We start from the raw sequence: 72,089 nt of genomic DNA on the forward strand, positions 1-72,089 counted from the left end.
TGTGCCGTGGAAAATGACCTGATCCGTCTTTCGAATGGATTGGGACTTGTGGTTACCCAGAAACCCATAAAACGCATTCTCCCTCTTGCATCTGGGAAGAATCTAGCCAGTTAAAAATTCAAATGCAATTCTTCGGTGCATAAATCAATCGATATTACCTAATGGCGGGAAACCCTTAAGTACACTTTCACTAGATCAAGCAAGAAATTGTCCCAACAAGGGTACATCGATCAACAACGGTCGCACGGATGACGAAGACGACGAAGGGAAATTAGCCATCAAGCAGCAATCGACGAATACCTACTCTCAATCACAAACAAAAGAATACCATTCCTGCCCCAGGTCCGTTGATTGATTGGTTCGACTCACGGTTCAACGTCATCGTCGTCGTCTTCGTATGATCCCCATCAGCATCCTTTCTCTGGTGGAGAAACTCCGAAAGAGGAAAATCGCTTTTTAGCATAGTTTTCCGCACTGTGGCCGGTCCACCGTTGGGGTACAATGTATAATCGACTTTCGATTCAGCTGGACGCGGGGGTCAATCGTGCCCGCCCCACACCCGCTGCGGAGCTTATGACTGTGCGCATGGTCAATGCCAGCTATGTTCACAACAACAAACCTAATAACAATATCCGTAATGGATCAAAATGAGAAACGGTGGCAGAGCACAGGCGGAAAATGAAAATGAAATTTAACATGAATTTTTAATCGTGTTATATTGTTCGAGTCAGTGGAATCACGGTGACTACTCTCTTTCGCTCTCGAGCGTGTTACGTAGGCAATTTTTTAGTTTTTGATATGCTTGCAAGCATATCAAAACCAAAAGTTCGCCTCATGAGTTAATGGTATGATTCAAAATTGGTGGTGGTAGCTTGGTTAGTGAATGATAAACAAAGCAAAACAAAAAGAAAAGTGACTAGGCCAACAGATCAAGAAGCGGTTGTTCAAACATGGATGTTTGGAAGCGAGTTGCAGTCTGGGTCTTTTTAGACCCTAATGCACAATGTGTCACTTTCTTTGTAGCGCCACTCCTAGAGGTCGCTGAAAGCTTTTTGGACAGCAAAATGTTTGTTTCCAAATGTTAGAAAAAGTGAGGAGATTTCAGGTCTCTATCATAGTTTGCTACAGCTTTTTTTTAACAAGGAAGGTTTACCCTTTGTCTATACCTTGGGGCCAATTTGACCCCAGGTCTTTTTGAAAAGCTGTAAATTCTTTATTTTTAACTGATTTTACTAATTCTTTCGTGACTAGGTGCTTCCACCGGAGCTCTGTACTACTAGATGGAATCTGATCAAAAAATCTATAAAAATATTTATTGGTTTATTTTTATTTAAATACTTATGTTGTCTTTACCCTGGGGTCAATTTGACTCCAAATTCAACGCAATTTCAATAGATTTCTGAAATTTCAAATGTCATGCAAAGTAAATGAAATCGACTTCTAGTTAAAACTATCAAACTTGTTTTGGAGAAGCAGGGGGGGGGGGGGAGGTGGGGTTTTTATGTTAAAAAAGAGGGAAGGGGTCATTGTAAAAATATACTCATAAAGTGGCATATGTTGATGCCATATCATATCACAAGCTCCTAACCATATAGGATGTTGCTTTCTTCTGCAAAGATGTTTAGGAATACAAGATTTTCAAACCTTTGGAAAGTTTATGACATAATATACTCTCTCGATAGCGCTAAGACGAAAATGATAAAGTTGCGCCTTCTTAAAATACACATTATATAACGCTTTCTGAAGATCCTTCTACCGTCTTCAACAAACTTGTTCAGATGGACAAGACTTATTAAAGAGTTTAGTTCATAATTCCCTCGCCAGGTGGCGCTAGTGTGACATTCATTTTTCACCTAACTTAACATATGGATTAGATAGAAGGTTCCTAGATGAGACCTATCCTAAGCTAAATAGTTCAGTTCAGAATTCACTCACCAGGTGTGTGATATTCGTTTTGAATTGTTTGCCCTAACTTAACATGCGGACAAGATAGAACGTTCCCGTTTTTGGCAAAGTCTTTCAGATATTCAAGACTTATCCTAAGCTAAATAGTTTAGCTCAGGATTTATTCACAAAGTGACGCAAGTGTGATATTCATTTTTAATTGTTTACCCGAACTGCATACATGGACTAGATAGAAGGCTTCCGTCTTTGGTAAAGTTGTTCAGATAGACTAGATCTATTCGATGGTAAACAGTTTAGTCTACCATACGTCTCCATTGATACAAAGCTAACATAGTCATATAATTAGTATTAGTATGTAAGGTAGCCACCATCCCTTCAAAGATCTTGTCCTGTATGCAGCTCAACTAAATAGCAAGATCAATTTAAGCTACCGATATGAATTCACAATATCACTGTTTGAAGGGCCAAAAACGGAGGTGCGGACCCGTAAGCAGAGAAACTCACACGAAATCCACGGGAATTTAAGAATCTCTTTCCAACGATACGATCCAACAAATTGAATAACACAATTCGAAATACTTATTAAGCTTCCTACAGGACGGTTTGTTAAGAAGGGCTCCTCAACCTCACTGAAACTGTTGAAGTAGAATTCACACCACCACAGTGAGGATTGCAAACGAGCATTTCGACGAGCAGGAACATCCGAGACAGATGTTTAATCTCCTTCAAGAATGATTCCGATTGTACTTTGATAGTCCATTCGGCTTGGCTAAGATCCCAAGCCATAAGAAAACCCTTCCATCCTTGGTCTCCTGGACACCGTAAGTTGTCGAGAAGCGTAGCAGTAAATAGTCAATTGAATTAGCCTAGTAAGCGAAGTTCGCTAAGTAATCTGAATTGTACCCAGATGCTTCCGACGAAGCGCAAACCCCCACATTGTGTCGTCTCTCCTATTCCTCTTTTGGTGGATTTCCAACACCTTTCGACCAATTTTCGGGAGGATCCTCCAACTAGGTAGGCCAATGGGCGTTCTCTACAATATCTTGGATCAGCAGGATTGGTGCTTCCCGAAACATTATCCATTCTTTTCCCTCTGTCAGCGCCCCGACGATTGCTTTTGTTGGACTTATTTCTAATTCTACAACCTACAATGTTAACAATATTCTATTTCCCACACTCTTTGACGAGAAACTCTCTCTTTCCTGTAGTTCGAATGTAGTAGTGAGTGACAGCGGCGAATCAGTTCACTACCATGAGTCACCACAATCAACCGATTGGTACACAGAAACAAAATCCATTGGGAAAAATACTATATTGATGGTTTAAATTAAATACTCCCACCAATAGATTTGTGCAGAAACGAAATTCATTTAATTTTACTATTTTTTCTATCAAAACTACTATGCCGTTTGAGTAAGCATAGTAGTTTTGACAGAATGGTAGTAAATTTGATTATATTTTTAGTCAACTATACTGAAATCATGGTAGATTTAACGGCATTAAGCGTAGTTATACTGAAAATAAGTGTTTTCTGCAAAATAGTATTCCTAACTATGGTCTTTGTTTCAGTGTAGCACCGTGAAGTACCTAAACTCAGTCAGTCCGGCTGGCTGCATCCGTTATGTTTCGTTTTGCTCGCGAACAACACCCTCTGTTTACAAACCATGGAAACCATAAAGAAACCTACACGCTTATTCTGGTCAACTCAAAATTGAGTCGAATGTATTCATCTCAGCGGCAAGTATGGCTACTCAAAATTGAGTAGCCTTATGTTGACTCACTTTTGAGTAAACTACGTTCTCACGTAGACTGAGTCAAATCCACTCGCCGGTATTTTCAGTTGCGGGAGGGTTTTTGTTTTGAGTTTTATTCAAGGAAATGGGAATTGCCTGCTCCGGATTCATTCTACCGGAGCAAAAAACGGTTCAACACCGTTTCCCTAAGCAATTCGTACTTACCTGAAGGCATTTCAGCCGCTTTCGAAAAACATTTTCTATGAAGTTTCCTCCGACATGACTGGCATTTTTTCCAAGTCCAGGATTTTGCTGACTGAGTGGCTTTTACTCAGTTTGACATTTCTCGTTTACTCAATTTTTGACAACTCGATACATCGGACGAAAGTGAGTACAATCGACTCACCTGGTGAGTAAGCAGAAGTTAGCGTGTATACAATTAATCATGTTTTGTTGTTTTTGACATCATCCACATCCAGAGGGCCAGTCACTTCGAATGTATGGGAATGGTAGGAAACCATTTGGAAATGCATGAAAATTTTCAGTTTTTATTCATGATCGTCTTTATGGGCAGCTTAAGGTGCACAAAAATTGCAGGAGTACATTACTATGGTGATAAGGTAAACACTCGTTTATTTGTTTCCTTCTGTGAAAGCATGTTCAGTCACAAATCGTGGATTTTCTGATATTCTCCATACTGCAAAAATGATTTTCCTGCCACTGAAGGGGCGACATCTCTCGGATCTTCAGTATAGCTACTGCTCAAATCATATAAATAATTAGTGTTTTTCGATACGAATTCCTAATTTTGTAATATCATTTTATTTTTTCGAAAAAGTATTTTTAATGATCCTTCATTTACTTTAGCTATTTTGTTTGTATTTCTTCTGCGTGAAGTCAACGATTTTACATAGATGAAGAGTCTATGTTTCAAATAACAGACTTAAAGTGGATATATATATGATAGATGAGGAGATGAATTACCTCTACCACTGTATGTACTCTCTATATACAATTTTCTCACTGCCGTACTCTAATGGAACTATCAACTGTAAACTTTCATCTCTTCATCTATCGTATAAAATGACAACTTTAAGTCTTTTATTTGAAACTTAGCATCTTTAACTATGTATCTATCATTTGATTTTTTGCTATTTGAAATCTACCCAGAACCAGTGGTTCAAATGTTATGAATTTAAAACAGTCATTTTTGACAAAAAAAAAAATCGATTTTTTGGACCACCCTAACATGGAAATGGTCACTAGACTGATGAAAAATTTGAAATTTTCGCTCCACAGTGCTCAAACGGTTTCAAATCAGGTCCTGATTAGCCTCCCAAAAATTAAACTCATTTGGTAAGAAACTGACTTGGCACAAACTATTCGAAGTTTATATGGAAATTACTATCGGAAAACCAAACTTTTTGTTCATTGTCTACTACCCATTTTCCATATTACTTTTTCGAAAAGTTCTATAACTATTCTTATGGGAATTTTTAAGCTACAACTTTGCGGAATATCGTTTTTCAGCCAAATGTCAAATTAAATAGTTATTAATTGTTTAAGAGATTGATAATCTTATGGCATGATCAAGCAGCTGTTCTGTTAGCAACACTGTATTCTGCAGTGTGACATCCTAGTAGCCATGATATTTGTGCTCTATTTTTCTCACCAGAAACACCAATGTTGCCTGCTGAACAGGTGAATGAGCATAATCATAAGACATCAGTGACTTGAATCATCAATAACTTTTGTTCCTGACATTTGATTGAAAAGTAGGTTTCAACAAAGTTGTAGCTGGGAAAATTTTCTACAATCACTGCTATCATTTCAAAAAGCATAGTGATGTGGTAAATTATTAGATACATATGAACAAAAACATAAGTTTTCCCATAGTAATTCCCATATAAACTTGAAATGATTCAGTTTCTTACTAAAGTAGTTCAAATTTTGGGAGGCTAAGCAGGACCCAATTTGGAACCGTTTAAGCACTGTTTAGCGAAAATTTCAAATTTTGCATCAGTCTCATGGTCACCCAAATGACAAAAAAAAAATTAAAAAATACGTGTCTAATATTTTTCGATAAGGAACAAAACTACCATTTTTTTACGAAATTCTGAGAACCACTATATCGTTTTGCTATTTATATATTTTTCAAAGCGGTAAACTTGGAAGATCGATTGAATTAAAGCTTATGAAACATTAGGAGGCTGGCTAATTACAGATCATTCGAATGACATCCTTTCCAGTTAAGGGTGCCACTTTTGCTTACTGAATAGAATATCGTCTGTTTAAGATGTGTTGATCGGGTATCGATATCAAATCCTTCTCAAGAGCAGTTGTAGTCGTCGTCTGTGAGGTCACCGTTGGGACCGAAATCTAGTTGGAGTAGAAGGTTGGTAGGAGTAAAGACGTTTCGATCAGAAATCTATACCGTAGTAGGCCTTGTGGAGACCGATTTTACTTACTGAGCAGAAAAGAATGGGTACTTCAAGCTCTTTCACATTATACAGTTATACTTCATTTGGCTGTCTTTCATAAAATGATATAAAGCGTAATGGAAATTTAAAGAAAAAAAAAATAAAAAAAAATAATAGAGCGTAATGAAATTCGGTCACACGTAAAAGAAGTAATACTTGAATTTGAGAAAACAACATGTTGATAGGACATTCAAATCTAATATTTCTCAAGAGAAGTTGTGTTCGTCGTCGGTGAGGTAGTAACAACAAGTTGAAGGCAATCTTGTTCGTAATTGTTTTGTGATATAAGGCGCTCGGTGGCCCAGTGGCAACCGATTTTGCTTACTGAGCAGAAGACCGTGGGTTCAAACCTAAGCTCATTCGCGCTATTGAACCGATTGGATATCAATTCAGCAAATCATGTACCCGAAAAAAAATCCTGCTTTATTCCCAACCCTTTTATCCAACATCCCAGTGCTTTCTCGTTGAAGTGCAGAGGTGTTCCCAGCTTTCATTAAAGCGAGTAATATGTCAACATATTCCTACCCATTCATTTTTTGACCACCATTCGGACGTGGCCGGTGCTGGTATTGTCTAGTTTTAGATCACCAGTTTTTTTTTGACGTAGACTACGTCTTACGGGAAGGTACTGGTGGTAAATCAAAAATCTAAAATAGCGACCGTTACGAAAAGGTGTAAGGTTTTGAACGCTTACAACTTTGTCATTTATAGATGAAATTAAAATCCAACTACACCAATCGATAGGAAATGACTCTCACAATCTGCTACAATAAATGCTTTTCCAATGTTCTCAAAAAATTCTTGAAAAATAAACTAAAACAAAGCTATAATTGTATCAATGTTTCAAAGAAATAAACGCTCTCCCCAAACCAAGTCGTCATAATCGAGTACCATTTGGTTGCGCATCGTTTTGCTTGAACCTGTAAAACTACATTAGAGCTCTGCTGTCGTTTCTCCCCTCATTAAAGCTTCAGACGGCGTGGCTAGCAGAAGTAGGAGCAAATCAGGAAAATGTGGAATTTTCCCTCTGTCTCTGCTGAACATTACCGCAGTCAGGCTAGAGCGCTGCTGTTGTGAATCCGCTTTAAACATTGTTAACAACTGATAACTAAAACTTCACTTTTACAAAAAAAAAAGAAATCACGCATATATAACTGAAAGAGTTATTGAGAATGTTTTCGGTCCCGTTCAAATAATATGAAACGCGACAATTTTTTTATATAACAAACATCCCCTTCCATCCTCATACAACGACAACCTAAAAAGAATTGACGATAATTTTTTCACCCGCCAAAAAACCAAAAGTTCAAGTTGAGAGAAAATTTGCATGTCATGTATGCTGTACCCCTCACAGCTACAAAATAGTGTAACACATGTCTGGTACCTCTCTATATGCAATTAGATTAACATCTGAAGTCCACTGCACACGCCCCATTCATAAAAAACGGCGGGAAATCCTGTCAGGGGCGGGGCTTATATAGTAGTTTTTGTGCAGAATATGTAAAAATTGAGCGTCTTTGGATGTTGTATACAAATTACAGATGCATTACTGTATGAACTGTCCAAATGCTAGTGTTCGTAAGATTCTGCTTGGAGAACTGAATTTTGATGATTTTGAAGCGTCCCTGTGTTGAAGTGGGAGTCCGAGGGACGGTAAAAATTAATTCACAGCAGTAGAGATGTACACTGTTGTTTGTTACAGAATTCATGCGCCAAGTGGATTAGCGCGTTTCTGGGTGGTGCTGTGTTTAGGTTGGTCCAACAAAAATTAAACCTCTGATATATTTCTGAATACTTGTAGTGCTAGTTCCTCATTATGTGCTTAAGAGGCGGATAAATCCCTACGTTGAGCTATTTAATGAACATTTCTTATCAATCCTGCTTGGATGGACGAATTTTTGATTGCTTGAAGTAGCAAATTAAATATTGAACAAGGACCAAACTTTCTAATTTTGTGAAAGCACAACTCTGAATATCAAATTTTCGATTATGCTGATGGAAAGAAAGTGAGGTGAAAAACCCAAGTATCCAACAAGCCTGCTTAGTAGTAATCCGAGTAATAATGCACCAAAGCCCTGTGTCAATCGTATGTTAGCTTTATATAACAAATTCAATCCAAATTAGCGGGCTTATTGGTTACCTTCCAGGTAACAATTTGTGTTTTATGAGGGTACTGTAGACCATGATTTAGACTCATGGAGTGCTTTAAAACCTCAATAAAACTTACAATGTTACTTGGGCTGGGATACATGCTTGTGAACGATTTCGCACCGGAGGAATCCCACTGCGATCAAGCGTTTGGTTAAACGTGTTATCCATAACAAATGTTCAACGTAAATGGGATGGGCATTGAAGTGTGCACGAGGAATATTTTATAACGTAGGATTAAAGACAAGTGTTGCGACCGCAGCCGCAATGAACCACCATCGGAAAAGTTTCAGTGTAGTAAGCTACGCCGCACCCCTTAAATAGCAACAGACCTTGCACTACAACTAACACTACTAAACTAATTAAAGTTACCTACCTTAAAATTAATATCTATTGTTACTAAATGTCATGCAGTATAACTTGGCAAAATTGAACGTAGAAGTGGAGTGGTAAGACTTACGATCATTAACAATAGTAAAAAATAATAATTATGTCTACTTAGATCTACAGAGAAAGCTAAATTACATCTAAAACTTATTGCTACTTAAATCTACAGTGAACTATTCCTAAAGTTAATTCTATTCGATACGCTACGACAGGTAAAACTGATACACATTGTGAAATTGTGAAACATAAAACACAACAATGATTAACTATTGCAGCATATATTGCGGTACCCTACGCGCTAAACCAGCACTAACTAATTACATGCAAGAGAAACACCAAATGTAAGTACTAGAACACTAAGAAAATTATAACTCAAACTATTGCTAAATATTGGTAAATTATGTTAATACCCTAGGAAATTTCTAACCCTACAACACCAAATCAAGTGAGGTTAAAAAGTCGGAAATTGTTTCGTTGTCATTGCAATAATGTTTCATATGCAGAAATACCCCTAATGGTAAGTCTTGAAACAGTCAGAAAAATAACAAATAAGGGTGAGGAAATTGACATGTCAAGGAGAGGAAATGGAGTAAATTAACGAAATGAGTTACTTCGACTGTATTTTAAATCAATATCAAGGAAAATGTACGAGAAGTTCACTAAACATCTCAACGTAGTCTACGTCAATCGTGTGTGTACGTGTCTTGTACGCAACCCCACCAATTTTTTTTTTCATATTGGGGAAGATTGCTACTCCCAAGCAACGTCTATTGGTTCTTTATGTAATTACAGCTGATCTGGCAATAACGAAGTTGCATCCTCGGGCGCTCAACCATGCTCATGTTTATGCTCTCAATTTGTATCCATGATGTAAATAAGGTTTAAAGCTATGGATTTGATTTAAAATCATTTGAATTTTCCACTGAATTTGGTATCATTAATGCCAAACTGCCCCACTTCCTCCTTTATGAACGCAAACAAATTAAAAAAAATCGGGTTAGTAAATTTTCCTGGAAAAATTTAGTTGAAGTTTTTGAATTTTCTAGGACATCAAGTACTTTGATAATTTATAGCTCATGAACCAAGACATCGAAGAAAGAATGTTGTGTAATGAAATGATATGGAAATTATCTAGGCAATCAAAAAAAATTATTTGGAAAATGATTTCCTCAAAATCTACCCAGTGAAAAATCCGGATACACCTCTGACCATAGATTGCATGGATTTCTGCGAATTATATTAAGGATTTTGTTCATGCTTAACAATGTTGTATCATTCACTGGTAAAAACTTTAGAATGATGTCTTGCCACGGATTTGAAAATGAGTTCATCGTTTTAAAAGTACGATCATATTTTTACTCTTTTCAATCAATGGCTGTGTATTTGACCGCCAATCATATTTAACGTTACATCAATACAATAATTGCAAACATCCGTAATACTCAAAGAAAATTGGGCTGAGGTTGTAACATTGATCAAGAGAAGTGCAGTGAAATTTCGCAGTGTAGAAATTAAATTTTCAATTTAAAATCATCAACCACTTTATCGCCATCGACCCATCTTTCAATGGCAATCATTTTTCTGCATCCACTTCCAATCGAGAGTGAAAACAAATGGTAAGCTTTTCTTCTCACTCACGCGGTAACATCACAGCTTCCAGCCCACACGCAACCATGGCTCTGATTGGTGGTGATGCATTGACGCTTCTGCATCATCTCGGCTCAGTCTATGCCATATGGAGTTGCATCGTTTTACTTTTCCCATCGTTTGCAAGTTTTTATGATGAAAACCTTTGGTGCCGGTTGATGGTGCTGGTGATGATGATGATGATGATGAACCACAGACCGCACCGGAAAGGGTCAACAACGTGCGAAGGTGAACGAGGGTTTTAGCAGCATTTGTTTTTCACCGCACGGATGATGGATGCCTTCGGCAATAAAGATGTTGTTGTTGCCGTTGCTTTGGGGAGTTTTCCGAATCGAAGGATTTGTAAGTGCGTGTGGAAGTGAGAGTGAAAATATGCAAGAGTTTGACCTACGGGATGCTGGGGTAAAATATAGGTGAAAGTTCACCAGGTTCGATGCGATAAATCAGACAGGATGCGTGTACGCCACTTGGGATGAGGGGCAATGGACTATGCATAGGTAGGAAAGTGTTTCCTTCGTGGCGGTTCCCATATGTCTCTGACAAAATTTCAGCATGATTAAAAGTATAGTTTTTGCACGGCGCCATAAAACAAAGCGTTTTACGGCTCGGATGGAGCGGATTTCTAATTTTATCACACGCTTCTTCCCTGTGATTTTTTTTGTTTTGTACAAAAGATCATCAAACGTCGAGTACCTACATACATACGTTCACTCGCTCTCGCGCATATCTAATCTCGGGTGTAGAGAAAAGTTAACCTTAAAAACGGCCGACTGCAGTAATAAAGGTAAATAAAATTTATTATACAACTCTCTCTCTCTATATATCTCCTCTCATCCAGCGAGGACGGAACTGAACTGAACCGTGGGTTTGATGTTGATGGGCACCTCTCCTTCTAGAAGATGGAAATGGCAAGCGCGTAGCGGTGAATAACGATCGCTTCCAAGTTTCCGCAGAGTGGAGGCAAATTCTTGCGAACGATTGAATGACGGCGGGGGGAGGGGGTGGTACAGGAAGTCTCTGAGCTAATATCAATGCACAAGACTTTGTGACTTCTTCGTAAAAGCATGCCGGTGACGACGACGACGACGATGCGAGGAAAAAGTCTATCTTCCATAATCCGAAGGGGAACTCGTTGTCGCTGTGCGGGATTGTGCAAAGTGCGCACCCGGGCCCAACTGAAGGGGCTCAAGCGAGAGAGAAAGTAAATCTAATAAAAATGTAATTGTAATTTCAAATGAGGTGAGGTGCTGCCTGGCCTCGGGGTTGTTTGCAGTCGCGGTTTATGGTACTTGAACGTGAATCACCATAGTTTTTTTCTTGCGGTTACTCTCCTCCGTGCCTGGCATGGTTGTTTTTTTTTTCTCGTCAAACGGGATACCAGAAGGGATGATACCCGTCGTCCAAACTTGTCTTCGAGGAAAAGGTTCGTTACATAAGCCGCCGCGTTGTTACGAAATCGTGAAGATCCGTTTCTGTACCAACTAGCAAGTCAGGTTCGTCGCTTACCGATGCATTGAAGTTTCCTACGGTAAAACTGTCGAATTTTCACCGCGGCGTCAAAGATGTGCTCGACCTACTGCACACCCAGTGGAAATCAATCAGCGATGGTAAATTAATGATAGCCCGAAATCAGATTTCTCCTTCGAGCTACTAACCTATGCAATTGCCCAATTCAGGAAAGTTTTCCTCCGGTGCTTTTGCTTTTAGTCGGTATCGTTGGGCGATCGTTTTTGGCGAATTTTCCCCTCAACTGAACGAACGACCATCAACAGCAGCTCCGAAAGCGTTATTATTTTTTGTGTTGTTGTTAAAATTCGTGTTGCGTAAGTGTGGTCACTTTTTGGTGAAAATTTCACCTTAATAGGCCTTTTCTCTTGAATGATGCTCATTCGCGCGAGCGAGTGCACACTCGTTGGGCTTGGGGCGCGCTTCGCAGCGGCGTTTTTCCTCGGACGAGCGCCATTTCCTACGACGGGTTAATGATTAATCCCATAAATCACACAGAGCAAGAAATGCCTGTACCAGAAATAAGTGAGTTTGATGATGTAAACGTCGAAATTTTCGGCGGTCAGATCGTTCAATTGGAACTGGGGAGTGGACGGTGGGCGGTGGTGGATGGAAAATGTAATTAGACAATGATGAATGGGAAGTGGGCTGCAGACGAGTTAGCAGCTTGTGCCGAGAGTGGTTTGATTTGCTAAGCTAATAAAATATCCGTGTTGGTTTTTAAAGCGACAGAGATCGAAAATGATCGAGGTGGGTTTAACATTGTTGGTCAGATTGAAATCTGTAGAAAAATTAACTGAAAACTTTCATGCGTACATTGGATCATAAGATTATGATAGGTTTAATTATTGATTGCGTTTGTTTACAGACGTTCCCTAATCATTTTTGCTTTTGGTGAGAGTGCCTCAATTATGCTGATGTTGGTTTTCGTGATCGAACTGGACGTTGAAGGGATCGTTCTTAATACATTAGGATTCCAAAGTATACGACCACAATTAGTAGGCAGGGAAGGGTTCAGTAAAAAATACATTTTCAGTCTCTTGAAAATCAAGAAAGCTCAAAGATCGCTAAAAATTATCCTAAACTAATGAAAGAATTATGATTTTTTTTTTTAATTCTGGGATTAAGGAAGATATCTTTGGCCTCAGAATTTCAAAATCAAATCCTTATTGATGGAGCTCTGAAAATTTTACGAACGATTTTCAAAAGGTTGATTTATTTAGTTGTTTTCAATCATGTTTTTAGACCGTAATGGGATTTTTTTAATTAATGGTTCTCATAGCAATCATTACGCGCAGAAATAATTTGGTTTGGTGGATTGTAAAGTCAAAACAGTACATTCCCAATTTTGTCAGCCTTATCTGAAATTTTAGGCAGACAAAAAACGGGAAGCTGACAAGAATTTTTTTTCACGTTTTTTAACCTTCAAAATGATTTCAAATCCAATATTAACCATTGTTGATCCACTGTTAATGGACTTACTGATAAATGTTTACAAAATATGGTCTAGAAAAGGCAAAACTGTTTGCGCACGGTTTGTTGGACCAAGGATTGATTCTTTTGGAACTCTTACCGTGATCCTAATCGATATCTGTCCCATGTCTGTCTCGTAGTCCAGAACCCGGTTCTGGAAGTAACTCCTTAGATTTCTGCACAGGTAGTCAGGCACCCTCGTTCTATGCGCCGGGTAAAGCAGGTGCATAAGAACGCTCGTCAACGGTTGTCGGGCTCTGCCAGACGATCGGCGACTTGCGATATCTGTGCATCTGAACTCCGATTCTTACCTCCACGCGGTGCTCGGTGGTGTTGCTGGCTATGAAGCGTTGTAGCCAGAAACGCGAACAAGAACGGGGGAGTCCGAAGGTTTTGAGTGTGTGCAGGATGGGACCTAGTCATTTCTTAGGCCCATCCGATTACCGTGCTCAGACTTTCTGGCGGCAGTCAGTTGTCTACCGGACTTTAAAAAATTGTAGATAGTGGATAAAGTTTGTTCAAGATGATTGCATTCTGTAGGTAGAGTGTATGAACCTACTTCCAGCATCCACGTTTGAAGCAACGGAGCGATTCGGGCTGGCAGATGGAACCTCCCGTCTTAAGTGTTTCCGTTCAGTGTGACAGGGGTGAGGCACTGTCCTATATTTTTTCCCCAAGGGTTTGCATTGGGAACAGACTCCTGCGGCTTATGCCCGAGTGGGTCTCTCCCGTACGAAATAGTTGATTTATGCAAAACAAAATCAGCTTTTGTGAGGGTCGACGGACCCTAGCGAAAAATATCGCAGCGGGACGATTGTCCTCCTCATGGAGGCAATCGGTGGAGGGAAGGATGTGGTGTGGAACATCTCGATGTGGCTTCAGCGGTTCAGCGTTCTGCTGGGCATACCGTTGAGGCCCATACAGATCGGGGTGGTTTGCGCTACGTTTTAGAGGCCAGTGATCCTGCTGATGCTGAAAAGCTGAAGCAGATCACTGAACTAAGTGGAGGATTCAAGGTTCGGGTGGGTGCACACCCAACTTTGAATAAAGTTCGTTGCATGGTGTCGGGGCCAACTAGGCCCTTTATGAAAGAGTAGTGATAAGTAGGTAGAACTGGGAACACTCCACAACGAGAGAGGGCAGTTGAGAACGAGAGTCGACAGTGACGACATCGTGTACGTATGTACGGAAAATAAAGTGCTTTTTTATACATCAATTTCATGTATTATAATTCCGTTGATCCGACATAGTTGGCGACGACGGATTAAAGAAACGCAACTGAAAGTGATTGTTAATCTTTGTTGTTTGAAAAATAGATATATTTCAGGTGATTTCGTCGAACCGTGCAAGTGCGTATTTAGCGATAGCGTTTAGCATTGGTTGAAAAAAGTGGACGCCATTTTGAATTGGTGGGGAAGAATCTTCCGCACAGCGACTGGCTGAGCTGGAGGGTCAAGCGGCGAGCGTAAGTGGAAAAAAAAAAGAGAATAATTTGATATTCGCTGACCTCAGTGATTTGGAAATTGATGTGCATTCCCAGTGCAATAGTCATTAAAATAATTAAATAGAAAACATGAATCACCTCAAAGAAGTTAAAATAAAAGGTAATGCACATCAAAGCCTTTTGAGGGTGATCAAGCATTTGAGGTTAGTGTTTAGGTTAAAATTCAATAATTTTACAGGATGGCTTTGCCAAGCAGAATCAAACCATTTGATGTTACCATCGAAACCAGCCGTTTGCCAACCGAGTGGGAAACCTGGAAACTAGACTTGGAGTCATTCTTCTTAGCACAAGGCGTAGAAAAGCAATCTGAAAAACGAGCGCAGTTGGCTTACCTTGGAGGACCAGGTCTACAAGGGTTGCTCCGTCATCTTCCTGGAATTGATCTGGTGCCCCACGTAACAATCGACCCACCGTACTATGATGTGGCGATCAAGTGTCTTGATCAATACTTCGAGCCTTTCCGCCGCAAGACATACGAGCGGCATCTGTTTCATAAAATTGTGCAACAACAAGGAGAAAGATTCACGGATTTTGTCATGCGAATGCGAAAACAGATTGCAAGGTGCAATTATGAGCCTAGTGTGGTAGATGAACTCATTGCCGATCGGATTGCCCAAGGATGTATTTCAGAGAAGCTACGGACAAAACTGTTGCAGAGAGACCGCACTCTGGAAGAAGTAATTACTTTGGGAACAAGCATGGCAGAGTCACACCAACAATCCAAGAAGCTTGGCCCACCAGGTCGCCAAGAGCAGGAAGTGTACACTGTATCAAATCGACCATTCAAGAAGGATCAACTACCAATGAACCGTCAGTCCAGCTATCAACCCAGAAACCAACAAAATAACCGGTTTATCTGCTATGGCTGTGGACGTCGAGGGCATACACATGGGAGCAACGAATGCCCTGCCAAGCATACGAAATGTGCAGCTTGCGGAAAAATTGGACACTGGGCAAAACGTTGTTACAGTAACGGTGGATTGAAGCGTCGATCGGACAATCCAGTTTCGTATACCAAGGCTAAGCGGATCCGTGCGGTATCTGATGTAATCGAGGATAAACAAGCTAAAGACTATGTATTCTATGCGATGGGGGGCAACGTCTTTACATTCAAGGTTGGAGGAGTTCAGGTACCCATGACCATCGATTCCGGATCAGACGCGAACATCATTACCAAGGACGTATGGGAACAATTGAAAGAAGCTAAAGTGAATGTAATGGAGATGACTACAAAGGCAGACCGGTCTCTCATTGGTTATGCCAGTAAACAACCGATGAAAATTTCCGGGGCATTCCACGCAGAGAAAGAAGCGGGGGAGAATAAGACGGTTTCAAAGTTCTACGTAGTCGAGGATGGCCAACGTTGTTTACTTGGTGATCATACAGCGAAAAACCTGAACGTACTGAAAGTTGGATTTGATGTGGATGCAGTCGAGTCACACTCAAAGACACCGTTCCCTAAAATCCGAGGGGTGGTGATCGAAATACCGATCGACCACAACGTTCAGCCAGTGCAGCAGTCATACAGAAGGCCTCCAATTGCTTGGGAATCAAAAGTAGGACAAAAATTGCGATCTCTATTGGAAATGGATATCATTGAACCGGCACCAGGTCCATCGCCCTGGGTATCACCGGTGGTACCTGGATTGAAAGACTCTGGCGAGATCCGTTTGTGCATTGACATGCGCAGAGCAAATCAAGCTGTGCTGCGTGAATCCCATCCGCTGCCTCTAGTTGACGAGCTGCTAGGATCTGTTTGCGGTGCCGTGCGATTTTCGAAAATCGATATTAAAGACGCCTACCATCAGGTCGAAATATCGGAACGATCAAGGCCAATAACCACGTTCATAACCAAACAGGGTCTTTTCAGGTAAACATATTAATTGAATAAAAAATATGACTTTCTTAACTACGAACGCAATAAGGGTCAGGCAAACTTATCATGTGTTTTAATTATTTATTTATTTACTTGTTAACGTTTATCATCTAGATACAAACGGCTCATGTTCGGAGTATGTTGTGCGCCTGAACTTTTTCAAAAGGTAATGGAGTCTATTGTTGCGGGTTTGGATGGGGTTATCGTATATTTGGATGATGTTGCCGTTCACGGCACTACGGTCGAAGAACATGATCGAAGACTGGCTGCAGTTCTTAAGAGATTTTCTGAGTTCGACATCCTACTTAATGAAAGGAAGTGTGTATACGGAGCTGATTGTTTAGAATTCCTGGGTCAGCAACTGTCCATACAGGGCGTTAAACCAACCGAAAGTAGAATTTTGGCTATACAAAATTTCCGGGAACCACACAATTTATCCGAACTAAGGAGTTTTCTTGGTTTGGTTTGCTATGTTGGAAGATTTGTACCAAACCTGGCTTCATTAACTGATCCTCTAAGACAGCTTCTTCGCTCAAAAGGGCAGTTTGAATGGACACCTGAGCAAACTTCTACCTTCCAGAGGATTAAAGATGAAATCTGCAAAATTCAACATCTGGGTTTTTTTCAACCGACAAGATCAAACAAAATTAATGACAGACGCCAGTCCAACGGGGCTTGGAGCAGTACTTTTGCAAGAAGATTCTCAAGGGAGATGCAGGGTTATCGGCTATGCCAGTAAAGCACTGACAAAACTAGAGAAAAAATATTTTCAAACAGAGCGAGAAGCTTTATCGCTAGTGTGTGGAGTGGAAAAATTCCGCCTGTACCTTTTAGGCATCAAATTTACCTTGTTGACTGACTGCAAAGCCCTTAAATTTCTTTTTAAGCCTATGTCAAAACCATGTGCTCGGATTGAACGATGGGTTCTCAGGCTTCAAATGTATACATTCAAAGTAGATCACGTTCCGGGATCTGACAACATAGCCGACGCACTATCGAGATTAAGTATGCCAGATAGTGAAACGTTTGATGAATCGACCGAAGGATACATTCGAAATATTGTTGTAGATTCGGTACCAATTGCAGTAATGGTTGAAAAAGTCGCTGAAGACTCTAAGAATGATCAAACAATTCAAAAAGTTCTTGAGGCATTACAAGAGGGGGTTCGGGAAAACATTCCGAAGGAGTTCAAACCCTATATGAATGAGCTATGCTCAGTCAAAGGGGTACTCTTGAGAGATAATCGGTTGGTCATCCCTACACAGTTGCAAGAACGTATAATCACTTTGGCACATGAAGCCCACCCAGGAATGGCAGCGATCAAACGACGGTTGAGACAGAAGGTTTGGTGGCCGCAAATGGACAAACAGGTGGAGTCTTATGTTAAACGGTGTAAGCAGTGTACATTGGTATCTTGTCTTGGGGCTCCAGAACCACTGAAGCGTACAAAAATGCCAGAGAAACCCTGGGTGGACATAGCTGTTGATTTTATGGGCCCACTACCCTCAGGTCATTCACTGTTTGTAATCGTGAACTATTTTAGTAGGTTCACCGAAGCAATTGTAATGAGATCAAACACAGCCAGGTGCACTATTCAGGCCTTACATGAGACTTTCAGTAGATTTGGTGTTCCTGAAAGCATTAGATCGGACCCCAGTTTATCAGCGATGAGTTCAAATCATACTGTGAAGAATATGGAATCACATTGCTAAGAACGACACCTTATTGGCCACAAGCTAACGGTGAGGTAGAACGGGCAAATAAAACAATATTGAAACACCTCAAGATAAGCCAAGAAGCAGACAGTCATGACTGGATGTGGGACTTAAGATCGTTTTTATTGATGTATAATTCAACCCCTCATGCCTCAACTGGAGTGGCACCGTCAGAACTCATGTTTGGACGCCTATTCCGTGACAAACTCCCTGCTCTCGGTGAAGTGACTCTACGAACGGAGCAAGAAGCGATATGTGATCGAGATTGGGAAAGAAAGCTTAAGGATGCAGAATATACGAATGCACGCCGTCAAGCAAAGTCATCTGAATTAAGGGAGGGAGATGTCGTAGTGTGTAAGCGAATAATGAAGGAAAACAAACTGTCAACCACGTTTGCTCCTGAAGAATATGAAATCAAGAAATTAAAAGGCTCAGATGCTACATTACGATCATTTAAGTCGAATCGTGAAGTGCATCGAAATGTTGCACACCTGAAGCGGTTGCCAAGTTACAAACCTACTCAACATCAAACAGCGGAAGGATTGACATCAGTTGAATCTACCAGTAACGTCACACGACCAATAAGAGCACAGCGTAGGCCTGCTTATCTTAACGAATATCATACGGATGCAGCTCACGACTTTTAAGTATAGGGGGGATGTCGGGGCCAACTAGGCCCTTTATGAAAGAGTAGCGATAAGTTTTACCCAGGAAGTTTTCGTTCTAAAATTATGAAATACAAGTGTTAAATTTTAGTATTAATAATATGAGAATGTATGTGTAAACCAATGATGATGATTGAAGAATATTTCAAAAATAAAACGAATACAAATTTAATTACCCTTTGTAGAACCTTAATAAGCATCAAGTTCCACATATGTTCTGTGGTAAAGATCTAGCTATGTCTAAAGATACAGTAAGGAGAACACTAACTGCTAGGCTTTCATCTCGTTAAGTTTAAAACAATTTTTATTTCCTAGATATTTGTATATGTTATCTACATTGATTGACAATTTCAAATAAAACGTATGTTATAAAATACCATATAAGGCAACAACACTATTGTAAAACGGTCTACATTGATTGACGACAAATAAACAAATATTTTGCGATAAGGAACAATAGGGAATAATAAGGAACTAGGGGAAATGTCGGCTTCGGCAATACCTTAACCTATTATCATCAGGGGGTAAGCAAAGTCGTAGAGCACTAAAATTTGGCCAATAGATGCTCTCAAACACAATGTATCCTCATGCCAAAATTGAGCTCTCAAGGACGTTGTTTACCCCCTGACGATAATAGGTTAAGGTATTGCCGAAGTCGACATTTTCCCTACTCAATTTAGCAACAATCGGCTGGTTCGACTGAAACGTCATACTCCGATGGCTTCAAATCCCACATCACCGATGGGACATACAGCACTGCACCGGATCTTGCTCGCCACGTTTTGGAACATCCCAGACCAGAACGCGTTGCCTGCTGCCTCAAGGAAGCCCCTGAGCCACTCAACCCAGTCGCGCTTGCTGATTCCTGTCATCGTAGTCGTTCTGGCCCTGTGGTTGAGAATGGTGAAGGGGTCTTCCAACCTTCTACATCAGGCAAGTATGCGTTTGTTGAAAACAGTTCTTCTCCTGATCCGTCTCTGTGTTCTAGAGTACCACCATGCTCGTTTCGGCTGATCGATCATTCTGCAGACCTCCAACCGACTTCGTTCGACCGCCTGTTGGTGTATTACCAGAACGTTCGTGGCCTGCGAACAAAGATTGATGATTTTTTCCTGACTGCCGTTGACTCTGACTACGATGTCATAGTTCTTACGGAAACTTGGCTCGATGAACGCATTACTTCATCTCAATTATTTGGCAGTCTATTCACGGTATTTCGAAACGACCGCAACCACCAGAATAGTACCAAATCGCGTGGGGGAGGCGTCTTGATTGTGGTATCCAAACGCCTGAGCTCCTGCATCGATCCTGCTCCTGTTTGCACTTCTCTAGAGCAGCTGTGGGTCAAAATAACGACGCCTCGTAGATCAATAAGTATTGGCGCTATGTATCTACCTCCAGACCGGAAATCTGATTCGAGCAGCATTGCAAACCACATCAGTTCGATTGGTACCGTGTTCTCTCGACTAGAACAAAACGACCTAGCTCTGATATTTGGTGACTACAATCAGTCTGGGCTCTCATGGAACGTTCCTGCAAACGATCTTCCTAGCATTGATGTTCTTCGCTCGAACATGCCCGCATCATGCTGTGCTCTCCTTGATGGTTTCAACCTGCATGGCTTAACGCAAATCAACTCGATACTGAATAGCAACTCTAGGCTGCTTGATCTCGTTCTGGCAAACGAAGCTGCAGGACTGGAATGTTCTATCCTAGAAGCCTCAGAGCCTTTGATTGGCATCGACACCAATCATCCTGCGTTGGAAGTTTCCATCAACCTACATGAGCTCGACTTTCGTAGAGCAGATTTCGTGGCACTGAGGCACTCGCTTGCCCAGGCAGATTGGCAGTTCCTTGACACGTGTTCATCTATTGATGAAGCCGTCAACTACTTCGCTGAGGTCGTCGGCCGGGCAATAACTGATTCTGTCTCATTGAGGAGACCCTCTCCCAAACCCACATGGGCCAATGCTCGACTACGGAATTTGAAGCGTCTGAGATCGAAGGCCCTCCGTAAATACTGTCGTACTCGTAACCCATTCACCAAACGATTATTTTACGGCTTAAGCCGAAGCAGTTCTGGTCATTCGTAAATATCAAACGAAACGAGGAGGGGCTACCAGTCGAAGTTCACCTGGGTGATAGAATCGGCAGCAATTCCCTTGAGAAATGCAATCTTCTGGCAGAACATTTCAAAAGCATTTTCAATTACACTACGGCTTCGTTGTCCCAAGTTGCTGAAGCGGTGAGGGACACTCCCAGTGATGCTTTCAATTTTTCGATTACCTTGGTTACAGTAGACTTCGTCGAATCCGCCATCAAGAAGCTGAAATTTTCTAATGCTGCTGGCCCTGACGTGATCCCCTCAAGCATCCTGAAGCGATGCTGTTCAGAGCTTGCAACACCGCTTTCGAAGCTGTTCAATATTTAATTACAGCAGGGGGAGTTCCCTACGCGTTGGAAATCGTCATTCATGTTCCCGATCTACAAGAAAGGAGAGAAGAGAAACGTCGAAAATTACCGAGGGAAAACATCACTCAGTGCCTGCTCAAAAGTTTTCGAAATCATCATCAACGACGCATTATTCTCTAGCTGCAGAAATTACATTTCTCCTGACCAACACGGTTTTTATCCCAAGAGATCAGTTTCAACAAATCTAGCTCCGTTCATTTCTTTATGTCTTCGGAGTATGGAAGCTGGAGCGCAGGTGGACGTTGTATATACAGATCTCAAGGCTGCATTCGACCGGGTTGACCACTCCATACTGCTAGCTAAACTTAAAAAACTCGGTGTATCCTCGGGTTTAACTCGTTGGGTCAATTCCTATCTGACCAATAGGGAACTTTGTGTTAGAATCGGATCAGAGCAATCGGACTATTTTACAAACAGCTCCGGTGTTCCTCAAGGTAGCAACTTGGGACCATTGCTATTCTCGATTTTTGTGAATGAGGCCGGACTGATCCTCCCAACTGGTTGCCGATCGTTCTACGCGGATGATGTGAAGATCTATGTGATTGTTCATAACTTCGCCGATTGCTTGCGGTTTCTGCACCTAATCGATACTTTCGAAGAGTGGTGCTCAAGAAACTATCTCACGTTGAATGTACAAAAATGTAATATTATCTCATTTCATCGCAAGCTGAAACCAGTGGCATTCAACTACACGATAAATCACCAACTTCTGCAACGTGTGGACAATGTTCGTGACCTAGGAATCACGCTGGACTGCGCCTTAACATTCAAGCTTCATTACTCTGGCATCGTTGCGAAAGCTAACAGGCAACTCGGGTTCATTTTCAAGATCGCTGACGAGTTTCGCGATCCTGCTTGTCTAAAAGCTCTATACTGCTCTCTAGTGCAATCGATCTTGGAATTCAGCTCGGTAGTATGGTGCCCGTATCAAGCAATTTGGATAGCGAGGATTGAATCTGTTCAAAGGAAATTTGTTCGGTATGCCTTTCGTCACCTTCCTTGGAATGACCCTGTGAACCTTCCGCCGTACGAAGATCGTTGTCAACTCCTGGGTCTTGAAACACTAGAACATAGGCGGACGATTAGTCAGGCCGTGTTCGCAGCGAAAGTACTTATTGGTGATATCAACTCTCCAGGAATCTTGGCTGAATTCGAAATCTACGCACCCGAACGAGTTCTTCGGTCGAGGAGTTTCCTGCATCTTGGACCTCGTGCTGCGAACTACAGCTTGCATGACCCAATACGTTTCATGTCTGGGTGTTTCAACGAGTTTTACGAGTTTTTCGACTTCAACTGTGCAGCGGAAACCTTTCGTCACCGTATTCAACGCAGACTTCTGAGAAGGACGAGGACTTCTACCTGATTCACGGACAACTCTATGCCATAGGAGGATAAATTTTTTTATGCTATAGACTTTTTTCTGATCCACCTTTAGTTTAGCGACTTACATACGAATTTAATCGTGAAACAGGATTTACATTTGATTAGCATAATTTTGATGTAGCGAGCCTTAAAAGGAAAAGGTTAATTTTTCCGGTCCTTTTCCCTCCAGTGTAACTTATAACAAATTAAGTTTTTTGCTTGCCTAGAAAATCCCTCTAAAAATACCTCCAACATTCCTAAGAAGAACTCATAAATATCTCACCCAATTATGCTCCACTTCCTCCTCAACATTGCAATCCATCCAACAAGTCAGACAATTAATTTGAATAATTCACCTGACACCAGGAATGCCCGATACAACTTGATTTCCATCCATTTCATTCGCAAACCAATCCCTGCTATTCCCCGGCGCTAGATGCAACAAATTTTAATATGCTAATTACAATCTCTTTAATCAAAACATAAATAAATCCCCCGCACACCCCCCGCCTGCCGCTTCATCACAGGTTAACGAAGGTGAATTCATCTTGACGCGCTCGCGCATTTTCCTGCCTCCGTCTCCCGATGGAGCCTATTGTCTTACTGAAGAGATCTCCATCTCCGTTCGCGGAAAGCGAAATCCACGCGAAAAGTTAACCCCTCACATGTTCAGTGCAGTGCAACGTAGGTAACGTGTGTCGTCTACGGTCAGGCACACGGCCCCCCCGATGATGGTGGTGGGATGGAAGAAAAGCAAGTGCATCGCTCCCGACCGGCGGCGCTCCACCGTGCATGAAAGAGACCGGTGTTAATCCGGACGACGACGACGACGACGACGACGACGAAAAAGGCGGAAAAAGCTGGCTCGATCGTGTGGCCGAAAAACGTACGGGCTTTTCGCGGCGTCGCTTTTCTCTCGCTCTCTTTCGCTCACCAAGTCGCGCGGTCGCGAGATTTTGAACCTCCTCGCTCGTTGCTGCTGCTGCTGCTGCTGCCGCCGACTTGGGCCATCGGTGGAAAAGGAAAAACTAACGTTCGCCTCATATAAATATGACGTTGTTTTTTGAACTCAGCATCAGTGATCTTGCGACTGTGATCCGGTGTGCTTCCAGAGAAGAAGAAATCCTTACCCCGTAACCGGAAAGGACCTCACTTAGTGTGGTGTGTTGTGTTGGAAAAGGACTTTTGTCGAAACAAGAAAAACCAAAAAACCAAAACGAAAGACGCAAATCAAAATATACAAGATGAATCCTGTGTTACGATCAGTGTGTGCCGTGGTGGTGCTAAGTGCGGTGGTCCTGGGTGCCACCGAGGATTACCAAAGCCAAGGATTACGTGCCATCGTGCGGGTTTACGACGAGTGCTCCAAGGCCGAGGCCGGTTTTGCGCCGTGTCTCAAGAAGCGCGCCATCACCTTCATCGATCGGTTGAGCCGCGTCGATACGCTGGCCGTCGGCGACATGAAGATCGTCCGCAACGAGCGGGCCATCGCCGTCGAGAGCAAACCGCTGACCGAGCTGGAGCTGGAGCAAACCCTGCCGCGGGGACTGGAAGCACGGGATGAAGCACTGACCAACATCCTGCTGGAGAAGATTGCCGGAGTGTTCAGCAGCCGGACGATTCAGATTAGTCTGCCCAAGCTGTCGAGCGACGAACTTGGCCGCGGGCTGGAAGAAGGTGTGTATTCATGTTAGGGGGTTGACCGATGAGATCAAGGACGCCGTGGGGTTGGGTTGACAAGTGTGAAATCGAGTGTGTGATAATCACTAGCTAGTGCTCACATGGAAATTAGGGTCAATTTCTAAACATTTCGATTTGCGTGTTGCCTAAATGAAGCACCAAGTTGATGGGAGAAGAGGGTTCACCGAAAAATGGTAGATAGACAGTTAGCACGGTACCGCTAGCAAGTGCTACTTTCTTCGTCTTGTTTGTCGGATGGAGCACACGAGCATCACAATCAGGCACACGTTCTCTTCCCAGGGTCTAAATCGTGCAATGAGGTGTTTCTCATTAGTTCAATTTCTTTGCATTTTCGAGATTCTATGGCACACATAAAATGCATGTTTACGAAAGCTGCTTTAAAATGGAAATTAAGCCTAACAAGCACAATAGGGATAGCGTAAATGGTTTCTGGTTCCCAAGATTCAAGATCGAGCAGTGATCTAGATCGAAGATATATTTTCCAAGTCTCGTACCTTTAACCCAAATCAAAGCCAAATGAAATGCTATGCAATATAATCAATTTAGTTTTAGACATATTTATTGTGATCCCATGGGACTCTGGCTCTGTTGGTTTCTCAATTTAAGACCTTTCCATCAGCTGCAAAATACATATGGCTAATTGCTATGGTTGCTAATGAATAATTGATCAAAAATGATTTATTTCTTTTAGTCGGTCGACATAAGAGGCGTTGACCCTTTTTTAAATTTCACATGCGTTGCATCAAGTACAAACACTTTAGTTGGTTGAAAAAAGCAATTTTTTGAGTTATGGAAAAATTTCTCCCACCAAATTTATGATTTATATTTATGACATTTTGATCAACTTAAAATTGGAAGTAGTATTTTGCTGTGTTTTTTTATATTTGAAGTGGAAATAATGCAAAACTTTTATGTTGAATCCAATTCCAATCAGTCAAAATAATGCAATTAATTTCCTATGAGAAATTGACGCATTACACAATTTTCACTCTTTCAACTCAAATAGCAAATCAAATGTAACGAGCAGCATTTCATTCGAGTAAATATGAAATCCAGATGATCTCTCACCTTGTACAATGATACATTTTTCTTTTGACAGATCTCAGTGAAAAATTTTGAGCAATTTGCTCATAAACGGATTTAACTCTCCAACCCCCAACGTCAAAAAACTACCTCATTTCAATTCAGAATACTTTGGTTTTATTTTCAAAATCCTTTAAATTCATCAAAACTTGAGAAGCGTGCGGATTTTTTAGATGGATAGATACAAAATATGAACAGAAATGACGGAAATATTATAGATTTTGCTTTTTTTCGTAACTGAGAATGGGGGGTTTGAAAGTAAGTGTTTACAAAGAAAAGTACATTTGACACATTTTACGTGACGTTACAACGGTTTTTGCCTGTTGTTAGACAGTTTTTGTATTGTAAGTGTACAAACAAATAAAAGTAACCACTAAATGTTATTGAAGATTTGTAAAGTGCTTTAGATTTCCTGTAAGAATTCATCAAGATCTTCTGATTTGAGTAGCTCAAAGCGTTTTGGTGAGTGCTTGTTAAGTAGTGTAGTTGAGAAGAGCAAAGAGTTGTAACGTCACTCAACATAGCCACTCACCAAATCACATTGAACTTCTCCTTCCGAATCTTCAATAATATTTTTTTAAACATCCTGCTAGAATGTATAATTTGAAGTGATTAAAAGGAAGGCCTCACTATCCTGTAAATTTTTTTTCAGTGCATGAACTCTAAAAAATCTGCACGGCGAATAAAAACGACCCAAATCCGAGTTAAGCTTGCTCATAACTCACATAAAGTGTAGTAACTCAGCGATGAGCAAATTTTACTCATTTTTTCCAGGATTTTCCAGCAAAAAATCCTGATAAAAGTAAAGATTGGATTCACTCAGTATATTGGTACTATTCCGAGATTGAGTAAAATATTCGCCAATTTTCCACATTTCTCGGCAGATTTTTGAGGTTTTTCACAGAAAAACATCAGTAAAATTTACTCCTCGGTGGGTTCCTGCACTTTTGGCGATTTTTAGAAAACTTAACTCAAATTTGGTTCGTTCTAATTCGCCGTGTATGCGTACACACGTCAATAAGCCAAAATTTGCGATGTTTTAAAAAGTGAAATTTTCCTTTACAAAATACTTTCCACGATACACTCGTAGATTGAGAGCGAAAGAGCATTGAAAGAGAATGAAAGATTACCTCGATTATCCGGCATTCATTTTCATGTTTGCTTTCACCCGTTCTCACGATCTCTCTGGGGGTGAACTCTGAGGTCAATATTCTGCACGCTAACTTGAAATTAAATGTAATGTGTAAAATTTCACCATCAAATGAAGTAAATCTGCTTAACTCGATATTAGGTAAATTGTTCCGCATCTAATGAGCAACTGTTACCCATTAATGAGTAACAGTTACTCATTAATGGGTAACAGTTACTCATCAAACGGGCAAAATCTATTATCCATTAGTGAGTTAAAGTACTCTCTTTCAAATTCGGAGAAATTTAAAATTAGTTCTTAGTTCGGAAGCAGTGCTGAAAAATCACAAAATCATTTGAACATTTTTGATGAAAATGAAAAAAGCAGCTATCCGCTATCCTTCGAATGGGTGATATCAGTTGCTTAGTCATTTGACAAAGGCATGGATCATTCTCATTTGAGAAACGCTTGATATCATTCAATTGAGTGTAACCTACACATAAACGGAGCTCTGGTCGACATTCCGGCAATTGATCCGACAACAACACGACATTGGGTCAACATCGACCTTAAATTTGCATTACATTGATCTGACATTGGGTCGACTTGTCTGTTCGGGATCATTTTGCAGGGTTTCTTCCATACTCCGCTGTCGTATATCAAATGATAGTGAGTGACTCAATTGACAGTGACGATGAGCTTCGAATGAGAAAGGGGCTCTTCAAATTATGATCATGTGTGAATTCGTTTTCACAGAATTGATTGAATGGTTGTATTGGTTCATCTTCAATCGAATGATATGAACATTAACAGTACTGTTCAAAAGTTTCAAATAAGCGTGCGAGCAACGAAGAGAAAAGCGCACCTCATGCCAAATCATCCTCCCGCATGAGTTTACTCTTCTTCTCTCTTTCCCTCGCTGTGTTTCTGTTTGCATCTTATGCCAATCTGCTGCCACTTGCTGGGGTGAGAGCTGCTCATACACTGTACCAAAACATCATCCTCAGTTGTTATGAAATCAGATGAATTTTCTCTCGAATACAGCATCAACATTGTCATGAGAAAGGATAGGGCCTTCAGTTAAAATGCGTAATGGTCTCTGCAGAATGATTTCATCCTAAATTTAACTGCACATGGTATTGGGCTGAACACACATCATTCAAATAATAATAATTCTTTGGAACGTAATTTGCTGACCTGAGCTGATAAATGAGGAGGAAGGATATAAATCGCTGTCAGAGCTAAATAGTACGAACTTGGGTAATGGGGTGTTTACATCTGTGTGGATTTACTCACGCTAGTGTATTCGCCAACTAGCACGAATTTCAGTTGCTCCTGAAATTTCATGCTGGTAGACGCTGATGCCCTGTTTACATTATGCTGGTGAGCGTTTTTGCTAGCAGTGAGCTCATTAGCTCTAGTGAGCTAGCCTAAGTGTAAACATCACAAAAAGCGAGGAAATCAAAGTTTGTCTATTTCGTGGTGGAGGAAGTTTCCTCTACCAACGAAGAAATTTGGTTTCCATAATGGAATGGCTGATCATGGCTTTTCAGTATGGACATATAAATAATCTAATTTAAAGCTCTTGCATGTCATACTGTTCTTAAATTGTTGTCCTCCTTTATTTGGATGACAGTCATATGGATGCTCATCATCTGACGGCACATTCAACCGTAAAACGCTGTCCAGACTGGAGATTTATAACATGTTATAACGGTTGTCAAATAATTGCAACACAGAAACCATCATCAAGATAGCGCTATAACATATTATAACTCTGTAGTCTGAACGTACTATAAGACAATCATCCGAAATTCGAATTCATATTGTTAAAGGACTCGAGCAATGCAATAATCATTCCAACTATTGCGGATGTTTTCGTTCAGTGTAGATGAGTGCACGGATGGATTTGAGTTCACTTACTCGAAAAAAAGTGACACAAGCTTATCTTCAGAGTTGCGAGCTATCACAATCACGATCACCATACAGCTGATGGTAGTAACGCTTTGTACATTCCTATCAATGTGCTCGTCGAAGCTCTCTCCATGACCATCCATCAAGTTGACGAAAGAAGTAAAAAGCAACTGGTGAATGTCGTCTTCTGTTGTGATCCGTCACCGATCTGGTCATTCCCGACAATCACGACACTCATCTGTGCTCGTTTTGAAGCAGTTGCTGCTTTACTTGCTTATTTGAGTGTACTGGTGAGTGAGCCCAACAGCTTCCGTTTCATGTTGCCTGCTTTGTTTGTAACTTACACAGTCGCGCCTGCCGAGACGAACTTGGAATGCGTAGGCATTGTTTTCATTTTCTTCTGTCGTTTCGCTTTTTCTCATGATCGTACTGCAAAAGTCTTCACTGTTTTCGTTGTGCTTTTCATCATTAGCAGCGAGTGTAGCGTTTTGCTTGTGAGCAGCGACCATTACTGATGATTGTTGTTTGCCATGGCTCTAACTCTCACTGCGTGACAAAACGATCTGTCAGCGATAGTCGGTTGGTGCGAAGACGAGTGTCACGTGAGTGTCATGATATTTTGCATTACTGGCAATCTTTGCTGCGGCTTGGGCCGCTTTTCCTTGAGTGAGTGAACTTTCCATGCACTCGTCTATACACGGATAAAAAAAAACCAAAATTTGAGTTATTTGTACTTAATATTGACTTCAGCCTGCCACTTTCACTTGCCACACGATGCTATGAAAGGTCCACGAAAGGTATTGCAATAAAATATAAAATATAATCGAAGAAATGAGCATAAACAAGCAGTGAGCGTTAAATTGTCATGGGATACGCTCTGTTACGATTAGTAATGAGAATTTCTACTATTTTTTGTTAAGATAATTTGACAAAATCACTGATATTATGATTTACTACGGCTGCAATATTTTTTTCTCTCGCTAGAAGTCATTTGAAGTTGTTGTAGAAGTCCTCTGTTGCCAAGTGAAAAGAATGGGAATCTTTCGAAAACCGTGATGCCAGTTCAACTGTTTTTCTCTTGGCGTGACTCATTATACACCGACTCTAAATTTTGGGTAGTTTTTCATCTTCGTGTAGGTTGCTGCACGGAATGAATTCTAATAAACACGCTTATTCTGGTCAACTCAAAATTGAGCCGAATGTACTCATCTCAGCGGCAAGTAGGGCTACTCAAAATTGAGTAGCCTTATGTTGACTCACTTTTGAGTAAACGACGTTCTCACGTAGACTGAGTCAAATCCACTCTGCGATATTTCCAGTTGCGGGAAGGGTTTTTGTTCAAAGAAATGGAAATTGCCTGCTCCGGATTCATTCTACCGGAGCAGAAAATGCCATTCCTTCTTACCTGAAGGCATTTCAGCCGGTTCTGAGTAACTTTTCCTAGGAAGTTTCCTCCGACATGACTGGCATTTTTTCCAAGCCCAGGATTTTGCTGACTGAGTGGCTTTTACTCAATTTGACATTTCTCGTTTACTCAGTTTTTGAAAATTTGATTCATCGAACGAAAATAAGTACGATCGACTCACCTGGTGAGTAAGCTGAAGTTAGCGTGTACATTTGTATACACGCTACTTTGAGGCTACTCAGTGACTGAGTAAATCGCACTCATTTTTGCATGCTGAATGAAGTTGTCGAAGAATGAGTAAACCAGTTTTGCTCCGATGGGTGGAATCTACTCAGATTCTGGGTAAATGATTCTTATTTACTTTTTACCTAAGTTCAAGATGGCGCACTTTGAAGTTCTGAACAAGCGATTTTTGCGCAGTGAGTCAGAAATAAAACAGTGAAAATTGAGCAGCTAGCCTGGAAGGCGAAAGCTATCAGCAGCTTTATACAGAATTGTAATTTTCATATGGATTTTTAATATTCTTCCTAGACGAAATAATTTATGTATAAAGCATTCAAGGGCCATTAGAGATGAACTAGCCTTCGGCTAAAAATCTCTTAAATAAAGAATTAAAAAAAAATATATGGACCATTCATTCGTGTCAATCGAAATGGGTAAGATTTACTCAGTTCACAAATGTCTTCTTCTGAGTAAAGCTTACCCAGTTTTCTCCATAAGAACTTTTATTCATATTTGAGTAAAAGCAAGTTTACCTATTTTTGGGTGACTTCCCTTTTGGCTGGACTGAGAGATTTTCGACTCAAAAATGAGTAGACTCGACTCAAAATAACGTGAACAAAAATTTATAAAATGAAAGCAAATATTCCACCGCTTTATCAAACCATCATTCTCTGTTTGAATCGAGTAGACGACTTTATCTACGATGCAGGAAAGATTGTGCTTTGCTGTGGCTTGCTGCATGCACGCTGAATATATAGAATGAAGATTTATGGCGATTCTGAAGATTTCCTGCAAGTAGATGCGAGAAAAGAAACAATTGATTCGCTAGTGTGAGATTTTTTGAGCATCTAGAATTGAGATTTAGATGTGTCGCCCTTTCGGTTCGAATGATAGCTGAAACCAGATGACCGTTGGTTTGTAATCAGATGATGCTCCTCTCGATGAACAGGATGAACATTAATACGAGAAGCGAACGGAAATACGTAATGCTCTCTGTAGAAAAATTGTCATCCAAAATTGAAATGCATATGGTGTTGGTTGAGCCCCATAACGCAAATCATCCAAAACTAAGATGTACATAACTCTATCGAGCGTCAATTGCTGATCTAAGCGGACAAACGAGGTGAAAACATAGTCATCGCTATCAGAGGTGGTCCTAATACTGGTAAAGCGTGGAAATAGAGGAGGAAGTTTACTCTACCAACAAACGATGTTTGTATCCATGATGGAATAGCTTTTCATGGCTATTCAATATGGGAATGTAAACAGTCGAATTATAAGTCATGACAGTCATGTGGATGATCATCAGCTTATGACGAATTCCACCATAAGGCAATCATCCGAAATTCGAAAGCATATTGTTAAAGGACTCGAGCAATGCAATAATCATTCGAAGTGTTGCAGATGATTTCGTTCAGTGTATAGCTGACAGGATGATAGTATACGGCGAATGAAAACAACCCAAATTTGAGTTTAGTTCACTCATAATCGCCAAAAGTGCAGGAACTCAGCGATGAGTAAATTTGCCTCATGTTTTCCCAGGTTTTTCCAGGATTTTCCAGGGAAAAATTCCCAAATTTGAGAAAAGTAAAGATTGCATTCACTCAGTCTATTGGTACTACTCCGAGACTGAATAAAATTTTCGTCAATTTCCTCATTTTCCGGCAGATTTTTTAGGTTTTCCACAGGAAACCATGAGACAAATTTTACTCATCGCTGAGTTCCTGCACTTTTGGCGATTATGAGTGAACTAAATTCAAATTTGGGTTGTTCTCATTCGCCGTGTACAGTCAACATTCGCTCATTGTGAAAGGCTTTCGTTAGTTGGGCTGAGCTGTCAAGCTGAAAATTGGTTGAGGGATACACCAATTGTTTCTTATCATCACAATACTTAAGCAACTATCCAAATTGTTCATACATGAGCCCCTCAAAAAAGAAATAGCACTGTCAAAAATGATGTTTGGCTTCAATTTACTATACACCGGCTTAAGCCCAACTAACGGAAGCCCAACAACAAGATAGCCCACCTAAAGATAGCCCAACGAGCGAAATTTGACTGTATTACCCACGGTTGCCAACAATATTTGACTCATACACTCACAAACCTCACGAATAATATTCACTGGAGAAAAATTGACACAAGCTTCGGGCAATGCTTACTTATCATGAATTCTAAATGCTCATTATTCATTATTTTTCATGAACATTTAGTGAGTGAACTCAAATGCATCGGATAACTCATCTATTTGAGAGGGTATTTTCATAGATGTCAAATCCCATGGTGAGAAAATTTGGTGTGACTCTTTTGGTATCTTCTGATCTCATGTTAATTTGCGTGATTTAAAAGTAAGATTCAGTGGTCTACTTGAGTTAACTGGATTTCATATTGAAATAACTGTTTAAAACGATGGTTGAGTATGGCAAATACTATCAACAATTCAGGAGAACAAAGTTTGTTCCTAATTCAACAAGGATCCAATCTACCACAGATAAATAGATGCAACTCTTTGAACAGCTTTCCCTTTAAAACATCGACATGAATCTCAGTCAGAGTTGCGACCTATCACAATCACGATCGTCAAACAGCTGATGGTAGTTACGCTTTGTACATTCCTATCAATGTGTTCGTCGAAGCTCTCTCCATGACCATCCATCTAGTTGAAGAAAGAAGTAAAAAGCAACTGGTGAATGTCGTCTTCGCTTGTGATCCGTCACCGATCTGGTCATTCCCGACAATCACGACACTCATCTGTGCTCGTTTTGAAGCAGTTGCTGCTTTGCTTGCTTATGTGAGTGTGTTGGTGAGTAGTCCAACAGCTTCCGTTTAATGTTGCCTGCTTTGTTTGTAACTCACATAGTCGCGCCTGCCGAGACGAACTTGGAATGCGTAGGCAATGTTTTCGTTTTCTTCTGTCATTTCGCTTTTTATCATGATCGTATAGCAGAAGCAGTGAATCACTGCTTTTCATCATCAGCAGCGAGTGTAACGTTTTGCTTGTGAGAAGCGACCATTACTGGTGATTGTTGTTTGCCATGGCTCTACCTGCGTGACAAAACGTTCTGTCAGCGATAGTCGGTTGATGCGTACACGGTAAGAAAAAAGTCCCAAAAGTAAGTTCTTTTCACTCATCTCGGCACTTTAGTGCAGGAACCCAAAAGTAGGTAAAGCGGGTCAAAGTAGTTTTCATTTACTTGTGTGCAATTCGTATGGAATTTTCCACTCGCTTTCTACCCAAAAGTAAGTTAGTTGTACCCAAAGGTAGGTAAATATCACTATACTCAACGTTGGGTTCCCACACTTTACTACCCTTGTTGGGTGGTTTTGTTCCTCCGTTTTTGGCAACATTAGAAGGAGAAAAGGAGACAAACTAGTCAAAAGTAGATAAAAGTGAACTGACCGTTGGGTATTTTTTTTTCTAACCGTGTAAACGAGGGTCACGTGAGTGTCATGATATTTTGCATCACTGGTCTCAGTATCCATCAAACAAAGGCCTGCTTCCTAAGTCGTGAACAATGTGGCATGCAGGGTAAATAGATTGTACACGGTTGCTGAGACCAGGCACATCTACAAAGCGAGACCTTGCTGGAGGTGGCTGGGTTCAATTCCCGGTCCGGTCTAGGATTTTTTTCTGGTTGGAAAATTTCTCGAATTCCCTGGGCATAGAGTATGGTTGTACTTAACACACAATTATACTAATGCAAAAATGGTACAGGCGTCGAAAGCCTTCAATTAACAACTGTGGAAGTGCATCTAGAACACTAAGTTGAAAGCACGCATTAAGCTAATACGCGATAAGAAATAAGCTTGAAATACGAAAAAGAAGAAGAAGAAGAAGAAGAAGAAGAAGGAGAAGAAGAAGAAAACATACTCGTCAAAACCCTCATAAAACCCATGTTGATACTTGGGAAGAACTCGGTGCCTTTGCTAGACAATTTGCCAAATCAAAACGCATCCCATATTTTGACAGCGATCTTTCACAGGGGCCTGAGTCGCAAATGAAAGCAATTACTTCTTTCGAATATTTCTCGTACACAGTCAATCTAGCTCGGTAAAATACCCAACAGTCGATTATCTCGGCATTTAACTTTGCTGATATCTCTGAAAAATATCTGTTTGTTGACTGAGATCTCAGAAAAAAAAAATTAATTTGCTATCTGAGTCTCGGCAATTGTTGTACTGAATGTCAGCAATTGCAGAAATACTCGGTTGTTGGAATCTTGGCAATCAAAATTTAGAGGACATTCTCTAACCAGCACACGCTCATTGTTTTCCCCATAACGTGTCTACATCCTGTGCATACTTGTTCGATTTCGAAGGTGTCCCCACTAAAAACAATAAGCGAACAAAAGTCAATGTTTACATTTGCGACGTTGAGTAGCTGTCTATTTGCCGAAGATAGTTTATAACATTGCATGCACGTTGCTTGTGAGATAGGCCTATAGGCTTGTGAGATAGGCCTCTCGCGTCCATCTTGAAAAACGTCATTTTGAAGTAGATGTTTCCTATAGAGATCTCCAAGCGCAATCTCACGAACACTAAAATCCAACATCCATATATAAAAATGAAGAATAAGAAGAAACAAAAAGGTATCGCGATATCACAACTACTTAAAAAGGTAGCGCAAGGTCTCACGCACACTTTTGTGCATCTGGAGAACTCTATATAAAATATTTACTCACTCGGCGAGTAACACCACTTTTTACCCATGTTGAGTGTAGTCTGACTCAAGTTATAGTTTATCCCGTCGATCGTGCAATATCAGTCAACAGTGCAGGGTGGCCAGGCCTACCGATTTTCGGGATGCCAACCGATTCACAGACGAAAGGTTAAAAACTACCGATTTTTGACTTTTCCTACCGAGAATCACAGGTTTTTAGTAATCTTGAAAAATGTTCAATACCTACCGTGCAGTCAGAATTAGCATTAGAATTAGAAATATTGATTTCGACACGTTTAAAGCAGAAGAACTGAAGGACAGTGTATTGTTCTGAAGCAGGCTCGGTCCCCTTGATTTAGTCTTGTAGAATGCTATAAAACCTCTATATGGCTTGCAATGTTTCATGGGCAATGTTATTCATTACAGATAACTACTGGGTACTGCTAATCAATCGTATTCTGCAAGCCAATGGGGAAAAAAGCTTGAAGATTTTGTGAAGCATCAAATTGTTTTGCTCTTTTTCAGATGACTCCCGCCAGAAGCTTTGAGCTCTGAGTGCTCATGACTTCAATAAAGTTTGTTAATATGCTGGCCAGGGTATGTTTCATTAGAATTTGAAAACCTTTCTGAGTCATGAAAACTGTGCTTTCTTTACTACGTCTGTTGGTTTCAGCAGTTGAGCTTACAATCAGTAATGTGGCACGAAAGAGTAAGGTTTATTTTTTTATGAATTGACAATGATTAACTGTACACGGCGAATGAGAACGACCCAATTTTGAGTTTAGTTTACTCATAAATCACATAAAGTGCAGGAACTCAGCGATGAGTAAATTTGCCTCATGTTTTTCCAGGTTTTTCCAGGAACAAATTCCCAAATATGAGAAAAGTAAAGATTGCTTTAACTCAGTCCAGGGCTGTCATCTGATCACTCCATGCGCACAATGTACTGATTTTCTGAAATAAACAAAGTGAGAATCAAGCAAACACAAAGTGTAAAACAGCGGAGAATAGAAGACAGACATACACACACACCCAGAAATAACGAAAGCTCAATGTGTAGCCATCGCTCCGATGGCTCCGACGCAAAGAGTACCAATAAGTGTAGGGTTGCAAATGAGAAACCCAGCAAAAAGACCAAATTCTTCTTCGTTATGCTCTTCTTCATCTCCTATGCATGCAGTCGTGGTAAGCAAAGTCTACGAATAATTCAAAGAAGACATTAGCGCTTGTTGTATTATATTCGCTCCCTGCGCCGCACAGAGTGTAAGGGAGAACAGCCCATAATGCACCCCTGGGGTAAAATGCCCACTTATAGAAAAACAGCGATAACTTTTCCTCAGATGCATTTTCCGGGTAACGGATTGTGTTTGTTTTCAACTAGAGGTTTCACAATTGATTCTTGATCATAAAATCATATTTTGACCTACTGATTCCCTTAGAAAATAGCATTTTGTGCAAAATATGATACAGTTGTTAAAATCGTCGACTTCAAATTAAGCTTTTAACAGCATATATCGCAAAAAATTGAACTAATTCACTTTTCGTATTTTTTTAGATGTTTTACTTAATGAATCACAGCTTAACACTCTATTGCGACCTTATTTCTGATGTAACATAAAGGAATAATCATCAGGCGTCAGATCACCATGAATCAGGCGTTTTGCCCCGCTATCATATTGGAACCATTTTATAAAATACCTTGAAAATCATGAAAATGCATCGTTCTATAGTTCGAAATCACTTGATCTTCGTAGAAAACATGGTAATGAACCAAACACCATTACTTTCTTCTTGATTTTAGCTTCCATACGCCAGCAATTGACGATTTTGCTTAAACGGTGCGTTTTGCACCATCCTACCCTACCGCTCATTGTGTGGATCGCTTTCTCACAAATTATTTGGAAAAGAGTGTGCGAAGTAAATGAGAGAACCACACACTCTTGTCGAGTGTTGTGCGATGCATGCACAAAGTTGATTTACTAACGCTCTGAGGTGCTCAGCCCTGACTCAGTCTATTGGTACTACTCCTAGACTGGGTAAAATTTTCGTCAATTTTCTTCATTTTCCGGAAGATTTTTGAGGTTTTTCACAGAAAAATGTTAGGCAAATTTACTCTTCGCTGAGTTGCGGCACTTTTGGCGATTATGAGTAAACTGAACTCAAATTTGGTTCGTTATCATTCACCGTGTTGATAAGTAGAGTAACTACATTTGTGGCTTCCGAATGTTTGTTCTTGTTTTACAGTTCACATTGGTTCCCATTTGACAAGCATATTGAGAGAGTCTGCAGAACCCAGGATAGCAGTTAATCTCAAGCTTGATGAAGCTCCTCACAACCATAGGAGTTCAGTTAATAGTGTTGTCCTGTATTTCGGGCATCCCTCAGCCAGAGTGAGCGGCAGCTGAAATGAGGAAGAAGCAAATTCTTCTAAAGATGAGCCTCATTTAAGTGTCAACATATTTCGATCCTTTTTCTCCATGAGTCAACATTTTGATGCAGCTTTGATTATCAGCTTCGAATTGGGCTTCTCACTGGTTCTCTCAAGTCTTGCAAAAGTATCCTCACCCAATTTAGTTCTTGGCAGCATTCAGTTAGTGAGATGTACTCCACTTCTGTGTATGGCAATCTGATCTTTAACGTTGCCCGTCCAGTCAGCATTTGCAAACGCTTCCAGAAGTTGAGGACCGTTTACCAGCTGAAGATGATCGCTAAGTACCGCAACATACGCTTAGCCTCGGTCCAGTCTGCAGCATTTGGTTGGCATAGGCTTCTACCATGCAACTTTTCCATACTTCCCCATTACCATCGCTAAATCACGATCCAAGAGTTCTGGTGGCAAATCGTAGAATGTTGGCATCCACAGGCGCAACACACAGTGCCTTTCCATCCGGAAAATTCATTCGTCACAGTTGTTCCCAAGGGCATACAACATGAACTCCTCCGACTTGAACTCAATGAAGATTACATTCTCCTCCGCAATCCGCTATGCTGCTTCCATCTCAGCAGCATTCGCATCCAGTGTTTTGATGGTATTAGCAATCTCGGCTCAGCGGGGCCTCACCCATCCATTTCCAAAGTCGAAACTAAGAGTGCTCTTTATTTCTGTGATGGTTTGCTTTCATCGGCGACACACCGAGCTTGCAGGCAATGAACGCACGCCGCAAACAATAGCTTGTATTGAGTGTACAAATTGTTGATAGCGTGTGAACAGTGAGTGACCCGTTTATTGAATAATTAACGAGAAAGGCCATGATCAAAGCTGTAGCTGAGAAAATTTCCCAAAAGGATAGTAATCGAACTTTTTCTCAGAGGAATATGTTAGTTTTTCCATAGCAATTTCCAATATAATCTTCAAACTGTTTGTGCACAGTCTTGCACAGATTTGGGACTTATGTTTGCATCAGTCTAATGTTCATGCCATTTTGTGTGTTGCTTTTTCTCTTTACATTCGATTCGTATTCAAGCAGGATTTAGTGAAATATGTATTGGTGCAAATAACAATAACAAGCAAATGAATTTTCTTCATCCATCCCAAGTAACATTGTAAGTTTTATCAAGGTTTTAAAACATACTACAAGTTTAAATCATGGTCTACAGAACCCTCATAAAACTAAATTGTTACTTGGGATATTTACCTTCATCTGTATGACGAAGTAAATCCTATGACGTTCATATGTGTTTATACGAAATTGAAACCCGTAGGACGAATTTGAAATCAAGAAGCAGAGTACTCTTTTGCTTAAAATATAAGCAATTTGTGTAGCGGTGCCGGTGGTGTAGTGGTAAGCGTTATTACCTATCACCCCAGCAGGCCTGCGTTCAATCCCAGTCGGCGCCACCGGGATGTTTTGAGGCATAATATCTCTGATCATGGGAAGTTGGTCCCCGGTTCATGAGTTGATGGATCGATAGGTAGGGTCCAGGTGTGAGAGCTGCCTCCCTGGTGTCGGTAGCATTGGTGCTCAGCACAGAAAACAAGATCGACGGAAGACAAATCAAGGGACAAAAAATAAGCAATGTGTGACTCATTATCGAATCCAACAGTACAATTGGAAAGGTAACAACATTTAATTATAAACATTCCATTTTGTGAAATAATCCGTTCGAAAAAGAGGGATACAGGGCAGCTAGTGCTTAGTTGGCTGAAAATTTAATGTAAGCCCTACAATAATTTAAACAAATCATGATTGTAGGTCATTTCAATGTCATTTTAAATATAGTGACCTAAGATCTCGTCAACACTGTCAGGTTTTAGTCAAGTGCATGACAAATTCTGTCCACAACCCGACATGAAACTTAAACTTAACTCTTGATCGAGAATCGATCACGGCCGATTCAAATGTGCAGCGATCCCATCTGTCAAAACCATAGAAATGTTTTATCTAGATAACAATAATTTGTCCGCATCAGATTAGACACGAACCAACTCATAAATTTTGTACGCGTGTTCGTGGCTAGGACAAATATTTTCCGTGAACATGGCGGCAGATGTCAGTTTTGTGCTTTGATCAGAAATTCCTTTGTAATTTGTATGATCATTCATGTCGGTTTGTCGGTGATCATAATTTCTGGGGGGGGGGGGGGAATAATTCTAGCAATTCACTTTCCGCTGGTCTCCCAAAGATAAAAGTTCACTGTTTTTAAGTGCTCGTATAAGTTACATTGATCAACAGTGGTTTAATGCCAGAATCATCATATAAATAGCTAAAGAATACCAATTCCCAGTTAGGTCAAAGATCGTTTTTCGGGCGGGAAACTTATGAGAATTTTTGCATCGTCAATCTTGACAAATCTCAAATATAAACGAAGCTAGTACTCAAAGCAGTGCAAAATCATCAATCAAATTATATTTTCCCGCTCTCATACGCTCTCAATATCACGCTTGATATTGATTTTACAATCTCCTTTGATATAGCGAGACTATTCACTACATGTCAGATTAAACTGACGCTGAGAGTTGACTCGGCACAAAACTGATTCCGTTGCACACCGTCTTCTTAGAAAGCGAAAGTAGAGTTTGCCGGCTCTCTCTCTACTCTTCACCGATGGCAGACACGAAGCTACTGCTGCCAGCCAGTGTCGGTAGTTTCGGATCGTGTTCGGATGTAAAGCAATAATCATGAAACTGAAACTCACCACGGTTTGGTTAGCTACGATATCACTAGCTGTTGCTTGCTTGTTGATTTTTGTCTTCGAAAATCAAGCGTGATCTTGGGTATTCGTGAGATTTGACTGACAACACTAGCTCAAAGTATATCAAGCTTCCCAAGTAACCGGTAAGCCTAATACTTATCTTTCCGAACTTTAATGCATCGGCCATGTATCTGCCTTTTATGACAAAACGAAGATTTAACTGGAATTTTGGTTACTAAGGCTGGCTTCTCGGATCGTCCAAATCTGTTCAAATTCAGTGACGATATTTTAGAAAACCCCGGGTCCGACTATGTACCCAAAAATGGTCAATTTCAGCTCATCTTGAACCCTAATGATCAACCTAAACAGTTCTGGTTTGTCTGTTTGAATCAACTTCGATTCAATCCGAACTTGGAAATAGCATTCTAAGTGATCATAGAGATATTGGAATCCTGATAATTTAATGGTTACGAGATGAATATCTACTCTAAATAAAGAGTGAGTCGATAATTATTGCGACACTTTAGATTGATTGGTTGATCGGCTAAAGATATCGAAATGAAACCAAATTGTTACAGTAGTTCAGTATATGTATTTATTTCAGCTTACATACGTAGGTTAAATTTTAGGAAGAGTTTGAGTAACATCGAAGACATCATATCAAGAAGACTGGCAAACTTGCCAGAATCCAAGCGACAGTTTCAGTGGCGCAGCGCTCGAGCGAAGTACCCAAGTAACAATTTGATGCTTAACAAGTGTTGTTCAATCGATTTTAGTTCAGCCTTAGTTTGAATAATTGTTGTACATAGAACACGTTAACCTTTGTTCAGCTTTAAAACATCTAAATCTGGTGATTTTAATCAGCCGAAAGCTTAACAGTTATATTAATTATAAGCTTTTTAAGGCATTAAATAACAGTCTTTTCCAACCCTTATTCAGCCTTCTAGTTCTATTAAGAAAAAAAAAATAATAATGGAAGACCGCTTCATATCTTATATACTTTTATGGGACTGCAGCAAGGTGCTGATTTAATGGATGTACATATTTGTATTGTTATTATTAGTCTAAAAATTGCCTTTGCAAACCGGCAGTCGTTGATTCACAGGCATCAATCATACCTACTGGACCACTCAAGCATATGTGTGGCAAAAAGTATGACCATTAACTTAAAACACGTCAAATTTAAGTTGAATCACAGCAACCGGAAGAGTATTATACAGCAATGCAGAATTGTAAACAACAATTGGCGACAGTATAATATTCCTATCATTTTTAAGTGTAGTGAACACAATGTGGACACAAGTGCCCGATTTATTTCGATGTTCATGTGGAAGCTATTTAAGTGCCATAATTGAGTTATATATTTGTAATGCTGTTTGAAAATTTAGTGCAATATAGCAAGAAATACAAATGTTAATACTTCCTACGTCGTCGCAGCCCACTTCTACCAGCAGCTATTCCTAAAAAGCTCATCTACCTTGTATCTACTTCAGCCACTGCTTGGGATTAGAAAGGTAGGCAGTGAATTTAGAAGAGCGTAAATGCCGGAAATGCAATGAGCTATCAAAATATTTGTAGTGCATTGCTGATTTGTGGAGTAGTGTTAAGCTAAATTAAGGCTTGTTCAATCTTTAGATCAGCTAACTTATTAAGGTTGAATTATGAGGATACAATTAGCTTCATACACTACTAATCAACTATATATTCAGCTTGCTATTAATCAGCTTTGTACACCTAAAATCAACCAATAATCAGCTTTTGTTCTTACTGTTCAGCTTGAATTGTTACTTGGGTAACGTATAGAAAAATTAGCAAATACACAAATCTTTCCTCTGTGGTTGTGATTTTTGCCATCAGATTCGTTCGAAGCATTTACCTTTGTGCGGCAGATGACGCGATTGTGCCTGTCTCATACTGGTTGTATGAGAAAATGGAAGAGTTGCCAGTCTTCTTGTTATGTTATCTTCGACTTTCTTTAGACCTTCCGATGTTCGCGCTTCATCGTTTCGATCGGAAGGAGTTCAGGACACTCAAGGTTTTCATCCAGCTCCAGGCTTGTGGTTCACTGCCACTGTCCATTACTGGATCCTTTGGAGGACCCTTGAGACGGTCGAATGATACATATTCATCAATTTTCCAAAGGCGCGATGCGACAACCCAGGATTTTGCATGTGGATGAACAAAATCCTTTCGCGAATGGTTTGCTGATTTTCTTCCATCTCGACCGGAATCTCACTGACAACTGAACAACTGAGCGGATGTAAACAATACACTCTAAAGAGATGCTGGGCAAAATTTGGTTAGTTTCTGGTTAAGTTTGAAAAAAGTTACGCAAGTTTGAAAGTGTCCCAATAATTATCGACTCACACTTTAAGGTGAAAATTCGAGAACATCCACGTTGTTACAATCATTGAATAATTATTCATCAAATATTTGGGAAATGAACCCAACAAAACAATTTGTGTTGATTAAAGGCTGAATAAGCTAGCTGTTAGCTTAAGAAGCATATTTTTTTCCCGAATAAGCTCTTGTTCAGCTTCCAATGTTTGTTGAGAATCTGTGTTTTTTCATCAGAAAGTGACACTCATTAGCACTATCGCCTGCAAGTTGAAAAGATGATTGGTTAATTGCTTTACTAAAGAAAAAGAGTTTGTAGAACTTCCTGAAACGATACGCAGGTCGTGAAGCTGCCAAACATGTTTAAGCTCAATTTTTGTAACTTGAAATGTGGCAGTAGATAGTCTTTTCCACAATGATCAGTGACAAATAAATGCAAATCTTTAACGCAATGCGGTCAGACAAAAATATAGCTTACTCGTCGAGGAGCTGTCGAAGAAGCAATTGAACGTCAGCTAAGTTTTGCTTCATCCAAGTTGTTGGCATTTGACATACGTTTCAGTCCTGTGAATTTTCAGGGCCGCCGCAAGCAAGCCCGACAATTCTTCTTTTGGCTTATTTATGCCTTATGAAGAGCTCATATCTTTAATGTCAGCCAAACTTCATCTCACATCTCAAGTAACACATATTCTCAGGTAATTATGTTGAGTAAACTTCTTTACAATCAAAACCAATCAAACAAAGGTTACATAAACAGTTATTGAACTTGTGTGTTGCTTGGGATACACACTAAAAAATAATGAAAATTACAGACGACATAATCTGCTACAAACGATGAAAAATTTAGCATGTAATAAAATTGTACATGTAAACTTACAGAATTTGATATATAACTGCTTCAAACATGTAAATATACAAGCTTGTAAATCATTTAAATGATTTAATGATGTAAAATTACACATTTTCTCCTGATAATTTACATGTTTTTACATTGGAAAAGGCTTCTGAAAAGATGGATCTTCACAAGTGTTACGATCTCTTGAATAAATAATAATGAAGCATCAGTTTCAGGTCTCTTAAATGGCCGGTCCTGCATAACAAAATGATTTCCCACACAGTTCGAAAAAGTAGGGTAAATTTCTGTTCAATATGATGCACATAAATGGAGCGTCACATATCATATACGTTTACATTATATATCATGCAAAGTTCTGACACATTTCATGCAATGTAGCAAATATTGTATACAAAAGCCCATCTTTGTAAACAACATTGTTTGCAAGTTGCTCGGTTGCGTGAAATGAAATACAAGTCTACGTGAATGAATGTTTACATCAAAATTAAAATTCAGAATTTTTATCTGTGTACCGCTTTTGCTTGGGTAAAAATCAGATATGAACTTGTGTGTCAGTAGTAAAATGTGTGCAATTCAATTTGAAAACTTTTAACAAGTATTTCATTCAATCTCCTGAGCACTAATGTTCAACAAATAGTGCTCCTTTAAAGCAGTGTAATTTACAGTCTAAGTTGACAGTGGCTAATTTTTGCAGCCTTGGTGCGTCTAACCAACAAGCACCCTTATTTCCATTTTTGAAAATTTTAGGTTGATATACGGCTAGTCAAAAGATTCAAACCGGAAGACCTGTATTAGCTTTACATTGCAAACAACACTATTAGCTGACTTGTTGATTACTTGGGTCTCTCAGCTCAATTTATCCCCATTCAAAGTAAGCCACATTGCAACGATCATTTGTCAGCCCATTTTGTGATTCCGACTACCGACCACCCGATTGGGACATTATTTTAAATCACCTTGATTAACCGCATATCACCCCTCAATCCCTCTCAACAGGTCGTGGCAAGATGAAGAAGATGATGAGCATGATGATGATGGGCTTCATGATGAAGATGGCCGCCATGGTGCCGGTTGCTATCGCTGGATTGTACCTGCTCGCCGGTAAGGCTCTGATCGTGTCGAAGATCGCCCTGCTGTTGGCCGGTATCATCGGACTGAAGAAACTGGTCGCCAGCAAGCAGCAGGGAGGCGGCGGCGGCGGCGGTGGCTGGTCCAGCGGTGGCTCGGGACACAGTGGCGGCTGGGACAGGCGGTCTGCTGACGTTGCTGCTGCTGCTGCCGCTCAGAACTTGGCCTACAACGCGTACGCTGCCAAGAACCAGGCATAGTTCTCCCACTCCCATCCCCCCTCTAATATCCACGCATACACCCACTGCAATCGGAATCAGTTCCCGAGATTTGTTACTTGTTGAAAGAAACTTAAAATAGCTACTACATTCAAGGAAAAAAGAAACGAGGAAAGCAAAACGATCGAAACCACCTATCAACAGCCGACTCCGACGCCGAAAGATGGCGAAACAACATTAAATTATTTATTTATTTAATTTATTATCTAACATGATAAGGAAAACAGAAAAATCGCAAAATCCCAATCAGCGTACGAACTTCGGCTCTAATCCCCTTTGAAAATGTTTTCCGCGAAAAGTGTCCCATCCCACTTCAAGCTCTTTGTCTAAACGCCCCAATTTACCCCACTCCTGAAAGCGAGCGAGTTCTTGCAACTTTCGACGAGTGGAAATCTTATAATTTTCGCATTTTCCACCGATGGTTAAACCTTTCTCTTCGCGCCATTGTCTGCGCTCTATTCATTCCCACTCTAATCTCACGCTCTCTCTCTCTCTGGCTCTTACTAAGTTCCCTCTAATCTACATACAATTCCACCGTCTGCGCAATTCGTTGTTGGTCCAATGAACTTCTTGTGTTCCCTCCACTTAATTTTCCCTCTATGATTTATTCTACAAAACGGTCACGCAATTTTCACTCATCTGTTGTCTCACTTTTACTCATAATCATCACTCTTTCTAGCCCTCTTCGTGACTTGTCTTCATCTATGTTAGACCAACACCTTTTTCACACTTTATTTTCTCTTCTGACCTTGAAATCTTACTTCTGTCTCTACGTACCACTTTCATTTTCATGCCCCTTATTCTAATCCTAATGAACTCTAAACTAACTAAACTTTTTCGATACAGTGCATCGTTGTCAGTTACCTTTCTTTCGAGTTCCACAGAATTCATCCTAAGTCTTCTTCTGATTCTTCAACCGCCTTCTTCTAACAACCCCCAACGACCCACCCTAACTGCCAGCTGACAACGGTTCGCCTACGGTGTCGAAAAAATACCCCCAAGTCAATTTCAGTCCTCATAGGACTTCTCCTCCTCGTCTGCCCGCCCTTTGTCGCTTGAGCAACTATCTCCACTCTCCAAACCTTTCTCTCGCCCCCCTGCTTCTTCAAGTCATCCAAATCGAAGTAAACTCTTCTAAGCCCCACCATCCTCCCGCCCCCCTACCAAACCCCCTTTCAAACTTCGATTTCCCATTGAGTCACAGCTGATCCAACTAGCGAACGATCCTTTATTTTTCGTTTCGAGCTTTAGGCAAACCCCACCCACACACTCACACACACAGAAAATTGCAATTAGGAGGAGATATTTATTCTTGTTGATAATGTGTAAGCTGAAGTAATGTTAATTGTTGCGAACGAATGAAAACGATAATTGTTGAAGAAGAAAAAAAACAACCTAAAACTGAAATGAAACGAATAAACGCAAAAGTTTCCCTTCGAGTTGAAAGAGGAAATTTGAAAAATTAAAGCACACCAACTCCGCTAGGCTTGATTGCCTCTTTCGCACTAACAATCCGAAATTCCTTGCCCAAACACTCCATTCTCCACATTTCATTTGGCACGTTGAGTGGTGTATCGATCTAAGCGGTGTTGATTGCACTTAATGTGCCCCCCCCCCCTCCCCCTCCGAGCAAGACTGCAAGACGCTCAAACGTCCGGGGATCCAAATTGGCCAATCCAAATTCCTCAATTAGCGCAGCCACTCTTCGGGTCCCCGCGCTTGAAGCGAGGAAATGAGATTAAAGCCAATTTTACCCGGCGAAGCTCGGAACCAAAACATGGCGCGCGAACATACCCTTTTTTGCGAAATTGGGGAAAACCAAATTTGCCCGGTCGGTTATTAAAGTGATTGATTTATATTCACACTTTTTTTTCTCTTGAGCAGCAGTTGTAGCTTAAGCGGAACTAATTGCCGTGCACATTTAGACACCGCCGAATTAGGGCTGGTTGCTTGCGCTAGATGATATCCCGGAGCAAACAGAATTTCTTTTCATCAACTTTCTCGCCATATATCAGTCGGTGTGCGAATGGGGTGAGAAATTGATGCACCTGTTTGGAAATTGAATTTCGGACCTCCCCGGGTTACACATGGCCAAGTGACCCAATTTTTGGATTGCTTTTTCATACGGGGCGCGATGATTGCGCGATGATTGGGTATGGTTTTAATTGATTTGGTAATTGGGCGACGGAATTGAGTTGTTTTTCTGGGATGGTTTTTGTTTGTTGGTAGCAGTGGTTCGAGCGCAGTTGGCAAACCATGAACTGTTCTTTATGTTTTCTGTGATCCGGAGAAAGAAATGGAAGTCTCTATCTCTCCCTTCGCAAATATTATCACGAGCCAAGCTAGTTTGCTGTTATGATGGATCTCATTTTGTTTGGATTAACGGTTTAACACAGCCAAACTGAGAGCATATTTTTACGATGGTTGATCGAACGGAAAACTAATCCTGCTTTAAATTAAATCAATTTGATTACAGGGTGGTTCGAAATAACTGTCATTTTTTAAAATTGTCATAACGATTGAACGCTTGTATGGTTTTTTGATATCAGTATACTCCAGTTATAGGGTAGATCTTTAGGACCTCGATAGAGAATCGCACTGTTGTTGTGTGCCGAGTTCTTAAAGAATCTGGTCTACTTGGTTTTATCCTAGCCCCGACAAATCCAAATTAAATCTTTAGTGAGCATGAGCTCACTACGGCAAATGCAGAACCAAAGGCCGTGCCAAACGAAAGAGATCTCTGTCGTTAGCTATCCACTCGTACAACGTTGACTTTTCTGTCCGATCCCAGTAGACGAGATGTGCCGACCGCAGGTTTCGCGTAGGGCTTACCAACAGTGCTGCCGGTAATGGTATCAACCCCTAGACCCGTAACGTACTTGAGGTTCCGCTACCGAGTCAACGTTACCATCTGCTTGCACCTTCAGCACTGCCAGTTTTGAGACTGGACGCCGGAGTACTCCACCTGTAGACTGTACCAATGCTTGACGGATACGTCCGTCACTTCCCTTTATCACTGACAGGACGCGTCCCATGGTCCACCCGTTGCACTCACTATTAACACCAGATCATTCACCTTGACTGCTTCTGCTTCACCAAACCACTTGGTCCTTTTGGCGATCAATGGAAAGTATTCCATAGCCCACCGCCTCCAGAACTGGTCCACGAGTTGTCTGGTCATGTTCCAGTTCGTACGGGTTATCTTCGTCGGTTCAGTTAGTGCTCTTGGAGGTTGCACTACTCCGTTTAAACTCAGTAAGATGAAGTGGTTTGGTGTTAGCGCTTCTTGATTACAGTTCTCCAGAGGGATAAATGTGAGAGGTCTAGAGTTCACAATTGCGTCCGCTTCTGCTACAACGATTAGTAATGTTTCGTCGTCCGGATGCCGGTCATTATACAGCGATCCCATTGCAACCTTGACAGATCTTACGAGACGTTCCTACGCACCACCGAAGTGCGGAGCAGATGGCGGATTGAACATCCACTTGGTAGCCGAGTTCGTAAACGTTTCTTGGAGTTGTTTCCCTATGGCTACAATCTCTTCTCGTAATTCACGGCTGGCTCCCTGAAAATTTGTTCCATTATCTGAGTATACTTCGACCGGTGACCCCCGGCGTGCTACGAACCGACGAACGGCCATCTTGCAAGACTCTGTGGATAGCGAGTGGACAACTTCTAAGTGGACTGCTCTCACCGTCAAGCACGTGAACAAAGCGATCCACCGTTTGACGCAGCTACGACCAACTCTGACCTTCATGGGACCAAAATAATCCAACTTAACATAGGAGAATGGACGCACTGTGGCTGCTAACCGAGCAGCTGGTAGCGGGACCATCTTTGGGGTAGTTGGCACCACCTTGCTGATTTTGCACGCTTGACATTCTTTCGCTACTCGACGAACTACCGCCCGCAGGCTGTAAACATGAAATCGCTGACGAACTTCGGTGTGAACGGTCTCCTGGTTGGCGTGTAGATATTTGCGACGATACCAATCTAAAAGTAGCGTAGTCATCGGATGCTTGCGTGGCAGGATAATAGGGAACTTGAAATCATGCGTGACGTACGGGACTGCTCCGATGCTACTGTCAACCCGCATTACACCCAGCTCGTCCAAGAAAGGAGACAGCTTGTAAATCGGGCTTGTTCTTTCGATGTGCTTCTTCGGATTTCCCTGTACCAGCTTCAGCACCGCTACTTCGTCCGGATACGATGTCGCCTGTGTTATGAACCATAGACTGTTCTCCGCTCGCTTATAGTTCTTCCTTCGTTAATAACCGGAAATTGGCGGTTGCTCCTTGGATCGACGGCGGCATTTTTTTTTTTTTTTTTTGCAACGCTGTTCAACATCACTCTTTGTTTGTTGTTGTCGCAGATTTTAATTCGCCGTTTTTCGTTGTTTTTTCGCGCTGTTTATTATCGGACGCGCTCGTTAGTGCAATATTTGGTCAAAGCATATCGGAATCTAGTGTTGTTCACCTAGTTGTGCCACAGTGTTTTATGCAATTGTGTTTTTGTGAAATACGCATTGTATCATCGTAATCGCTCATACCTACTTACCCGCTGTCTCTCTTCCGAAGCGCCATCTACCAGTAAACTTTGGAAGCTAGCACATCTCAGTAACCTAAACGTTGCATACATCTAGGCGCTTTCATTCTTACTTGGATCACCGTAATATTGCACTGCATTAAACAACGGGAAGAGATTTCTCATCGTCATGAGCGCTTGTAATACTTGTTCGGAGCCTATTGACGGCAATGACAAATACGTTCTCTGCAGTGGAGTCTGCAACAGACTGTTCCACTTCAATTGTGCTGGGCTCAACGTTACCAACTTCAAGGCATGGTCATTAGACTGATGCAAAATTTGACTTTTTCGCTCCACGGTGCTTAAATGGCTTCAAATCGGGTCGTGATTAGCCTCCAAAAGTTACATCTCATTTGGTTAAAAACAGACTTCGCACAAACCATTTGAAGTTTACTTGTAAATTACTATGGGAAATCTCAACTTTTTGTTCATTGCCTTCTAGTATTTTTCCATATTGAGCTGCAAAACAGCTCGATAGCTATTCTTAAAGAAAATTTCTCAGCTACAACTTTGCTGAAGACCGTTTCTATGTTAAACGAGACAGGAAATAGTTATTAATTATTTAAGCGATTCTTAAACTTATGACATGATCAAGCAGCTGCTCTGTAGGCAACACTGTATTTTACAGTGTGACATAGTAGCCATAATTTTTGTGTCCTATTCAACGCCCCAGAAACACCAATGTTGCCTGCTGATCAGTTGATTGAGCATGATCATAAGACATCAGCGCATTGAACAATTGATAACTTTCGATCCTTGCATTTAATTAAGAAATGGTCTTCAACAAAGTTGTAGCTGGGAAAATTTCCTACAAGTATAGTTGAAAGCTTTTGAAGCAGACCGATATGGTTAATAATTCACATGAACAAAAATCTTGGTTTTACCATAGTAATTCCCATACAAACTGCAAATGGTTTGTGCCATCTCAGTTTCTTACCAAATGGGTTCAAATTTTGAGAGGTTAGTCAGGATCCGATTTGGAATCGTTTAAGTATTGTGGAGCGAAAATTTCAAATTTTGCATCACTCTAATGGTCATCCAATGTCGGTCTACTGTGGTTTTGCGATGCTTGCAGAGTTAACTTTAACCCAACAATCGTTGATCGTGAATCGCACATACTCAGAGCACTGCGTGATCTCTCAATACGAGTAGATTCTATTGACCTTCGGATTGGACAGTATGCTGAAAATTTGAAGACCATGAACAGCTTGTTATCATTTCCACACCTGAGAAGGGAATCGAATGTCGATTTGAGATTCCATCAGCATCCAGCTGGTGCTCCCACTGATTTTCACCACAGCATAGATCGGTTAAATCTGAATAGTTCGTTGCATTCTAGCCTAGGGAATATTTTCGGTGAACATGACGAACCCATAACTTCAGAAACCACCGCTGCTTCTGTTGTAAGGCGTACTGCTGCTCTCACCACCACCACGACCGCCATTCCAACTGCTATTCTTGCCACAACTGTCACTAGATCGAATGAGATTGCCACTTCTGTTGCTACCACTAACAGCTCTACTGCTACATGCACCGTCGCCTCTACAATAACCATAAACACCGCTGCCAAGAACAGCACAACTGTCGTATCAATCACCGCACCTGGAACTGGAACCACGGTTACCTCAACAGCTACCTTGACAAATAACCGAGGGCCTCACGTACAATCTAACCGTTTAAGGGTTGTTATGAGAAACGAACGTCGAAGGCAGCAAAGCAATACCGACACAACCGAAGTGTTGAAACCATTCTACATTACCCCTTTCCACATCGAGCAGACTGAAGAAGATGTCCTGGAATACCTCCGCGAAACCTTCAACATCGAAAATTCTACGGTGCGCTGTTTGAAGCTGGTACCTAGAGGCAAACAAGTCAACGAGCTAACCTTTGTCTCCTTCAAAGTATCCGTTTCACCCGACTTGGAAACCACTGTAGGGGATTCATTCTACTGGCCTGATGGAGTAAATGTACGTGGATTTGAATCAAAAAACGACGCGACTCCAATCAACCTACGACCACCAATACTTCCACAATAAGTTTATCGATACACTCTACATCAACTACTCGCAACTCTACGCAACTTTCATCTACTCTGGGACGCAACGGTGTTCGCCCTATGGAAGCCACCGATCCTCTCACCACAGTCGTGCCTTTCCTGCCATCATCCATCAGTCGTCCCGGCCCTGTGTGTGAGTTTGGAAACGTGGTCTTCCAAACTAATACCACAGGCAAGTACGATTCATTCTTGTTCAGCCCAACTCCTGATTCGTTGCTTGGTTTCAGTACTACACCGTTTAGCCGTCATTATTCAAGACCTTCAACTCAGCATGTTTCAACTCTGGGACGCAACGATACTGGCTAAATGGAAGCCCCTAATCCCCCTACCACAGTCGAGCTTTTCCCGTCATCGGCCAACAGTCGTCCTGGCCCTGTGTTCGGGGTCAGAGAAGGGGTCTTCCAACCCACTATCTTTGGCAAGTACGTTTCTGTTTTCAGCAGTTCAACTTCTGATCAATCTACTGGTTGTAGCATTGCAATCAACTGTCCCTCTTCAAACGTCAGCGAGTTTAACTATCCAAACAGCACGGTAGTGACCAGCAGCAATAATGATGCAGCTCATTCAGGACACAACTTTCTATCCGTCTACTACCAGAACGTCAGAGATCTGCGCACTAAAACGACAGAATTGAAGTTAAAGCTATCGAGCTGCGACTACGATATAATTGTTTTTACCGAAACATGGCTCCGGTCTGATATAAGCGATACGGAACTCACTTCCGACTACTCTATATTTCGGTGTGATCGAAGTGAAACTACTAGTAATTCTTCGAGGGGTGGTGGAGTTTTCGTAGCTGTTAAAAATAATTTGCACTGTACTGCGGTTTCTTTGGACGATTGTAGACAGCTTGAACAAATTGTTGTACGAGTAACACTTCCTCACCATTCGCTATTGATCATTGGTATCTATCTTCCCCCGAATTCCGACGCAAGTTTATATTCACGCTACGGCTGTCCAGAACTTATCGGATCGTTCGTCGGACAATGACATTATTCTACTGGATGTGCCCAGCGTCATCATAAACCACCAAATCGACACGGATTCGGATGCAATTGACCCAGATTTCAGGCAATGCAACTTTGATTCACTTAATGCCGCGTTTTCGTCGATCGACTGGCAGCTTCTTCTACATGAACACACTGTTGATGCAAACGTTATCTTGTTTTATGACAAGCTGTATGAGATTATTCACTCAATTATTCCTAGTCGCCGTCGTATTTCAAGTTGCGTCAACAGGAAGCCTTGGTGGACGGCTGAATTGCGAAATCAGCGTAATAGACTGAGGAAAGCACGCAAACGATATTTCGCTGATAAATCGAACGAGAACAGAGATTTCCTTAATCTAATTGAATCATCCTATAATGAACTTCTCTCTTCAAGCTACCAAGTATACATGCGCAAACTTGAATCCAACCTAAAACAAAATCCGTCGATGATCTGGAGGTATGTTAAAAAGCAAAAGGCTAGCAATCGTGTACCGAATAACGTTATCTACGGTGATTCCATGGCCAGCACACCTGAAGATGCTGCCAATCTTTTTTCGAACTTTTTTCAAAGTGTGTTCTGTTCAACTTCTCCTGTACCTCGCCCGGATTGTTTCCAACACGTGCCATCTTATGGTATCCACCTTCCAATCTTCAGTTTTTCTTGTGACGAAGTGTTAAGTACGTTGGCTAAATTAGATGCTTCGAAAGGAGCGGGAGTCGATGGTCTGCCACCGATATTAGTGAAGAACTGCGCTGCATCTCTGGTCGAACCATTGACGTTACTGTTTAACTGTTCGTTAGAACAAAAAACGTTCCCAAGTTTATGGAAAACCGCGTCAATGATTTCTGTACACAAATCTGGCAGTTTAAACAATGTGGTAAACTATCGAGGGATTTCAATTCTCTGCTGTCTGGGAAAGGTTCTCGAATCACTAGTGCATAAGGTCGTGCTGAATGCAGCGAAACCGATTATCTCTGAGTATCAGCACGGATTCATACCACACCGGTCTACTACAACCAACTTACTGTGCTATACCAACGTACTGTTCCGTGAGATAGAACGTCGTAACCAGGTGGACTCTATTTACATCGACTTTTCGAAAGCGTTCGACACCGTCCCGCATGCCTATGCCACAGAAAAACTGAAACACATGGGATTTCCGGATTGGATTGCGGACTGGATAAGGTCATATCTAAGGCATTTGTGCAAGTGAACTCGTCTCGTTCCAATACGTTCGACATACCATCGGGCGTACCACAGGGTAGTGTGTTAGGACCTTTGCTCTTTGTCCTCTTTATTAACGACCAAATATCCTCTGGAAAGCTTCTTTTTGCTGATGACCTCAAAATCTTCAGAATTATCGCGTCTGTGCTCGATTGTATTGTACTGCAGGCTGACATCAAGTTCGTCCAGCTGATGACGTCTTCGATGATTCGCTGATGATGTACCAAGCAGGGCCGCAACTCTTCGTCGGTCTCAAGCGGTTTCATAGACGTTCTTTTCGGCCATTCTGACTCTGGTAGATACAAGAAATCTGGACCCTTGAACCAACGGGACTGGACGTCGGTGCTGGGCCCTCTTCCCCACTTAGTTCTTGTTCAGGATCTCTCCCACTCTGAAGGCCACAAACTGTCGGTACCGGTGATGTTGCGACTGAATCCAAGGCAACGTTGCCCCTGAATTCGTCCAGAAAATACGACGCAGGCTAGGGAATGTGTGATACTCTCCAACCGCCTTTGCTAACCTTGCTCCCATTAGCGCACCCATAAGCTCCAGATGAGGAACCGATACAGCCTTCAGTGGTGCCACTTTCGCTTAAACCATCACTAACATGCAGTACACCTTGTCGTGTATGACAGCCCGGAAGTAAACTGCGGTTGCGTATGTCTCCTCACTAGCGTCCGTGAAAACATGTAGCTCCACTAAACCTACATCTGCGGCAGAGAATCCTGGAAAGTCGCATTTGACTAACCTTTTTCAGTCACCTCTTCGTCCCACTTGGTTTGGTAGCGCCAGGTGTCTTGGATAATCATCCGACCCTGAATAGTAATGCGTGACAACATACCTTGGGAATCGAAGAGACTCATGACACATCGCAATATGTTCCGCTGCGTTGGAGTAATGTCGTCAAGCTGCACGTCGGTGGCGAAAGCTAGAAGATCTTCTTCAGGTAACCAAAGAAGGCCAAGAACTCGTTCCGCATGATTCTCCGTGTCGATGGTTATCGATTCCGGTTGTTTTTGTTTTGATTCCCCGACCCGTTCCAGAAGTGTAGACGAGTTCGAGTGCCAATCCCGGATCTCGAATCCACCGCGTGCGTGTACCTCCTTCACCTCAAGTGCAACCTTGATCGCTTCCTCTTCCGTGTCGATGCTATCTAAATAGTCGTCTACCCTTTGCTTCTTCAAGCTTGCTTTCGCTGCCTGAGGATACTCTGACTCGTGCTCCTTTGCGTTCAGGTTCTTGATAAACTGCGCTTGACTCGGAGAGCACGTAGCACCGAAACTCCCTACATCCATCACGTATACTTTGACACGCCCAGTCGGGTCTTTGCGGAAGAGGAATCTCTGACTGTGTACATCTTGTCGCCGTATCTTGAATTGATGAAACATTTGTCTCAAATCTCCGATTACTGCCACCGGGTGCTCCCGAAATCCACAGAGCACTGCCGGAAGGGGAACCAACATGTCTGGTCCCTTGAGTAACATCGCATTTAACGACACACCTCCTACCTTCGCAGCTGCATCCCAAACCAGCCTGATTTTTCCCGGCATCTTAGGATTTCTCACGGCTCCCAGTGGAAGGTACAAAAGCTTGTCAGGATCGGCCGACTTCATTTCGTCTGGTATTAGCTCGTGAATATAACCACTTTCCAAATACTCCTCGATCTGCCGATGGACACTGTCTCGCAGCACAGAATCCGTACTCATTCTTCGCTCAAAGCATACCAAGCGGCGCATGGCCATCGGGTAACTATTAAGGAATTCCACGCGATCGTGTCGCCATAACAGTCCTGCCTCAAACACTTTCGTAGTCCGTGTTGTGGTTTCCTCCAAAATCTGATGGGCTCGCTTGTCTTCCTAAGAGATGAACTAGCCTCAGGCTAAAAATCTCTATAATAAAGAAAAAAAAAAAAAAAAAAAGCTTGTCTTCCGAAGATTCTGGGCGTTTATCTGCCGAAACTCCCACGCTTTCTATCGTAAAGGGGCGCTCAACAAGATCATGCAATTCTCGATCTGTTGTCCCCTCTTGGCACTCGGAAATATGAAATGTGAAATTTGCTGCCTTCCTTTGGTCCCTTCCATATCCATAAATTGACCAACCCAGTCGCGTCTTAGCGGCCAAAGGATCGCCTAATTGACCCTCCCGTAGCTTCAGCGTCACAATCAAACTAGCGTTGTTCGAGCCAATCAATATTCCGGGAGAAACCGCATCGTAGCTGCTGATAGGTAAGTTTCGTAAGTGTGTGTGTTGCCGTGCCAACTCCGCATACTTCAACGTCTGCTTCGGAAGGTTCAGACTGGCGACCGTTCTTGTATCTTTTAGAGAAAACCGTTCGCTTATACCAGAACCAGAAACAGTAAGGCAAACGCACTGAGAGTTTGGTTCCTCCCTAGTTACGTTGCTGGTTCAGGTTAGACACAATGGAAGTGGTTTGCCATCATCGATTCCCAAACGTTCTACAATGGACTGCTCGACTAACGTCATCGACGATCGTCATCAAGGAACGCGAATGTTTCTACCGATTTTCCATTCCAGGTCAGTTGTACTGGCAGGATTCGAAACAACATCGACTTCCCGGTAGTGTGGTGTGCGTTCACCCCTTCTCCAGAATCCTTGTTATTATTCACTGGCTTCTGCTCGTTTTTCGCTGGAGGTTGTTGTCTCTGCGACTCCGTGTGGAGCAGCTGATGATGCCGTAGCTGACAACTTTCAACACCACAGCGAGCTTGCACCTTGCACGGGCGCCGTCTGTGTTTTCCAAGACAAGTTCGACAAAGATGGTGGTCCTGGACAATCTTACAACGGCTCTCAGGATTCCACTTCTTGAAGACTCCACAGTCTTTGACCTTGTGGTTGGCACCGTTGCATGCCAAGCATAACAACATCGGTGGAGTCTCTTCCTTACTTTCCTTCTTCGGTAACTCACTCACTGAATGAGCGTTGAGGAAATTCTTGTCCCTGGCACGCTCGCTTCTGCCCGATTGCGATTGTTTGCTGTCTTAAATTACCGTAACTTCCGATGCTGCGACCACCAAAGTTGACATGTAGGCCGCGAATGTACGCAGATCAACTGTCACAAACTGGCGTTTGTACAAAGCTCAGTCTAGACGTAGCTGCGCCGGGATTTCTTCAACCAGCTTCTGCAGTAAAACTGGGTTGCACATATGTGCCACTTGTCCAGCCACTTCAAGATGATCGCAAAAGTTTTGAACCGCCATCCCCAAGGAAATTAGTGTATCCAATCTGTTCGACAGGACCATCTCGAATCTTATTCAGCAGCGTCTGGATGATCAACTCCGGGCGTACATAAAGCGTATACAGCGTGGACAGGACCTGAGGTCCACACGCTGGGAGAAGTAGTTGGCTTTTGACTGCATCGAATGTCTTACCCTGTAGTGCTCTCTGAAGTCTGGCCAGATTTTCCACATCTGTATAACCGCACGCTGTTGTCGGGTTTACGTACGAACTATAAAAGAAAGGCCAATCGTCCGGATCCCCCTGAAGGGTGGAAGATCTTTTGGCATGACCTGCCTTGCCATCAAATGCTACTGCGTGGGTGTTACTTGATACTGAGAAACCGGATCATATATCCTTGGAAGCACCGAAATGTGATTCACGAGTGGAAATCAACCTCCTGCCGTGAAGTTTGCTGAGTACCCCGGAAAGGGTAGAGTTTGCTGTCCATCACCTGTTACTACGCTACCGGGATTCATTACGGGTGTCAATCCACCTGCTGCTATGGTGTTGGTATCGCGTATCCGGAAAAGGGTAGTGGTTACTGTCTACCACATGTTGCACCGCTGTTCATCGCTCGCCCAAGAAAAGCTGGTGGGGCGGAAACTGCCGACTGTACCCTTGGTTGAATTACGTTTGTTGCCACCCCCAGATAAGGCAAAGTCGATTGCTGACTAAGTACTCCCATGTTGATTGGTGACCCCTGGTATGGTGAAGGAAAACTCACCGTTGGGAGTGTAGGACAGGCCGTCACAACATTCGTTTGAGTGGTTCTACCTAGTCCTGGCATTATTGGTACTCGACTAACCAAACCTTTTGATATTGCCCCAGCTAGACGTAAGCAATCGATTTCGGATTGTAAACCCGTGAGCGATTGCGGGGTAGTATGCTGAACTGGAGAAAAAGTCACCGGATGAAGGTTTGCCGACCCACCTATCGCTCCTTGAAGAGTTGACGACAGAGTCGGGTCGAACGTATTCGCTACAGCACCTGCAGTCGTCGAAGTGTAACTGATGTCGTAAGTGGGCACGACCGACGATGTCATCTCTGCCACCGCGCTCCTTGGAGCGATCGAAAGGTTCTTCATCTCTCCGACCATCCCTTGCATCCAGTTCTGCACCCTATTGACGCCTGCGACGACTGATTGCTCGTTCAAGCTGTTGTTGCTGTCCTTCGTACTGTCGGTTAAAATCCTTATCATGGCCTGGTTTTCCAGCCTCTTCAGTTCCAACCTCTTCCGTTCCATCTCGATTCGATGATTTTCATGCATCTTCCGTTCCAGCAATGTTCGTTGATCTTGGATCCACTGTATATCTGCCCTTGCTTGATCAGTCCATCCATTTATCAATCTTCCTGCCATACTGCGTACGATTCTCTCTGTATTGGTTCCTGTTCTATCCCGAAATGTCTAGTGGATTAAGAAGAACCGAAGATCGATCACCATCGCCACTTTCGCGTTCGTTCTCATGCGACCACCAATGCTGACTCTTTCCAGGCATCGGTTTCCGATTGTATTGTATCACGTTTGTTGTTCCTGAGGGTAAATATGGGGGTCATTGAAATTTACCCCCGGATTTAACCCTCGGCTGTCCCTCTGAATTAGGCTCCTACGATCTTTATTTTTGGAGGTCTCTGGGAAGAAAACCCTGGAAAGTTATTTCCGTGGCATTATTCCGCTGTCCCACAATCCTTCGCCCCTGTTCCATAGATCGTTCATTGAGACCAAGCCTCCGTACTGAGTTTGAAACCCTCCTAACTGTCCTACCAGGTTTGCTTCTGAATCCGGATTTTGTGGTGGAAGATCTTGCGGTGGTCCGCATTTAGGTACTGTTCCTGTTCGGTTTTCCTGAACTGTCCTGCTCGGCTCCTATGGTAATTGGATTCTCTGCGATGACTGACTGAGACTCAATACCTGTTGAAGCATGGTCTTATGTTCCACCTCGAGACCTAGAACCTTACGTGAGAGTTTTGCGCAGTCATCCTCATTCTCTTGCGTTTTATCTTCAATTTATTCACTTTTTTCTTATTTTTCAATACTATTGCACCTATTTCCGTATCCGAAATTTCAAAGTCAGTGCATTCATTGCTTGTCGACTCGGACACTGACTCGTGTTCCTGATACTCGCATGTAGAGTATTTATGTTGTTCGACAACACATTCTTCGTCGTTTCTGCTTCGTCAGTCTGAGCATTGCTTCGTTTTGTTCTTAAATAATAATGTTTTAGACGGGAAACTAGTTTCACATCATGAGTGTTAGCTAAAGCTGAACTAATCCCCTCGATACAGTGAGCGATCACCTCACCTTCCTGAACAATAGAGTACCTCGATCGGTAATCTCTGTTCTCTTTAGCATCCTTACGAAATAACCTTCTCAGCAGTCTTTGTTTTGATTCAAGACTTCTACAACACTCCTCCCCATAATTTATCCACAATTTCTAAATAAATCATTAAAAATTGGAGAAAATTGCAGCCGCCGTGGATCCAGAAACGTACCGTAAATTGATAAGTAATTGTTTTGCATTCTGTTTTTGATCTAATGTCCGTCTTACTAAGGACAACCCGTGCTTTACCTCTCTTTTCAGAACGAATTTAAACCAAAAATGGAATATTTCTGTCAAAGATGACTTCTAAATTTATCCACCTTTCCATACGTACCGTTGGATTTGATAAAGAGTCACAAATTGTTGAGATATTGTTCAAAATCTAATACTGCTTCCTGATTCTAAATTCGTTCTACGAGTTTCAATTCCGTCCCAACGCATTGAAACGCCATTTGATTTTCTTCGTCCTACGGATAAACGTAGAAAAAGGGGATTCGCTAGGAACGCTTCTTTTGTTTTGAGAACAATGAGCGTAAATATTCATACAATGCGCTCTAACAGGATTTATGTTGTAGCTAATGAACTAACGCATCGGAACAAACCTATTATTGATTTGTGCACGGTGAAATCATTGATATTATTGATCTTTTCTGATCGATAGAACGGAAATGGGCGATTGCGTCGAAGTAGCGCTCTACCCTACTATAAAATAAAATGCTTCTTTAAAATGTTTTTCAGTTTACTAATCCCAAAGAAAAAAAAAGAAAAGAAGCGAAATGTTTGTCCATTTGTGTATTTTTGACTCATTTCCTTATATTTTGGACTTTATGCGAATGAATAGAAATAAGTCATCAACAAATACCTAGCCGTTTTACTCAAAATTCAGCTCAATTTACTCAATTTAGAGTAGATCTGGTTTTAATTAATTTGAGAGGTTTTCTACTCAATTTTGAGAAGCCACGAACGAGCGTGCTCACAAATTTCAATTCATTTTATTTTTTTTATTATTATTTTTTTTTTTTCATCAAGATTCATTTTACCGAAAATTTTTTACGGAGTTTTCATCGACGTGAAGTAATTTTATTCGGCGGCGTGAACCATATAACTGCGGCGGCGCGCTGGCTCAATTTCTTTGACGGCGGCGCACAGGTCTATCTAGAAGATGAGTAACACAACTAATGAACGAAACGTGAAACAACCTTCAGACTCTCTCAATCAAAACTTCTAACATTGAACACTGATTTGCTGCCTTTGAATATTATTATTGATTAATTGATGTCATTCATGATGACATCCAAATCGAGACCTTTAGCGAAGACATCATATCAAGAAGACTGGCAACTTTGCCAGAATCCAAGCGACAGATACAGTAGCGCTGTGCTTGAGTGAAGGTGGAAGCAACGCACAGAAAAATGATTAAATACAAAAACTATTTTTCTGAGGATGTAATCTTTGCTATCAAATTCGTTCGAAGTATTTACCTTTGAGCGTCAGGTGACACGATTATATCTGTCTCATAGCGTTCGTATAAGAAAATGAAAGAGTTGCCAGTCTTTTTGATATGTTGTCTTCGCCTTTAGCCATGTCCTTATGAAAATGTTATAAAGAAATGGAGTTCAGCCTTTGCTGTTCCATGGTTGAACGTAAATATCAGCAGTATGAATTCGGAGATGTGATATGAAAACAGCCACTGGGGACCACGTTGTCAATTCATGAAACTAATCCTAGAACTCCGCAGTTTTTTTAAACACTCAGAGACGTCTTATCAGAATTAATTAGGAGTTTAGAGGAGAATAGGGAATTTTTAGTAAACCACTTAAAGTATACTATAGTGTAACCTGGAATCTGTGAATTGCAATGTTAATTTTGCAAATTTGGTTGTGTGGGAAAATCACTAATCCCAAGTACTTTTTCTCGGCAACACACGATATTGTTTGCAAAATGTATTGGTGGACCATTATATAGCCACCCATGATTTGTACGATCGCTTTACTAGATGGGTATTTGGTTATACAAAAATCAAAAATTGAGTTCCTAGTTTCTGGGGTGTACAATTGGATTGAATACTGTCTAATTATTTCCGGCACCAGGACCTGAACTCGATATCCAACCTCGACAGTAAAAATTTTGCTTCGGCAACACTTAGACCCGATGTGAAGAGATCTACATGCCTTTCAACAACGAGATAGAGGTTTTATTATGAAACACATGCAAATTTTGTTTTATTTGTGTACTGTGTAGTAGTTAATACGGTAAACGGACTGGGCTGGGCTGGCTGATCGTTAAAGGAGCTAGGAGTAAGCGCGGTTGAGTTAAGAATAATTTATTTAAATTTTCCACATGTTTGACGGGGACCTTCCTTAGCTCAGTGGGTAAAGGCTCAGCTTGAAAAATGTCTCGACTTCCCTGTGCATAGAGTATGATTGTACTTGCCACACAGGTACAGGCTTAGAAAATTTTCAATTAACCATTGTGGAAGTGCTCAAATAACAACCAAGTTGGGAGCCGGCCTAAAGTCCCAGTTGGGACGTAAACAAACCAAATAAGAACATGTTTGACTTATCCTACTATATCTTAGCACATCCCTTTTCATTCTTGGTGAACCATTTAATATTCCAGCATTTCGTTCGCTTATCTTCCAAGAAGCGATGAACCTATGAACTATGTGCATTAACGCATATGCACCTGCGTCTGCATGCAATTTATGTATGAGCCTATAAAAGTCTTCCTATTTTTATTGCCCAATAAATACGAAACGTTGGACTCTCCGTCCAGAAACAACCGTCCAGTGGTTCATAACACTTGATAATGAAGCTGTGTGTAATGTGCGTCAAACCACATCGGCAATAAACATGCTCCCAATGAAGCGTTAATCAGATCGTTTTGATTTTTTGCAAATCAGGTTTAAATGAAAATAGGGGTAATTGGCGAGAATATCATCATCACCAGCCTTTTTCTGAACATTTGAGCTGAAGATGGTTTTGTGTTATCAGTTCATAATCTCCAATTATGGGGTATTATAAAAAAAATCCACATGCATAAAAAACGTACAGCATTACTGCTAACCATTTATAGGATCTCATAACAACTTTGCAAAAGTAAAATCTTTCCTCTACTGCGACTAGAATGTTGAGATGTGGCTATAACATCCCTGTTGAATTACATGAATTTGATTTTTATTTAGACGAATAATTCAATTACATCAACACTCATCTTTTGTGGCAGATTTCCATTGTGTGTAAAAAGAAAATCTGTTCAGCACAAACTCTTCGAAGCACCATTTCAACAACAACGGTGACCCCGGAAGGGACAGTTTTGCCATTACTTGGACGTTACAACCAAAAACAAAAAAAAAAATAAACTCACCCGTTCATCGCCATGTCCAACAAATGCCGTGTTGAATCAAAGACAAAAACATCACAACATAATGGCCGCCTTTCTACACTCCCTTAGGTGGTATATCATTCAAATTTGGCATAGGCTCTTTTTACTCCGCTGAAGCTCCCTCTACGCATCCATGCATCAGGCTAGGTAGAGATTAATGCTTGGTGGGGGTTTTTTTTTATTAACCTTATACGAGTAATTTAACTGCCCGAAAGCAACCTACTCCAAACGCACAACCACAAACGGAGGGGCACAGTGACTCTGCCCTGCAACGCTCTTAGTTGTGAGAAAGAAAAACGAAAGTTTAGAATCGTCTCACAGTGCAGCAGCAGCAGAGGGCAATGAAATGGAAAGGGGCAATTAAAGGTACCTCATTCGTTCGTTCGTTCGCAGGCGGGTAGGTTAGTACTTGTGCTCCGGTATCTGACGCACTGCTTTTTGCTGAAGTATACCTACGCTAGTGAATGTGAACTATTCGGAAAAGAACTGCTCGTTTAAATAATACCAGCTTAACTTCAGAGCTTCAAGAGGGCGCACACGACCGGGTCCCGTGTGGAAAGAGCAAATGATGTTTTAGCGTGAGAAACGACGATGATGGACCATGACAAGGAGAGTAAGTCTGGCAATAGAAAACTTGATATCCTATCATTCACTTGGTTTTAGCGGCGCCGGTGGTGTAGTGGTAAGCGTGATTGCCTCTCACCCCAGTAGGCCTGGGTTCATAATATCCCTGATTACGCCTTCCTTCGGAAGGGAAGTAAAGCCGTTGGTCCCCGGTTCATGAGTTGATGGGTCGATAGGTAGGGTCCAGGTGTGGGAGCTGCCTCCCTGGCGTCGGTAGCATTGGTGCTCAGCACGGAAAACAAGATCAACGGAAAACAAATCATAGGAAAAAAAAATTCACTCACTTTTACTCATAACCGGGAGTATGGTGTCACACTTTCTGTTGCATAAGAAAGTCGTAAGAATGAAAGAGACAATTTACATTGCCAGACTTACTGTCCTTCACATGGGCGACTGAAATGTACGATTACACTGTGCAACAAGACTTTCTAGGACTTAGAAAATTCACTTTTTTTTGACTTTCTCGTGGACCTCTGAGTAAAAGTCTCGAACAAACTTATACCCTAACCAGAGCTGGTAAATATCACGGCCGTCATGTGACGATGAGAAATCAGGTCCTCTCACTATCACGAGACGAAACTACCTATCGTTAGCTTTCTTTTCATTTTTCAATGATCACGCACTCATGAGAATAATTCTTATGCGGTTTAGAAATCAATATTTCTAACTGATTTCAATAAATTTAAGCAGACAACCGTATATAATCGATAGAGTGAATATCTTATTAAGGTTTCCTCGGTACAAGTAACTTTAATAGCATTAAATGATCTAGTAATTACGATGATCACAACACTGTCACGTTCTGTCATGACAAAAAAGTCGATGAGATTTTGAATAAAATCTCTATCATCGTTTTCTCATCCAATGATAGTGACAGAAGTATCTCTGTAAATATCGCGTGAGATCTTTCATTGAAAATCACATTTGCCAGCGTCCCTAATCCTAATTTTATGAATTTCGGTATGTTGTCCCGATGTCGGTTGTATACTGCCTAACTAAAGCATGTTACGACATTGCCGTCCAAGAGTTTTCTGTAGGAAATGACCTGAGAAACATTTATTTTTAGAACATTTAAAAACGATATCTCGTTGTCTTACCCCCAAGTTTGGGTGATTTTTTTTTTTAACTGAGTACCCCCTTAAAATCTACAATTCATGTAAATTCACTGTAAAATCCATATTATGTCCTGTTATGTTGATATTTTCATAAGGAAATTATTTTAACAACTTATAAGAATGAAAACACTCTAAATGCGATGATTTTAATCATACTTTATTGTTTTTTTTTTCAATTTAAAAATATTATTGGTATTTCCTGATACTAAGAATAACACAACTTTCTAGGACTGAGGAAATTAATCATATTTGAGTTTCCTGCTGTCCCCTGAGTAAAAGTCTAGAACATACTTATATCCTAACACGTCCTAATTTTTTGGTACCACCCTCTTTATGAATTTTGGCATGTTGTCCCGATGATGGTCGTGTGCTGCCTAAACTAAACTAACTGCAGCAGGAGCTTGTGTTTTGTGTATGAATAGGAGCGGGGCTCTCTCTGTTTATACTCTTTAGTATGACTATGATTGCCCTGAAAATAACCTTTTGAAATGAATTTTAGTTGGTACATGGTCAGAAAATTAACTGTTTTGGAAAATGTTGGTGGCCCTGAGAGTACAGGCTTTGGAAGATGATGATGACGTGTAGGCAGCTGAGCATTCAGTGACGGCATCACGGATCACATTTTCTCGGCACACTTCGGGTTTTCTCGTACATCAGCCGAAGATTAGCTTGTCGAGCCAGACGACGAATGGCAGGTCCTGGATGTTATCACACGATGACACTTGGCGACTCCTTTACCAAATCCTTTGCGAGGATCGGAGGCGAATGCCACTTCGACTTGTTTCGTCTATTTACTACTCTCTGACGACTGTGCTGGGGAAGCAGCATATGCATGTAGGTAATTGGTGGATATGTTAGTTAATTCGACGCTTTTGGACAATACTGGACATTTACCAGTTTTCAATAGTTTTTTGTTGGAAATCAACATTCGGAAGCATTGTCATCGATGCGCAGCCATATTTCTGATCGATTAGTGATAAAATTATTGAAATTGGACCAGGGACAGTTGAGTTATTAACGTTCAAAATCTTTCATAATTTGTTACATGTTCCATTTTCGGTTTTCACAAAGTGTACCTACATATAGAAATCACAGACGTAGTCCTACGTCAAAAAATCACCCAAACGCGGGGTGAGACAACGAGATATCGTTTTCAAATGTTCTACCACGCAAACTAACACCACCATCAGAAAGAGTGATATTTCCTCAAAACAAAAAAAGTAGTGTTAGTTTTAGTGTGAGAGCAAATTTTCCAATATACTGAAATCCGTTTGATAACCCACAATGACCGCGTTGCGGAAAAAGCGGCATTGTACTAAAAAGCGATGTTTTCAACATTTTGGAAAAATGCGATGCGGTTGAGCGGCAACCTGAAGAGTGCTCAATGTTTACAGTTGTATTTTTTTGTAATTTTGAATTAACCAGAACCTTCATGACGTGAACCAAATAATCATCCAAGGGCGTATTAAGTAGTCAGAACCATGTTGGTTGCATCTGGACATGTTCCAGACACCCCCGGGGAACTGGTCGGATTATTTTTTAACCAACACCAACACATCAGAATTCAATCATAAGATCATTGGTGGCGATATTAAATACTCAGCACCACGTTGGCAATCCGGACATGTTCTGGATACCCCCGGAGAAGTGAAACTTGAACCTACATCCTCTTGTGACACATAAAACTACATGGAAATTCATAAACTAGAACATTGGTGGCCATATTAAGTAATCAGAATCACGCTGGCCAGACATGTTCCGGGTGCTTCCAGGGAGTTTAAAGGGTGTCCCACAACAAATTGCATCACGGAAAAAACGCTGTAGAAAATTACCTTGTTGACCGATCCTTTTCAAACTTTCAGACAATAAAATATTACCCATTAGTAAGCTTTTGGCATATTTATTTCATTCAACATCAATACCATAACTGTACGCTCACACCTTACGCTTAACTTCACACATTAGGTTCTGTACAACATCTGGCTGCAGCTTCTTCTGTACGGAAAGCCACATTTCCATAGAGGTAACTCTAATACTTGAAGGTCCCGAAGAAACGTGCTCAACTGTTTGGCTCAGCTCTGGTACTATCTTCAGTCCCAAGCAAATCGATGCACCCCTCGAAACAGGAAAATCCACGAACCCCTCATTTTATCAGTCAAACTTTCATAGCGAATCAAAACAAACATAGTGTAGTACTGGAATTTCGACTAGAATGGGGTACGTTAAACGATTTGCTTGGGACCAATAGGCTAGTCAAGTAGTGAGCCAATTTAAAATCGTTAGTTTCGTATTGATTGTTTACTTTTCCTTCATGTCTTTCTCAGAGTTGACCTCCTTGGGATGCTTTCGTAGTGCCTGCTTCATAATAGCCCAGTATTTTTCGATGGGCCTAAGTTCCGGTGCGTTGGGGGGGGGGGGGGGGGGGTGTCATGTCTTTGAGTACGAAAGTGACCCCGTTGACTTCGTACCGCTCCAGTACAACATTTGAATAGTGAAGCAAAGCTAGATCCGGCCGATTCCTTAGACACTCCTTGAGGTAGATCTCCCAGTTTACAGTCTCAGCAGTCACGAACGGCGCACTCCGTTTGCCACATGAGCAGATCGCTTGCTAAATCATGTATTTCTTGGCAAACTTTGAAAGTTTCTGCTTCCTTACTTCTTCCGGATCATCAAACTTGTGCTGGGCGGTGAAGAACAGTAGCCCCAGGAGCTGCCGGGAGTCCAACGTATTTTAACGTTTGTCACGATTTGGAGCCTTCTGCACTTTGTATGTATGCAGCCTCTCCCGGTTCTTGGCTCTCTGAACGAAAGACTTGTATCGATCCAACTTTTCGGCCACATCCCTGACCGAAGCATTGGGAATCCACTTAAACGCTTTCATGACACGCTTGTGAACCTTGATCACCAATAGAACATCCATTCTGACTGCATTTCTCCTTCCGTTCGGTGCTCAGAGTTTCGTAGTAACGTTTAATCACACGATTCACCTTTGACTGCACGATTCCGAGTTGTTTTCCAATGTCCCGTTGAGAGAATTGAGGATTTTCCAGATTCTTGCGCAAAATAAAGTCACGACGCTGCTTTTCGGGTGACGCCATTTTTTCCAACTTTCGAAAAACTGACAGCGATAAAAATACAGTGTGAACAATACACTCTAAACTACTTCTATCCAAATTTTCAAGAGAAAATACTTAATGGGTAATTTTCTACAGCGTTTTTTTTCCGTGGTGCAATTTGATGTGGGACACCCTTTAATGAATTATTTTAAATTTTCTTGAGTCTTCTCTGGAGTTTTCGAAAATTTTCTTTCGAACTACTCTAAAGGTCTCATCAGAACTAGTATGAAGTTCTCCTCAGAACTACTTTGAAACTCTCCACTGAAATACTCTGAAGATCTCAGAACTACTCTGAAATTTTCCTCACAATTACGCTGAAGTTGTCACCAGAACTACTTTGATGTTCTCCTCAGAATTATTTTCAACTTCTCCTCAGAACTACTCTTAAGTTCTCCGCAGAATTACTCTGAAGTTCTCCTCAGAATAACTTTAAAGTTCTCCTCAGAACTAATATCTAGTCAGAACTACTCTGAAATTCTCCAAAAATCTACTCTAGATCTTCGATGGAATTTTCAACATTTTCCTGAAATTTACGAAGTTGTCTGAATATTGAGCATGAGCATGAGCATGATTGACCGCCCACGGTTGCTACTCTGTTATTGCCAGACCAGCTGTAATTTCACAGAGAACCAATAGACGATGCTTGAGACTAGCAATCATCCTCAATGTGTAAAAACTGGTGATCTCGATTTAGGCAATACCAGCGCCAGCCGCGCCTGAACGCAGGTCAAGAAAGGAATGGGTAGGAATGTGTTGACGTGACACTCGCTTTGATGGAAGCCGAGGAGTCCTCTGCACTTCCACGAGGAATCACAGGGATGTTGGGTAAGAGGGTTGGGTTTGCAGCAGGGTTCGTTTTGGTAAACGGTAAGCTGAATTGATGTCCTAACGATCGTATAACGCGACGGAGCTTGGGATTGAACCCACGGTCTTCTGCTCAGTAAGCAAAAACGTGTGCCACTATGCAGACGAGCTCCTTTTTAATCATTGACGAATCTTGAATGTGGATGGGCTTGAGATTAGACTCATGATGTTCTGCTCAGTAAGCAAAAACGGTTGATCTAAGGCCACCGAGCCTCTCGTATCACATTATAGCGTTACTCAAGTTTTTATAACTATTCAAACCCGGCATCGACGACAACGAAAAGTTTTACAAAATATACGATAAACAAACGTTTTTAATATGAAAGGATCTGGGACCGCGTTTTTCTCCTCAGTAAGCAAGCCACTGCAACCGACGATATTTGAAATCCTAAAACTAAAAGCTACGAAAGAGTACTTTGGCCTTCATTAAGATCCACTTTCACGCGACGTTCAATGTTTCGATTTTCTCTTTACGCATTGTTCAGACAAACATAACAAGCTATGACCGACGTGACTATTGTTTAAGACCTGGTTAAACAAGCTATTCCAATGAAATTACGTTCTCAAATTTCACTTGGAATGTAATGAACAACAGAAATACGCGATAATTCATATTTTCAGCGGTTGATGTTTAATTTTAAATATACTAACGGTACTGCCTACGACTACGACGGCGATTACGACAGCGACTACGACGGCGCCTACGACAACGACAACAGAGAATTTGTAACTTACCATTTGTCTAGGATAAACACCTTTGCCCGGCACCTCCACTGGTTCTTCATGTCCGCTATCTGACACTGTTTGCAAAATATCTAATAATTACCTTTGTTGTAATACTTCCTGTATTGCCATTGTGATCTGGGAGGAGGTTCGCATCTAGTACTTTCCCCAGGAACCGTTCACGGCCACCAGCTACCACCCGTCCAGTCTGGGCGTATACAGCGAGACATCCTTCAGCTTACTCACAATCTCCGTCACTCGATGCAAATCGCAGGCACACTTACGCTAGTTACAAAAAAAACACCCGTGCAAAGAAACGGATCCAATAAACGTCACTCTTACGAAAGTACACCCGTCGTCGTCGAACGGCAAAAAAAAAGGAATCGGTGGGCAATTTTGTGATACGGATTTCCAAAATCAACCGGGAATGCACGAATTTCACCACACCCAACTGCGAAACAAGTTCACGAAGCACTTATGGTACACTTTCGTTCGAAAACACTTATTTTTTTCAAAAATAGTTGCGAGTGAACCAACATCATAAACTAAAATTAAAATTATCACTCGCGATGCCACAAATTTCTGTCATCGCGAAGATGACGCAGCTGTTTCATATTACATGCCAAAACAGGAGAAGAGTAAATGGAGTTTTTGGAGAACGTAAGTTTAAACATTGAAGAGACATCGTAAGTAGACAAGGATGTAATCGGAAGAAAGCAATCGATGTTGAAAATAAAAGAAAGCTCTATTCAAGATTTTCCCTAAGATTGATATCAATTGAATTTTTTTGTTTTTCTTGTGTTATTTTGTAAAATAAAAACAAAATTTTGTATGGTTATAAATTCAAATTATCGCACAAATTCTATATAACAACCTTTTGTAATAATTTTGGGTTAACGGGGATATGAGACACTTTTGCAATTACATATAAAATGGAAGAGGATATCAATTTCATATCAAACCTTTTTTATTGGATAACACAATAATTATTTTGAATTAATACAATGAAATTTGGCATATCAGACATTTATGCGATCACTTACTGCACATGTGTCATTGATGCAAATTGTAGCTCTGAACCTCTAGAGTAACTTTTTCCATAACACCGATGGGGTAAAATTACGATAACTTCATCTTTTTGTTTTTGTCTCGCTACCCCATACGTTCAACACACTGTGAGACGTTTGAATCCGTCCAAGGTTTCATCCAATACACGGTATTCAGCCGACAGCCAATTTGAAGTGAAAATATGTTCCGTGCGAAGAGCATGGAAATCGGAAGTGGTTACCACAATAGGTGGGACCTTTTCCTTCGTAGCATTAAGTCGGGAATGTTTATTCGAATTTTGCATGGATGATGGTTCATTCTCATCACCCGTTAGCATATCAAATTGATTGCTCAAATGACCCTCCCCATGGCTAGTTTTTGCACCTTGCTGTTGGTGGACGGGCTTAATTTCATGCTTTATAGTGGAGTGTTGGAGACGGAGGTTTATGGCCGGCGTTACTGGCTCATGCCGCGATAGAATGGCGCCATGGGCAGGCGATGGGGATTACTAAGCTTCCCCTCTCTGATGAACTATTTACGAAGTTGTCTGAATATTCTTTTGAAAAACTTTAGACTTTCCCGATAGTCGGAACTTCGCTAAAGATATCTGGACTTCCAAGAAGTTCTTTGAGCTTCGCAATACATTAGAGTTCCCTGTACTTCCCTAACATTTATGGAACTTTCCTTAAGCTGCCGTAGTTTTCTTGATATTCATTACTCTTCTCCGAGGCTCTCGATACTTCCTATCGTTCATAGTTCTTCTTCAGAGTGCTCCCAATTTTTTGAAGTTAGTGCAAATTCAGAGACGATCACTGAAATTTGGAGAATTTCAAAGCCCCTTGGATATTTTTACAAGCATTCAGATTGATTAATTATTCTGAAGACTGATCAACTATTCAATCAGATAATCCCTCACAGGGTTGCTTCCACTGACTTGCTATAAAAACATATTTTTTCGGATTCTGCAATCATTAGATGTTATAATGATATGTTGTACTAGTAAGTAAGAAGAAGAGGGTGTAAAGTATGTGTTTGACTCATAAAACCTGTCAATTTCGCTTTCAGAACGTCACAATCAGCGATCTTATGATTCGTGAGCGTTCACTCAGAGTGAGCACTCACGAGTCGTAAAATCGCTGACTGTGACGCACTGAAAGCAATACTGACAGATTTTATGTGTCAAACATATACTTCATAACCTCTTCTTGTAACTTACAAGTGCTAATTAGCATTATACTATTTCATGATTTCATAATTCCGAAAAAACATTTTTTTATAGCAATGTTTGTAGAAGTAACTCTGATCCCTCATATGTTTCGCACCATGTCAGCTGAATCAGAGACAAACCGATTAGCTAGTTGAAGATCTCCAACTGATTGAAAGTGCAAGAGCCGACTCTCGCATATTATACCTGCAAGTAGGTTAAGTATTGTTCTGAAGATCTTGGACTGTAAAAAAAATCAATGACGTTTCGTAAGCATTCTTTTAAGATTCAAGCAAGATCAGTAATTATTCAAAAGGTCTCCAGATGATCGAAAATTATATTATTTCAAGTATTTTTATTATTCTTCTGGTATATCATGGATAATTCCAAATTAAAATGAAGTTCTTCAGATAGGTATGCGTATATTAATTTTCTTGTTTCCTTTATTTAACGTCAGTCTCTGTTCCGCAATCTAGTACCAATCACCGACGAACATCGATTGCCATCCATTGACGGCAATCGAATGTGCAGGAAGGCAGCTTCTAAACCTGCGTAGGATATCGCACCCATTCAACACACATGGGCCGGGACCAACGGCCTTACTTCCCTTCAGAAGGAAGACGTGACCAGAGATTTTTATGCCTCAGAAAAATCCCACCGACCTCGGCTGCGATTGAACCCAGACCCATTGAGGTGAGAAAGCAGTCACTACACCACCGGCGCTGGCTTATATGAATTTTGACTATATATATATATAATTGATTTGTTTTCCGTAGGTCTTGTTTTCCGTGCTGAGCACCAATGCTACCGACACCAGGGAGGCAGCTGCCACACCTGGACCCTACCTATATTGACCCATCAACTCATGAACCTTGGACCACCGGCTTTACTTCCCTTCGGAAGGAAAGTGCGATCAGAGATTTTATGCCTCAGAACATCCCGGCGG

The 72,089-nt window shown here is 41.3% G+C and overlaps 1 protein-coding gene across 1 annotated transcript; it reads left to right on the plus strand.

The window, feature by feature from the left end:
- Nucleotides 1-23,965: 23,965 nt before the first annotated feature.
- Osi12 (DUF1676 domain-containing protein Osi12) lies at nucleotides 23,966-44,645 on the plus strand. The gene is made up of 2 exons (XM_065232699.1): nucleotides 23,966-24,550; nucleotides 44,308-44,645. Exons 1-2 carry the CDS (start codon nucleotides 24,118-24,120, stop codon nucleotides 44,637-44,639), a joined length of 765 nt encoding a protein of 254 aa, XP_065088771.1. The 5' UTR covers nucleotides 23,966-24,117; the 3' UTR covers nucleotides 44,640-44,645.
- The last annotated feature ends 27,444 nt before the right edge of the window (nucleotides 44,646-72,089 follow it).

This window comes from Ochlerotatus camptorhynchus, unplaced genomic scaffold, assembly GCF_037179485.1.
Source record: "Ochlerotatus camptorhynchus isolate MF236.1 unplaced genomic scaffold, CSIRO-AGI_Acam_v1.1 ptg000371l, whole genome shotgun sequence".
Taxonomy (NCBI): Eukaryota; Metazoa; Arthropoda; class Insecta; order Diptera; family Culicidae; genus Ochlerotatus; species Ochlerotatus camptorhynchus.

What these genes read in the sequence shown, in the direction of transcription:
- Osi12 (XM_065232699.1), top strand. Translation starts at nt 24,118, where the DNA reads ATGAATCCTGTGTTACGATCAGTGTGTGCCGTGGTGGTGCTAAGTGCG. An exon ending in TGGCCGCGGGCTGGAAGAAG is followed by an intron (nt 24,551 to 44,307) that starts GTGTGTATTCAT and finishes CCCTCTCAACAG; the next exon opens with GTCGTGGCAAGATGAAGAAG.